This window comes from Chroicocephalus ridibundus, chromosome 9 (assembly GCF_963924245.1).
Source record: "Chroicocephalus ridibundus chromosome 9, bChrRid1.1, whole genome shotgun sequence".
Taxonomy (NCBI): domain Eukaryota; kingdom Metazoa; phylum Chordata; class Aves; order Charadriiformes; family Laridae; genus Chroicocephalus; species Chroicocephalus ridibundus.
In genome coordinates this window covers 3,458,916-3,531,004 of record NC_086292.1, presented here as the reverse complement: position 1 = coordinate 3,531,004, position 72,089 = coordinate 3,458,916, and the positions used below count along the sequence as shown (strand labels likewise).

The 72,089-nt window shown below is 43.3% G+C and overlaps 2 protein-coding genes across 2 annotated transcripts; one reads left to right on the top strand and one right to left on the bottom strand.

The window, feature by feature from the left end:
• Positions 1 to 11,534: 11,534 nt before the first annotated feature.
• On the bottom strand, positions 11,535 to 20,154 carry CHMP1B (charged multivesicular body protein 1B). The gene is made up of 8 exons (XM_063346432.1): positions 19,915 to 20,154; positions 17,315 to 17,412; positions 16,468 to 16,614; positions 15,715 to 15,783; positions 15,232 to 15,339; positions 14,215 to 14,258; positions 13,274 to 13,346; positions 11,535 to 12,242 (listed from the first exon to the last, which is right to left on the bottom strand). The coding sequence occupies exons 1-8, from the start codon at positions 19,928 to 19,930 to the stop codon at positions 12,198 to 12,200; spliced, it is 600 nt and encodes a 199-aa protein (XP_063202502.1). The 5' UTR covers positions 19,931 to 20,154; the 3' UTR covers positions 11,535 to 12,197.
• Positions 20,155 to 45,420: 25,266 nt separating this feature from the next.
• On the top strand, positions 45,421 to 65,796 carry TENT5D (terminal nucleotidyltransferase 5D). The gene is made up of 3 exons (XM_063347253.1): positions 45,421 to 45,540; positions 52,352 to 52,474; positions 60,429 to 65,796. The coding sequence occupies exon 3, from the start codon at positions 60,448 to 60,450 to the stop codon at positions 61,621 to 61,623; it is 1,176 nt and encodes a 391-aa protein (XP_063203323.1). The 5' UTR covers positions 45,421 to 45,540; positions 52,352 to 52,474; positions 60,429 to 60,447; the 3' UTR covers positions 61,624 to 65,796.
• Positions 65,797 to 72,089: the final 6,293 nt, after the last annotated feature.

Sequence of the window (72,089 nt, the reverse complement as noted above, 5' to 3'; positions counted from 1 at the left end):
GAGGGAGGTCATCCTCCCCCTCTGCCCTGCCTTGGGGAGGCCGCACCTGGAGTGCTGTGTCCAGTTCTGGGCTCCCCGGTTCAAGAAGGACAGGGAACTGCTGGAGAGGGGACAGCAAAGGGCTACCAAGATGCTGAGGGGACTGGAACGTCTCTCTTATGAAGAAAGGCTGAGGGATTTGGGTCTCTTCAGTCTGCAAAAAAGACGGCTGAGGGGGGATCTTATCAACACTTATAAATACTTCAAGGGTGGGTGTCAGGAGGATGGGGCCAGGCTCTTTTCAGTGGTGCCCAGTGACAGGACAAGAGGTAACGGGCACAAACTTGACCATAGGAAGTTCCATCTCCACACGAGGAGGAACTTCTTTCCTTTGAGGGTGGCAGAGCCCTGGCACAGGCTGCCCAGAGAGGTGGTGGAGTCTCCGTCTCTGGAGACATTCCAAACCCCCCTGGAGGCGTTCCTGTGCCACCTGCTCTGGGTGACCCTGCTCTGGTGATCTCCAGAGGTCCCTTCCAACCCTATGGTTCTATGATTCTATGATTAGGGAGAGAAGTGAAGGGTGATGGATTCTTGGTTAGAAGTCCATTTTGCATAGTGCCTGTCTGCAAACACCCACCCCAGTGGGTCGTCACGCCCGTAAGAGTGAGCCTGGCAGCAGGATATGGCCCGGAACACAGCCCCTCCACCACACCGTGCTCCTCACCCCCATGAGCAGATCCTCTTGTAGGTGATGATAAAATTCACTTGTGATTAGCGACAGCCTTTTTGTTCTCATAATTAACATCCCATGCTTTGCAAATGACGCCTTCCATTTATTTATGTCTGTCAGCCTGACAGCCGTTTGGACGTCTCTATTACCATGAATCTCCTACCAACGGACATTGTGGAGAAGAAAAAAATTGCAAACATCCCCCCTCCCGCCATTTATTCATTATTTTGGAAAACACTCCCTTCCTTAGGCTTCCAGTCAATATTATCATTCTAATAATAAATTACTGTAATAGGAGTGAATATCCAAAAAAGACTATCCGAAGAATATTTTCCATTTTAGAAGATGCGTCTTAATCTGCTCTCGTCCTGATGACAAAGGAAATTGACTTTATTATTTAAATTAACATTTAAATTAACATTATTATTAAATTAACATTTAGAAACATATATTTATCACTTACATGGCTCACCTGTGAGCACTTCGTGCAATGCTTCGCATTTAAACGGACAAATCTGAATGAAGAGATTGATCCCTTGGGTGGGAAGAGGAGGATGCTGGAGGTGCAAGTTAGGTACGTGCTCTTCCAACAGCAAAATACCAATTTTCCAGCCCTTTTTTAGTTTGTCGCTGGAGACTCCCGGGGGAGAGAGGCTGCTTTGGGGTTTCTGCTCACCCATAGACCTTCCTGCAGCTTCGGCTCATCCCCCCAAGAGAAAGGGACGGCACACGAAGAAGTGCCCCTTCCCTGCACCGCAGGCTTTTCCCCTTTGCCGTAGGAATTATTTCTTTGTTACTTAATCATCTGTAATTATCTCCTGGAGTAAATTCTGTTGGTGCATCAATTTTCAAACACAACAGTCATTTTTATCAGTCATGTTTATTTAATTTTAGCTGATTAGCACAGAACCTAACAAGTGGCTTAGACTAACAGTGTGTCACTGCCCAAGTATTTTGTAGGTAACAAGAAGACATGGAATAGCGCACATGTTGCTTTGTCTGCATTAATCTATTTACATTGTAATTCTTCAACTGTTTTTAATGGCTGGTTCAGCTGGAAGCGATTAGTTGTCTAAATTAAAGCCACATTTCTCACTTTGTGCACGGGGAAGGTTTTTAGCTGTTGTCTTTTCCTTGCTTTTTGTTTTCCAAATCAAGGCGGATACCACTTGAAAACGCATGAAATCTTTGCGAGGGGATTGATCCGGGTGTTTGGAGCCGTGTTCCTACATATTCTTCTTGAAGCCGAATACTTGGATGGGCCACAAAACGGTGCGATTGAGGTTGAACGCCGCGGCAGGGCTGTCAGCAGCGCTCTCTGGGGCTGCGCAGGAGCCCAACCAGCGGCCGGGCTCCAGAGGGAAACCTCGGGCCGGCTCCGAAAGGAGGTGAGGAGGAAAGCAAGGGGAAGAGAAAGAGCTGTGGACACAGCTGAGGAGTTTCTGGGCAGTTCTGCACGGGCAGTAGCCACTTGTTTACAAATTAATGAAATTAACAAATATGCTTGTGTTGTGCGTGATGGGATCTATATAGAACTTCAGAACAGAGGGTCAGCGCATGTTGGATCTCACCCTCTTTTCTTACAGGAAAAAACCGTCATACTTACAAAGCAGTCGTGAAACACTTGGAGTCAGCCTGGCCTTTCTCCAGGACTTGCACCTGAGCAGCACGATGGTGTTCTCCCTGTCTCCTCTCATCTCCCTGGCTGAGGATTTTCCAGCTCTGTCCCAAACACCATGCTCTTCTGCCAACACTACAACCAGATATAAGACGTGCCAACTCCAGCAAGAGATTTTCAGCTCAGCTGTGGAGACTCAGAAGGCACCCATAGCTGTGGGATACTGCAGTCGAATGTCTCCCATGAGGTTTGGACCCTCCATGCAAACCGAGGATAGATTGCTTCCCATCCCAGCATCTCCGCTGGGAATTGTTTCTCTGTACGAGGTCAGCGTGGTGGCCATGCCTATGTTCATTCACAGCGGCAATAGTGCTGCACCTTCTTCCTGCACAACTCCGGGAGTTTAGATGAGTTTTTGCCTACGAGGAGCTGATGGGAGCCTTCCAGCTGGCCTCAACCCAACCTGCATTAATACTGTTAGGCTGCTAGGAACTGCAGTCTCGGGTAAGATGTATTCCTGACCTGCAGACCTGGGACTGCCCAGGACGACCTTCAGCCAGAACTGTGTCCTCCTGATGGCACAGCCACCATCTCTCGTGGTAAGTATCAAGTGGGACCCGTTGGCTTTGTCCTTTCCCAGGACAATGTGTCAGTGGCGCAAGGTGACACCTACCTTGAGGGAAAGGATGACTTTAACTCTGCAAAAAGCTAACAACGCTAGACAGGCTCCCACATCCCGTGGGAAATGCAGGGTGAGCAGATGAAGATTCGGCTGAGGACACAGCACCAGCTGAGTGCTCCTATTCACCTGCAATGAACTGCACGGAGTCACCTCCACCAGCCCTGCCCGGTATGCATGAGATGTGCTCACTGCAGAGCTCTTGAGAAATTTTCCTTAAAAAGTACTATTTAATACCATTTTTCTTAAAAATAAAAAAACAACGCTCTCCCTGCTATCCACTTATGAATGCAAGGGAAGAAAAGCCCCACCGTGCCCTACATCAACTTCAGAACATCCCATAAGGTGGTATCCAGGGCAGCAGCCTGGGAAGATGGACAGGGGGAAGGAACCTCCCAGAGCAAAAAAGGTTTTGAATTGCCGCCTCCCAAGGCAGTGCCTGCAAGGGCTGTTGGACAGCTTTCAGCATGGGTGTCATTGAACTCAACACATTTTCTTTTCACGTCAGCAATAAAAAAAAAAAAAATAAAATTCACATGTGGTATAGTCCAAACCGAGTCGTCGCTGAAGTCAATATTCAAATCAAATAAATCAAGCGTTTGCACAAATTTACTCCCAAGGAAGCGCTTATCTGGTCAACCGGCATAAGAGGGTGAAAAAAAAAGGAAGGTTAACGTGCTGTTTGCTCCTCTTCCTCCCCTTTTTCCACCCACCCCCAAACCCAAAGAAAACAGCCCCGATCAAGACTTTTCTGCCTTCATCGGTTTGTCACAACCTGAAAGTCCCTCAAATATTTGTGTGTATTTAATTATCCTATCTGTCGCATCTGTACCTCATTACATGCTCTAGCTGAACGGTGCACGGAGTCGGGTTGCGACGAGGCAAAGGTCAGAGGAACCTCCAGCCTGCATTTTGCCATCGGTTGATTATTCAGATAACAAACAACCATCCAAAAGGCCGAGGGCTTCTCTGTGGCTACAGACAGGACCCCTATCACTGTAGCAAAAGACAAGAAGATAGCTATTTCCTCCTGGCTACCCTGGAAAATAATAAAGCACCCAGATGGTATTCCGTACAGCGTGGTGCGCTGATGCAGAGCTGGCACTCGGCAGCAGCCTTCTTGCTCCACCACGTCCTGCTTTTAATATACTGCCCAGCATTAATCAAGCAGTTTAGAAGCATCCTGTATCAGTTCTGCAAAACAGAGCTTAAATGATTTACTGTCAGATTCTTTCAGCTCCTGTTAGACTCCTGTTTTTCTTTCATGTGGGTAGCAGAGGTCAGCAGCGGCAGGAGATGCATGCTTTCACTTTGTCTCACATTTGCTGCTGTCATTCTGATCCCGCTCCGGTCCCTGCAGAGCGACAGGATGTGTTCATGCTCACAGCCCTAGATGCTAATTGATTTTAGGGAGCCCATTCATCAGTTAAATTTAGTGGATCACCCACCAGGTTTGCTGTTCACTGTCAAAGGTAATTCAATTAAAACTCCAGAAGTGTGACTAACTATTGGATGGTAAATATGTTTAGCAGCTGTGTTGCTGTATCTTCTCCATCCTATTGTGTCTGTGAACCAGCCCCGGCGTGGCATGTGACCGAGCCACATACCTTGGCTGATTAATGTATACAACAGTTTTGCAGCAGTGCCAAAAATTAAGTCCAAATGCCTTCTTCGTCTGCAATGACATGCAAATGTCTAAATGTAACAGCTTCAGTAAGAAAAAAGCCTCAGAAGTGTTGAAAGGCAGCAGTGGCTACAATGGTTGAGTTAACTCCGTGCATCCGTAGGGGGTTTGAGGTTTTTAAAATAACTTTCAAAAGAATCAAATTTGGATTTTCAAATCCATTGATAGTTTGGGATCCCCTCATTCCTACTTGTAAACACCTAGTTTCCCCTACGCCATCAAAGTTCATACGAAAGCCATCCAATACGACTTTACCCCATCACCGGAGCGGTGTATAAATCAGGCAGACATTGCAGCGCTCTCGTGGAAAGACGTTTCTATTAAACATGGGAGGTGGAGGAAGCCTGGCAGAATTCCTCCTGGCTGACAAACCCGGCTTTGACTCCTCTTGTCTGCTGGCATCGGTCACTCCTACGTGGTTTGGTAGTAATTAAGCGCATCATTAGTGATCCGATTGTACGCCATGGGACAAAACGGTGCGTCTGCTTAATAGATTAAAGGAAAACATTATCTGAAAAGCACAGGTAAACAAGACACACATCCCTCAACCTTTCACCCTTGAAGACCAAGGTTCACGTCCCACTAGAGCACAAATAAACAGGAGACCGGACTCTCCTGAGTCACCGCTGGCGAGTTGATATTCACGGTGAGACTACTGCGGAGCCCGACAGACTTGTCGACGGCGGGGATGGGAGAGGACGGGTGGGATGCAGGCTTGGAAGGGCCGGGAGCAGAGGCGCACAAAGAAACTCCTCAAATCACTACCCGCACTGAAAGCAGCATGTCTTTACTGACAGGGACTGCTTAAAATTATTCTTATAAGATTAACTAGGCACTGAAATGCGGAGTTTCTCATAGCTACCATTGCACAGGTCGCATTTTATCAACTTGCTCTGCAAGAGTCAAACCCCACACAAACACCGGGATTTCCTGATTTCCGTGTGGTTGTAGGAAATAAATGAGATCCAGCAACTCCGCAAACCACCAGTCTTCCTGCACATCTTTTACAGAGCAGGAGGAGCAATACTTGTGCGGTTCAGTAAATAGTATCCTGAGAAAACATCCAGAATTCCCAGACATCACCATAAACCTTTATGAAGAGCTTGGGAATGCCTGGTCTATTTAATCCTCTAACCACAGGCTAAATAAAATTGTAAAACCTCAACAAAAGCCTTACGTTTGAAAGAGAACGCAGGATATTCTATATTTGCTGCTTTAAACACACTGTACACAAGATAACCCAGGGTTTGATAAATATTAACATTTGCAGTACAGTGTATTTTTTAAATATTTGGATGAAAAAGCAGTGCCATTGTTAAATGTACTAGTTACCACTAACACACATTGATACTTCTAGTTGTAGAGACAGCAGAATTATCTCTGCAGAAGAGGTTGTTACAAGTATATATTTTGTATAGAGATATCAAATTTTTAATTGGTGGTCAAATACTTACAGCAACGTAACTGGATAAGGAACGAGTTTGATGAACTGTTGCTGCCAGGAAACCCTTTTTTGTTGTTGCTGTTGGATCCGTCCCTTCTTCTGGCATTAATAAATTAAGGCACCTGCTATACAAATCAGCAGAAATCTGGAAAATCATTATCACTTCAATGCGGAAACGACGGCCATCACAAAAGAACAAATGGGGTATGTAGCCTACACGGGACTTTAAAAAAAAGGTTCTATTTGTCAAATTACTAGAGGAAAAGTCGATCTTACTGTTATGGACTTTATCCACTTCCAGGTCATATCCATTAGTTACAGCAGTCTCTCGGAGACTGGAACTAATTTACAACACTCTGAGTGGGATTGCCGGCTCCTCCTATGAATTGGAAGTCAAATGGTGAGGCTTCATGCTGGTACCTGGAACTGAAAAAGTCACCAGCAGCAAAAACAGAGCTTAATGGCTCCAATATTAACCGGTTTTGCATCAAGGGAAACAAAATCCTGACTGCGATAAGAACAAAGTGAAACACCTTGTATAGAGACTCCAGGATTATGATAAACTAGTCTTTGAAAAAATTCTTAAAAATTTAAATAAAGATACTGACTGTCTTTAAAGGAAGTTTTAAAATGTTTTGCTATCCCTGACAGCTCATTTTGACAGAAATTGATTGCAATAAAGAACTATGAATCAAATAGTAGGGAAATTCAATTAAGCGCATTATTATCTTGTCAGATACATATATTATTTGGTACGTAACATTTAATGCTTTAGACTTTTGCACACAGTTCATGTCACTCAGGGTTAACAAGCTTAGAATATTCTAAGCAATACGCACAGGTCATCGCAACAGTAAACCACCTCGTAGATGAGAAAAATGTGATACTTCAGTACTTTTATCCTCTGAAGTCGCCCTTGTCTAGATAAGAGCTCGAAAGCAGCCTGTCTGCTGCGAGATGGTCTGGTCCCGCCTGCTTCTCACAGCAACTGCCGCTGTTGGAAGACATTGGAAAGCTTTCCAAAGAACTGGAAAGAGCTGGGATCCTACGGCCCATTGATTTTCTGTCTTGAACTGTGTATCACAGCTGATTCAGCATGACTTCCTTAATAAAGAGTAGTAAAGGTCAAGCGAAAGCCTGTAAGCCTCACTTACTGCATCTTCTTCCAAGTTAAAAAGGCTCAATTGGCACTTGAAATTAGTTACAGATTGTTCGCATCGCTCTTTTCCTTTATTTGAATGGTAATGAAGAGAGCTGCTTCCGATACAAGCAAGGCCACTGACCCTTCCTGGGATTTCATTGAAAAAAAATATCATTTGACAAAAAAAGAAAGTACTGAGCAGTGTGCTGCCGCTAGTTCAAACCAGGCCTTTGCAACAGATGAACGCTAATGCTAAAGGCGAAAAATGCAATATACTAAACAGGCGGAGAGAACGCTGAAACCAAAGTAAATACTTCATCAAGTCAAATCTCAACGTGGGCAGTGCTTCTAGTAAGAAAAGGACATTTTTCTATTAAAATACATTTTCCATCAGCACACAGTGCGTGTTTCCTTCTCTATAAAATAGAAGAATTATCACACAACAACAACAACAAAAAAAAAAAAAAAAAAGAATGACACAACAGCTAAAAAAACCCAAGAGGCCTTAACTAAAAATTTAAAAATTTAAAACAAGTTTTAAGCACTATCGTGCTCCGAACAGTAGATCTCCAAGAAACGTTTTGAAGCGCACGTAGTGAAGACGGGTAGATGTTGAGACAAATTAGTCGATGGCTCTGTGCACCATCGTTCCAGGCTGTATTTTGTGCAAGAGAGCAGCTTTTAGGCAAGGATGAAAGCCGCGATACAGGCATGCGCTACCGAGCTTTGATACGGCCCAGAAAGAGTGGTTCCACGGGAGAAACAGTTCCTTAAACCAGCTAGTGATGACTCTGAAAGTTCTTTGTTCAATTCAAAGAAATAGTAATTTATGTAGGACCTATGCAAAAACAAAGCTTGAGGCTCCCTCTGCTGGTTCCCAAATAACAACAGAAGGGGAAAATAAAAATGGAAGTTTTTTTAGCTCTGGGGAGGACAAACTCAAACCCACCCCACCTCCTGACAGTTTTCCACATGACCCCTTGTTATACGTGGTGAGGACAGAGAACCCTCTCAGATGTTTAACCATGAGGGATACCCTCCATACCAGACTAAATGTTTTTTAAAAATCATAAAATTTTAAGTAATTGTATTGTATGTTGTCATACTTAATTACTCCCTGAACTGTGTCCCAAATCTTTCTCAATAGTATCCACTTTACTTTCTTCTTATTTTGTCTCCGTAAAGATTTAATTTTCTCATTATCTTCTCACAGGAAAAGACTGATGACATCGTGACATCTGCTTGTTTATCCGCGTCCTGAGCCCCGCCAGCAAACAGCCATACAACCTAGGAACACGTCTGAAATAAGTTGTCTGTACAATTTTATTTACCACTTGGCAGTTACATTTACAAATTGTCCCATACAAGTAAAGCAGTTTCCAAAATGAACTCTACCAGAGCTACAAAAATTATTCTCTTCTCTATACAAGTCACCAGCTTCAGAATTTGTATCTGTACACAGTTGCTCATTATATTTAACAAAATCTCACTATTTTTTGGCTCCGAGGATCTCCACAAAGGCAACTTGATCATTTTATCCCATTGCAATCAAGAAAGTTAAAGTTCTTGTCCTTCCTTTCCTTCCTCTCCTTTCATCTGAAGCTCTTCATGGCTTTCAGTTTTGGAATTCAAATGAATGAAGACTAACGCTACCATACACAAGCGGTTTTAGTAACCAAGGAAAAAAAGCGTTGAGCAAAACCATCTTGCAACATTTCAAGCAATGTTTCACTTCAGATGTGTCTGCTCATAAGCATAAATATTGAGATATTATAACTGCTAATCAGGTACGGAAAAGCACATACCATTTATTTAACATGAAATGAACTTCTACAAACACCTAAGAGTCATCTGACAAGAAACGCAAGCGATGTAGGAGTGAGGAGCCAGAGCTGTTCAGGAAAGAGCAAATGTTTTGAGGAGAGCTTGAATGGAGGAAGGATACAAAACTCAAATATTGCTCTAAGAGTAACTTTCAGTTTCAAGCATTTCCAAAAGACTTGAGAAAAATATATACATTCAAAATGTAACTGTTAATACGTTCTGAATGCCAGCTCTTGTACACAAGTGCTTCTAAAGAGAAAAGAAATCCTTTTCCCCAGGAGAGGGCAGGAGATCTATACACAGAAGTAACCAGTACAAAATCCTGGCCCCGCTGAAATACGTGGCAATTCTCAGAGTGAAGTCAGCAGGGCAAAAATTCATTGTTTCAAACACGTGATTCTTCCCCAAATTGGCTAAGCCTGCCTACCTGTTTGCATCATAGTCCCACAGAGGTAAGATTAATTCTGTCAGTCAAGCCTTTACGTTTACTTGTTAATTCCTTTGAACAAATGATACAGGAAATCTATTCTGGTACTGGAGTTCGCAAGCCCGGCGTAAGATCCAAACTATGAAGCAGGCTGTGTGTAGCCAGTGAGATAAGGAAGCTTGTTTAGTACTTATCTTGCAGCAATCTAATCAGTCTCTTCTCCCTCTATTTTTAAATTCCTCCGAAGCCCCAAGGCCCACGACAAGGCCACACGCTCAGAAAAGCAAATACACGGGCTCTCAGAATTGCTGTTTACGCCCTCAAATAGTTTAGGAATGACCAGGAACAGTCTAAATGCAGCATAATCTTTATCATTAAAATAAGCCAGACAAGCTAGTTGAAGTTGTCTAATATTAAACACTGAAACCCTCAGTATTTTATGGTACAGCTCCATCAACAAGTAGCTGCAAAATAAACTCAGATGTGGATTTACTACACAACAGTAACTTTCCAACCCTATCGTGAGATATGGAGCAATTAAACGTCAAAAAAATAAAATAAGTTCAGCGAGGCCAAGGCACACACACAAGCAGTTACCACAGTTGTGGGTAACCTGGTTGCATAGATTTACCATTATGTTTTTGTTATGCTGTTCAGAAGGAGCTGGGGAAAAGAAGTGTAGTGTATGGTCCCTTTCCTAAGATGTTTTATTACTAATTTGAAAGGACTGTACCAAGACTACAGTTGCGAGTACATGGTTTTTAAACACCTTCCAATTTCTCCTATTTACAAGAGGAGCATTAAAGGCATTTAAAAGAAAGCTGCACTGAAAATAAATGTAAACAAGTGAAAAGATCACATTTTAAACATTTTAGTTCAGGCCACCAGTGTGAGAGACAATTCCACAACATTTTAGGTTGTTTTGTCTATCTTATTTTCCTTATCTTTACAGCAGCCTTGAATACTTCAGTACATAACATCCTGCTAAACCTTGAAAGTGATCTGAATAACACATCCAAAACATCATTTGAAACGGCTCTGAAATGTTTCCTTGGTTTTGCATGCTTTCACTGAAAAAAAAAAGCCAAAGTATTTTATTTTCTTGAATATTTCCCCAACACTGGAAAAGCCATGTGATCCTGAACACCAGCAAACTAAGAACTAATTCTAACTCTAGTGCGTCACACCTTCCCTCACCCCTACAAGGATAAAACAACAAAAACAAGCCCTAAAAGTCAGAAAGAGGATTTTAACATCACTGTTTATCACAACACATCACAAGGCGTCTCAGATACAGATTTCTACAACCATTTCTTTACTTCACAATTGCAGCCAGAGTTTGAAGCTACTGAAAGCAACCAGTAGATTCTCTCTTACTGTGCAGAAATATAAAGGGATCACTAAAACAAACTAGCTTCTCCATACAACTGCAATATTATAAATCATTTTATCTGTAGAGAGCAATATGATACCTTACAAAGTAAAGTGGCTGTTCTTCATCCAACATAACTGGTGTAGACATCCACCAGCCTGCCCTGGCCCATTCTACTTGTCTACTACTCACCTGCTGTGAGGTGCAGAGGAGGAAAAGCTGATCTAAGGGAGGGCCCTGGTGAGAGAAGACAGGGCTGGGACCTTGACTCATGGAGGACTGCGAAGATCTGAACCTGAGAAAGGGCACTTCTGTATTTTTCATACACGGAAGAGCACCGAAGGGTGGAATAAGATGACAAGTCTTGCCTTCTTATGTATAAAAGCAAAGACAGAATAAGAAGGAATGGAGAAAAGCAGGCTTCAGTTACTCCATACAAGGCTTCTCAGCCTGAACCTATAAAAATGGGTAGCGTGAGTTCCCTATTAACAGGAACTAGATGTTATGGTGGTAGAAACAGAAGTGTGAGCGGCGTAATTGGCTGCACCCCAGGATACCGAGAAAAAAGCAAAATGGAGAAGCTAGAGCACTTGACATTAAACAACCAGCAAGCTGCAACATTTAACAGAACTGACAGAGAGTTGAAAAATATATTTTATTCCTCCTGTACTAAAGTATCGACACCGTACAAGTTCCCAATTATATGAAAACAACTGTCGGTAACTCATTTTTGAACTAAACCACTAATTTCAGCACCATTACCCTACCTTTAAAAGGCTAAAAAATTCAGACTGAAGTCCACTTATTTGTTTTAACAAGCATATTTTCGATGAAGTCCACGCTGTCCACCTTTGCGTGTTCCAGGAGTTTGGCTGTGTAAGAAAGTTATCTACAACAATCATCTGAACTGAATACATCAGTTCTCCAACCATAAACAGTTCTCATAATTTAAAAAAATCACTTCATAATTTAAAATATATATCAATGACACTCTGCTTTTCTTTTAGCTAGAATGTACCAACATTACTAGCTGACTTAGAATATCAACTCGATTTTGTGAAAAACGCTTGCAAAAAAATATATCAACTTCAAAATGTACAGAAAAGGACATTAGAGAGCTGATATTTTTGGGTTACTTAATGTATTTTAGAAAGAGTAGCAAGCTAGGAGTGAAGTACCCTATATTACAAATACTCAAACACCTAAGCCATACTGTATACACCTTTCTAGTGTAGTGAAGGGTTAGTTACAGACAGGGTATTTTGAAAGCATGTACAAAGAACTGTAGCTTTGTTTAACTTAAACTTGATCACGTAGGCGGGCCAATCTCTGTGACAGCTCATCCTGCAGAATTGTAAAACACAAAGAAACCAGCTATCAGTAATAAGAAAATTTAATTTTTGCAAAGTTCTGCAACAGTCAATCTCACGTCCAGATGATATGAGATTATCTCATGCACAACTCATAACAAGATTTGCTGAAAACCTCAAGAATGGCTGTACCAGGCAAGACCAGAGGTCCACACAGCCATCTTACCTCCAGCAGTGGATACCTAGGAAGGAGTTTCAGAACACTGCAAGTAGAGGTAAAGTTGGGGGTTTTTTTATGTATCATCTTTGCAAGTGTAAATAAGCTCTTAGAGAACTCCATCCTTATCTGGATGCAGCCTTGACTGACCAAGGCTGGTATCCAACTGACCTGCTTTAGCGAGATAGCCGTAGGTCTAACTGTTCTAGGGGGCCTGGTATAAAGCAAAACTGAACTTTTCAAAGAATGTGCAATACTTGGGGCTTCCCAAACATTGTTCAGTTAAGGTGAGGCTCCCTAAAGCCTTCTGCACAAAGACGGGATGACAGAAATGAACTGTTCTCTTTCCATTCCCTCGAATATATTCCCCTAGAATGGGAAAAGCAACTCACCAAAATATGTGTGCAACCTCGACATCAGAGATCTGCTCATGCACAAGAAATTCTAAGCTATCCATGTACAGCAAACGTGGAATCCTTTGCACTAGTCCCGTAAGACCTTTCACACATCAAAGGGGAAAAAAAGCCAATCCCAAAGGCCTTGTGTACACTACGGGAGATGGCTGGATTTATCAAATTTGGAGTCGGTAGGAGAGGCAGCTGTTTGGAAGTCTGAGAAATACCCATGCAAGAGCACACCTGAAACATCTAAACTTTCTGGATTTACTAAGCAGACAATTGTATTGTTAAAATTATTTTGATTACAAGACTGTTTTAACTACACACTATTTCTTTTGGACAACTAAAATCTAATTACAATTTAGCAAGCCTATATTGACCAAGTGAAGCATTAATTCTCATACCACATTTCTCTATAAAAGATTGATTTCAAATGAATCTAACATTTACCTGTTCTGCTGAGGCAACGCTTGTACCAACAGAACCTGTCTGTCCTTGAGGTAGTTCCATGTTCAGATCAAGACTAATAGGAGAAAACAAAACAAAAAATAACAACTCAGGCATACAAGGCTAAAGAAAGAACAACAATAATTGACAAGCAGAGCAATACTGAGATAGCATGAGGCCACCAGCATCCCATGAATGCTGTACTCCAGCTAGTTAGACAACCTCATCAATAAATTTGATTCATTACCAAGAAGACAAGTCATATATTGTAACCAGCAATAGCTAGATGAACTCTGATTATTCAGTACTCGGAAAGATTGCTGTTTAACAGAGGTATTTTAGACATGGCATATGTATGAATGACAAAAAGTTCACTCATTAAAAAAAAAAAGTTTTACTAAAAAATTTGTCAAATGTATTTATCCTCAAGCCAACAGAGTGGAACTTCCAACTTATGTGTCACCAAGAAGGCATGTAAAATTCTCTGAAATATTTCAGTATATCCCCAAAGGCTTAAATATGTCACAATGACCCGTTTTGCAATGTCTAGCTAGTGAGAGCAGAACTACAGGAAGTTTAAATGTGGTAAGAGGGGGAAAAAAAGAGGAAAAGCATGGAGAAAACATGGCAAGGATCGCTAATGCTAAAGCAAATCCAAGTAAATAATAAAACACTGATATGACAAGTGACGTACGATTTTAGGCTTTTGCACAACCAGCCCTGCATCCTGACATTCACAGTATCTTTGAATGAAAACAAAATGAAATACTGGCAACTAAACTATTACAAGAATGACGCCCAGAGGTGAAAGGAAAACAGTGATTCTTCTCTGCTTCCAAGAAACAAATACACATAAAACAAGGGTATCTGACCTTCAAGTTAAGCAGAAAGGGTTGTTGGAACCAAGATTTATTCAAGAAATAGTCACTCAAAATTTTACCTACCCTGCTTCATCTGCCATTTCCTGTAGAAGCATATCCACCTGGTTCTAGAGTAAAGAAAACAAAATTGACTGTTGCATATTGTAGTTTATGACAAGCTCTTCTGTTAAATCTTGAGAACAGAAATTATTTTAACAGAACTGATTTAAAGGCAACTGTCTTTCACAGAATATTTTTGTGCTTAACCACCAGAGGGCCCTGTATGAACTCAAAAATAATGAGTACAGGTGCTCAGCCTGTTAAAAGCCTATTAATTGAACTCTAGCTTCTGAAACCATGCTTCTAAAGACTTCAACTTATCTGTAAAAAAACCCCAAACATATGCTCGAATACTTCAAGTGTTGGTTATTAGCTACTAAAACACTGCTTTGCACAACATGGAAAAAAACCCATCTCCAATTGATTTGGTTTACTGGATTCAGGTTTAAGTTTGTTTATTTTATTTACAAAACAAAAATTCTGTTGGAATAGCACATTTAGCTCCTTATGAAATAGCACATGGGGATAGGTGCTAGGAATTCTTAACCATGTCACACACTGTTTAAGGATTTATTTTAGTAAACACATGTCCATAAATTGAAAGCAGGCACTTGATGACCTTTGCATTGTTCATACTTCTACAAATCTGATGGTGACTAACATCATTTTGTTAATATCAGTGAGTTAGAACTATTGATTTTCTCACAGCGTATTCTGCTTTTATAATTAATGCTGCAGTGCCTTCTTGTTTCTAAGTTCATTAAGAACTCATCAAAACTGCTTACTCAGAAGGGTTAAAGTTTTCAAGATACAATATAAAACAAAGCCTGCTATAAGAGTGAAACAGACTAAAATACATGTATTTGTTCCTCTGTATGCGTGACTATAATTTGAAATAGTCTCTTCATCACAAAGCAAAAGTGAAAAGGCTCCAGTTGCTGCCATGTCTCAAAGTAGGCAGAAAGAAGAGAATCAGACATTTCCATACAGTTTAGACACGTAATTTAAGATCTCATTTAAAAAAAAAATTACTATTCTTACCTGTGGCGTTGTTAGCGTAGTAGTGTTGCTCATTGTGTCTTCCATCTGTTGTGTCTGAACGTCTAGTGTTTCAAACTGATGCTCAAATTTATCCATTAGTGCAGATATCTATTAAAAATATGAATCAAATCAATGATCTGCAGTTAACAGAAGAGAAATATATCTCAGCTCGCAAAAATAGAACCACACTATAATGACGGTGGCAAGCAGCTTCTGGAGATCAGAAGCTTGGCCCCCTTGCCCTCCCAGTGTCAACTCTGAAGCTGATTTAACACTGCAGTTCAAGCATGCAGGTCAGGACCCTGTCCAGTCAAGTTCTGAGCATCTCCATTTACAGGGACTTCACGCACACATTGGGCAGCCTGTTCCAGGATCTCCCAACCTCACTGCAAAACCTTTTCTCTTGACTGGAATTTCCCTTTTTAAAACTTGTGTCCATTGCCCTTTCTGCTTTTCATGTGCATCTCCAAGAAAAATATTTACCTTCTCCAAGTTCATGCTCTTCAGTGTGGCATCCATAGACTTAACTACCCCTGCCATTGACTTTGTTACCTGAAATGAGGTAAAGGAAATTATTACAAAGAAAAAAAGATAAGCAGTTTCTTACCAATCTCTCTTATCTCCATCCACAGAGTTTCTACAGTATCAAATAGCAGGGCACACATTATTGCCGTCTAGAACGTGACTTTTTATGGCTCCTACCATTTCAAATTCTATAAATTAACTCAACCACTTGAAATACACATTCTGAGCTGAAATTCCCTAAAAATTAAGGTACATATGGCATTAACTTTTACCAGGTCTCGAGACCCGCAAAGTTAAGGTATATATTTGGTACATAGATCACATGGCACAATAAACTCTCTGGCTGAAAAGCAGTACAGTAGTGTACGTTAAAAAACTACGAGAGCTAAAAAAAGATTTTTGGAATCACAAGTCCCATGTCATGACTTTATGTATTTGGAAGGGGAACACTATCTTTGCAAAATAATATTAACAGTGTAACCTGCAAAACACACTGTATCCTTATGAGCATGAGTAATAACAGCTAACAGAAGTTACAAGCTACAAAAGACAGTAAAGAGCAGCTGCCAGGGGAATTCCAGTACCTGATTTACTGTTGTCTACATCTGAAACCAAAATCGAAACTTTCCAGCTCATTACAAACAGAATTAAATCACTTCTTAGAAGATCAGAGGTCTCATCCTTGCAACAGATTTGTGAAAACGGATTTACCTTGCCCATTGTCACTGCAGTCTGAACTCTTGCTGCTACAGCATCTACCCTGGCACTCATGCGCAAGAAATTGATGGCTTGATTCTTCTGCCGGATTGCATTTTCCGCGTGTATTCGTGCGACTTCCATGTTACCCTTCTGGATTGCCTGTTGAAAAAAGGAAAAAAATAAAAGCGCAAAAGCATTTTAATCTTCCCTGCTCTTGTAAACATCACTTCTGAATAGCCTATCTCAAAAATGAAATAAGCATCAATTGCTCACAGTATCTTTTCTATCAAAAGAGAACACATAACCCTCCCTCCTCCTCCAATATTTCTCAAACTTTTTCAAGGTGTGAACTTCTTTCCAAGGAAGGTATCTAGCATGCACTTCAAGTAGAAGGTTTTACAGAGCTACAGAAACATATCTCATTCCAAAAAAAGGTTTTCAGTATCAAGACTCAAACACAGATACAGTTGGTATGGTTGTATCTCATGGACAAAAATACAGTCACATAAATTTAGTCTCTCTCTTGAAGTTCCTCTTCATAAGCCCCTTTAATACAAAATGATAAACATTAAATATTTTTAACTTCGAGAACAACAGTCTCTAACAAAATACATACAAGACAATCTTCTCAAAAAGCAAAAGCCACAAGCTGTACAAGAGGTTACATACGAATGTATCCTCACATTTATTAATGCATGGGCATTAATAGCCATATTTTATTGCCATATATTTTAAATCACAAGCATCTATCACAATATTATTAGCATGCATACTGGGCAAATGGTAAAAACACCAGATATTTTCCTGCTATAATATGTAAACAACAGATTTAAAGAGCTTGTTCAGACTCGCTGCTTACCTTCTTAATTTTAGCTTTCTCAGCCTTTTCTTCTTTGTCGCATTTTTTTGAGTTCCTGTTGAGTTCCTTTGCAGCAAACTTCAAATTAAACAGGTGTTCTGCAGCGCAAGTTAAGGGTTTGAGAACAGAATCGATCCTTGCATTGCAGTATTTCACTCTCCTGTTCAAAGTGCTACCAAACCTAGCATATACTGTGCTTCCCTGCTAGTGATACTAGAACTTGGAAAATGTTATTTCAGTAAGCCCTTGAAATTCACACAATAAGGAGACCTACCAAGCTGCTTTACAATTATAATGTCACATATCATCTGGGTTCTAAAATGTAAGGCCATAAAAAACACGTTCAGATCCCAAACTGGCACATTTTAACATCAAACCTACCTCAGCCTGATAAATACAACAAACCAAGCATCCCCCGAGAGGAACTGAGAGTCTTACTCTGCCAGATACTTTCACTCACACACACGGAGTCCACAACTCTCAGTGAAATGGAAAGGCAACGTACTGGCCTGCCTGAGACCTCACCATCTGAAAAAACAGCCACTGAGAAACAACAGACAAATGAACAATGCAACAGAAAACTGGCTTGGCTGACCATGCCCAGGTACGAATCAGGAGGCAGGGCTTCCCTTTCAAGCTACAGCAGCCTCCCAGCCCGGGGTCATGTGAGCAATCCTGGGGTCACCAACAGCTCTGTCATCTGACTTTTGGGGAAAGAAAACTTAAGGCAGAAAGAGAAACTTTCCTTTTCAAAAAGTTCAAGTCCTGCTTAAGATGAAAGCTCCAAGAAGACACCAGAACAAGCCTTCATAGTGACTTAGAATGACTGCATTAAACTGGTACTGACAGAGAACAATGTGCTGCAAAAATAACAATTAAAAAACCATACTCTTAAAATACTGTTGATGAAAGCTTCCAAATAATTTCAGTCTCTCTCGAACAAAATGGAAGCACAAAGCTCTACAGGCTTCTTTCATGCCACTTTTTGAAATCCCAAGAAGAAGATGCAGCAAGTACTAAGATGCTTAACTGTTAAATGGAAGCACATGAAGCTAAACATTATAAGGTACTTGAGGTTTCTTTAATATTTCAAGTATATAAACTATTCCAGAACTGGGTTTTTTCCTTTAAAGTCCAGACATGCATCTTAGAGCTCTGACAGCAACCTGAAGACATTAGGAAGTCTGTTGATATATTTATTATCCCATCCTATAAACACGCTAGAAAAAGGTAACAGCTGCGCCTGTATAGCTAGGATATCTATTAAGGTAGCTACCAGTAACGCTGGAATCGCCACTTGTATTTATATTTCTTTCCTTTAAATCGTAGGTCACTATCTCTTTCAGCAGCACTAAGTATATTGCACTGAGTCACAGATTAGGTAATTTACGAAACAGGAAAATACCTTTAGGTTGTTCATTTAAGTGTACTTCAGGTCAGAGATCCGAACAACCAGGTAAAACATGACATCACCTATTTATACCAATTACACTGAAACAGCATCTCAGAGCAGTTTATTTTGAAATAACTTCCTCAGTTACTCACTTGGGGCATTTACCTTTGACATTAAAATAGCTCACCCTGCCACCTCCACAGCCCCTCCATCCCATGACGAGCACAGACTCGCTCCTCCCTTGAAGTGTCTTTCTCAATGTGCCATAACCCGAGTGAAACCGAACTTCCAGCACTAACCGTGACTCACGGTCACCTGCTCCAGCACTCCCGTCAGTCCCTACCATAACACTTGGCAACGCCAGCTCACTTCCACCCCTGTAATCCTTAAGGCTTTTTTCGCCCCTGCACGTTAAGATAGTTTTATACAGCAAGAAAGGCTTAATTTGTCCATAAGGGTTTTTTCCCTGTGTCTAACTTCTTTTCAACAGCGGGAAACACGGACGGGTTTGTTCAGCTGACAGTGGTCGCTGTGTGGGGGGACGGCTGACGAGTTAGCTGCTGACATCACTCCAGCCTATACACTGCACTGGATGTATTATTATTACACCTATTACATGTATGGCGTGTCAGATGTCCCTGCTTCACAATTTGCACTACTCTACACCGCAAACTGCATTTTCTGCCCCAGGGACTGGGCTGTCCCCCTGCAGCCCTGGGAGAGGTGACGCTGCCTTGCCCCTCACCCCCCAGCTAAGGTTAGCTGATCTCGCCTGGGAAAGAGACGCTGAACTTCCCGTTCCCTTCTCCATCCAGGCAGGGACGACAATCCCCAAGCTGACAAAGCACAGCTCCCACCAGTGTCACACAAACACCGCAAACCCTCCTCCCCCTGGAAAAGGCCCCCTGAAGGGAGGTCCCCGTCCCCCACCGGGCCGCCCCGCTTCCCCAGCAACAACCGACGGCCGCCATGAGGGAAGGGACTCGCTTCCTCCTTCCCACCGCACCCTGCCGCGTCTCCTCCCCGGGCGGAGAGGCCCGAGCGGCCACCAGCCGCAGAAGTGCCGGCTCCCAACCGGCCCGGACAGACCCCAGGCCGGACCCGGCGCCGCGGCCTCCCCCCAGCCCAGCCCAGCCCAGCCCAGCCCAGGCCGCAGCCCCCGCCCCGTGAGGGCCGGCAGCGCCAGGCCTCCGCGCCCCGAGGATACTCTCCATGTTGGACATGGCGGCTCGGCGGCGCTCCGGCCGGCGCGGTGGAGCGGAGCGGGGTGGACGCGGGGCTCGGCCGGCGCTCGGCCCCTGGCTCGGCGCTGTGGCGGCTCCGGCTTCCGGTGACCCCGCCCCGCCGCGCGCAGCCGCGCCGGGGCGGAGCGGGAGCGCGCGGCCGCCCGTCTCCTCACGGCGGCACGGCCGCCTGAGGCCGCGGGGACGTTTCCTCGGCCCTTCGCCTTCCCTCAGCCGGCTCTGTCAGTGCTCCCGCCGCCATCGCTGGCACCGGCGGAGGGCTGGGCTGTGCAGGCTCCGGGCTGGACGGACAGGCCGCTTGCCGGGCGCGGGAGGCCCGGGCTCGGCCCCCCAGGGGTGGGGTGGGGCGAAGGCCCCTCTCAGCAGCAGGCCCGGCAGCGCCGGGAGCCTCAGCAGTGGAGGAGCAGAGGCCCATCCTGGAGGGAAAAGCACAAAAACACAGAGTACAAACGCAGTAGCGTTGGGTGAGGGCGGGTGGGAAGCCGTAGGATGGTGGCGTGAGGGGTTTGCCTTGGGTTTGGCAGCTGCACACGCACAACCTGGAAGCACTGGCAGATAGAAATTACTTCCTCCGGCAGCTATTTTGGCTCTTACCTATCCCTTTCTAATAAAGACGTTAAGAATAAACTTTGCATTGTAATGTTTGAGGGCCACTTAACGTGTAGAACAACTATAGGAATTTGAATGGGTATGTAGTGATAGGACGAGGGGTAATGGCTTCAAACTGAAAGAGGGGAGCTTTAGAGCTTTAGATATTGGGAAGAAATTCTTTGCTGTGAGGGGGGTGAGCCCCTGGCCCAGGTTGCCCAGAGAAGCTGTGGCTGCCCCATCCCTGGAGGGGTTCAAGGCCAGGTCGGACGGGGCTTGGAACAACCTGGGCTGGTGGGAGGTCTTTAGGGTCCCTTCCAACCCAAATCGTTCTATGATTCTGTGCATCATTGCATTTCACAGAGCGAGTCATTAGCAGTCGTTACGGAAGAGCAAAGGATGTTAGTGTCTGTGACGGGAGATACTGGTATAAAATTCTCTGAGCTCAAGAAATGTGATGCATAACTTTGAGCAGCTTACAGGGACATCTGCATGGTAATTAGTACCTCAGGAACGGGAGGATGAGCATGCTAAGCCGAAGCAGCACCCACGTCTGGCTGCTGATGGCGGGTGTCTGGAGAGCAGTGTAAGGAGAGGGCAGGCATGGGGTGACACTTCCCCAGGGGACTCTCCAAGCCCCGGGGACTGGTGATAGAGGTACCTCCTGAGCCGCACATTTCTGCACCATCCTGAATTTAATGGCCTGATGTGTTTTACATCTAGAACTTCAGGTTCGTGAAAAATGCCATCATCTTGGATGTGCTATGTTAGACGATTTCAGCACGCTGTGGGAAGTGCCGCTGTTGGCTTTGAACTTGCTCTTGGGTAGTTGCACTACAGCATCTCCGTTCATTATCAGGAGGGGCAGTAAGCAGTCATTCCTTACTCACCTTCTAGGTGACATTGGTTAGGCTGTAGGAATTTCCAGAAAACGCCCTTCGCCATTGCTTTTTCAGTCTTGCTTCATTTCGAGCATTTTCCGTGCTTCGTTTCTTGCAGAGAAATGGTTTCGTGTAAAATTGTGTTGGTTTTGTTGATAACAGTAATCGCATTTTCCATTTTGTTCTCCGTTCCTTCACGGAGGTTCCTAATAGTCTTTTCAGTTTCATCATAACCCAACACTTGTCCTTGAAGAGTAACAGGCGGCTCAGAACCTTTGGGGTTTTTTTGTGAAATTAGATTTCTTTTCTCCATGTGCATCACTGCATATGTATTTGCACTGAAGTTTTTTTGGCCAGTCACTATCTGCTGTCCTTCGCAATCAGCTCTCACCTTTCTACCGAGGACTTGCCAACCTGAGCAAAGTTTGCTGCCCCACTGGTCATCCCCAGTTTAAATAACATCCCCACTAAATATAGCCAAAACCAAAAGAAGACGGGTTCGCTGTTCTAAGGAGATGTCATTTAAAACCCCAGTGCTGCAGACCCTTATGCACCGGCTTAACGGTGGGCGCTCGCTGTCGCCCTATGGGTGCTAATAAACCAACTCATTGTGTGTAAATTTAACCGTGTAACCATAATAATAACTGAAGAGTGAGCATCTTACTACTGAGAATTTAACCTCAAGATTCCAAAGTATCACATAAATATTTGTTGAAAAATCAGGCTTAGATGTATTTATTTTGGAAAAGATTAACAAGTTGATGAGATACGCCTCCTTATTTTCTCCCTGAAAAAAATAGCTAAAAGTTGCTGATTTAATATTTCCGTTTAGGTTCTCATACATAAATGCTATATGCCAAGTTTCAGACTAGCTCAGAATATTTTTATTTGTATCAAGAGGGATTAATATAAAATATATTTATGTTTTTATTATAAAAATATAAAATAAACAAGGTATGTAACCATACTAAGGAGGCAGGGAAGCATGTCACGCCAGTATTTTTTTCTACCCGTTGCTAGGTATATATCCTTGGCTCAACAAACCTTAAAAAGCATTTAAACTTCTGTCAACAACCTTCAAACAAACCAAAAGAGCAATGGGACTAGTTCAGAAGTTTAAAGATAAATACGTGTTCAATTGCTGCATAATGCTGTAGTTTATGCCACTGCACTTTTGGCTAAAGCCAGGTTATTACACAGCAGGTCGTATAGGCGTATATTTGTATCTATACACACACATACATGAAATCTCTATATACGTAGGGCAAGGATAACATAGTTTTGGCCTTACCTATAATTTATTTATAGGCCTTACCTATAACTTATTTATACTTTCATTTAAAATTCTGTTCTATTTTTAAGATTAACCCCTCTCAGGTTATGGTGTTAAGTTTCATTAATGAAATACAATATTAATATACTGTAATGCTTTTTTAGTGATAATACATTTTAAACTTAACAAGCAAATAACGTAAAATTCCGATGCACTGAGGAAAGCACGAAAACTCGTAACATCAGGTTTTTGTGTTGCTACTCTTTCTTGTCTTCCAGTAGCAAAGGAAACTAATGGAATTACGTTTCAAAGGAAACAGACCGTTATTCCATGAAGCTAATTAAATGAAATGCAAACCCCGCGCAATATTTCTATAAATTTTGCGTCCCTCCACTGAATTCCCTGCAGCGTGTCCTACCTGCAGCCATAGGCTATTCTGGGATAGCGCAGTCTGTGCTCTTCCCTTTGAGGCTGAACAGGTAGAACCAGACTAAATTGCATAATTTTAATACATTGAGAAAAAGAGAAATAACCTGAGCAACGGTACTGAGTTAAGGCCCGCTGGAGTTACTGGAAGAGCTTTCAGTGACTTGCAGTGAGCGCAGGTGTTCACAGGAACAAGGTTAATATTCTGAAGAACAGAGACCTCAACCTTCTTCAGAGCACCAAGGATGGCCTACATAAAGCCTTTTGTACAAGCATTTGATACCAAACTCTATTTTTATCGTATTTATCAAAAAGTTCCAAAAATTCTGCAGTTTATTGCCCGTATTTCAGTATACCCAAGTAGAAGATAGCCCACTAAGCGTGCAGCATTTCTCTCCGGGTCACTAGGAACACAAAGATCAAATGTGCGTTGTGTTCGCTGTCGAATAGCTGGAGATGACATTTTATAAGCTCGTGACAGTCTGCTTTAATAAGTGGTAGTTCCTCCAGCAAGCTAAATTATTTTCTTGAGTCACCCCGCTGAGTCACTCTGATATCTCGAGATGCGGGTCCTTCCCTGATGGTGTATCTTTCAGGCAGAAGTTGTTAACATAAGTGCTGCGAAGTCTAGTTATTAAAAGATCGAGAGTCTGAACCAATAATTTTGAAAGAACTGAGGAGTTCTCTCTCTCTCATTTATTGTGTTATATGTTTACAACAGCATAGCTTTATGCGCAGACCTAAGACAGACCCCCACCCAAACCCCACTTCTCCAAAAAACAAAGAACAAAATGACAGCAGCGTTCATCATATCTAATGAGCTGTTCAACACCTGGGAAACAGTGAAAAAAAAAGATCTTCTGCCTTTGAATTTACTGCGAGATAGAACATAATTGTAGAAACAGAACTTCCAAAAATAAAGTTCACAAGCATATTGTTAGCTGAAGGGCTTCAAATCACTTTAAGAGAATGTGTTTCTGATTGCCTCCAGCTTTTACTTAAATAGCTTATTTTTAACAGGATGAAGTAAAATGAGTACCTTTACAAAAAAGTTATACATCCTAGTTAGATACAAAATACAGATTATATGTTTTAAGGTGTTAAATTTTTTTCATTGCCTTTTATTTCTTTAGATAAATAGGGCTGGAGTCTCACCTGCTGGCGTTCCAAACAGCATGCCAGCCATTTACAGCAGCTGAGGAGTCGGACTCGAATCTTTTATGATACTAAAAGACTTCTTGAGTCACTCATTTATTAACTTTCAGCTAACCATAAAGTAAATCTCCATGTCTGTCACTGTCCCAGAAGAACACCGGGGTAGTTAATAATCCTCTCGGTATCATTCCCAGCAGCGCAGTTGCCATCGCTACTGTTTGACTCTCATCTCGTCTGGCAGCGGCAAATGGGGAAAAAATCAGCTCTCTGGTGATTGAAAGTGATGCAGTCTTGACATCCCACATCTGAGAAGTGTCATAAGCTTAATTTCTGATAACACTTGACTTGATTAAAAACTGACAGCTACTCAATCTGAAAGCTAAAAGTATTGTTATTCATCTCGAACACGTTCTGCTCCCTAAGTTCAAACACTAACTTTTTCATGGTCAGACTTCGCTTGCTACAGGGTAAATATAACAGTGGTTCTCCGATTTAAATGCACCGTGTTTCAGAGGAGAACAGCTTGCAGTTAGACTCAGGCCAAGACAGTTTTCTCTTCAAGACTTGGTCTTCCATGGGAGATTTTAGATGTCATTCATCATTTAATTTAGATGAAACAAACTATCAGACTAGGGCTTTTTTTCTTTAGCAACTCTTTCTAGCTAACATAACTAGATTAATCCCGCTGAAACCTGAAGAACATTCTTGCTGGTTTATTGACTCATTCACTTTGAGTGCCATTAGCCTTCAGAATAGGGAAGTGACTGCATTTTTCAAAGGGAATGTATAAAACACGTTATAGTGTACAAATAGTCCTTGCTAATGCGAAGTCATCTGTTTGTTACACAAATAGATATTAAGATTTCAATTTTTCTTCCAAACTGAGTATAGTCTTTTAATGTCTTAGGGCTGGTAATTGCAAGCTGTTAGAAACGGTGAAAATTGGACAATGCTAAGAAGGTTGATCTTCACAACTTCCGTCAGAGGAGGCTTTCTTCAGATGCTAGAATGATTAGGAAAAAATGCTGATTTATTACTTCATAACTAGCTAAGCTTTCAAACATGAAATCACATTTTTTCATCCTGAGAATGAACTTACCTCTCAGTCCTAAACACGGGTATCTGTATTCTTCATAAACAGGGTCTTCAGAAAAGGCATTGGAACAGGCAATTTAATCCTGCTTTATGATAATTCAGGTCTGTGTTCATTTATTAGGATCAATCTGTATGCCTTTTAGATTCTTGACATTAGGAATAGGATTCCTCAGATACGCCTGTGAAAGAGAGTTATTTAGCTGTTGCTTTTTATGGGAAGCCAGCAGGGATAAATCACTTCCTTCAGTTAAAAATGAAAACCTGTCCTTCCTGGGGTTGAGGCCAGAAGACGAAGTTCGAGATTGGGTCAAGGAGTCCGGAGGACTGCCCTAACTTATTTTCTTACGTGGAGGTGGGAGGGTCTGGGTGGGCAGCGCGGGAGCGATGGCCTCGCAGGCTGGTGACGGGCACAGTAGCACTCGGAAAGGCAGCTCGCTTGCTGCATTTTTAATATTGTGTTCTGCTGCGGCATCTCAGGCAAAACCCTGCCAATGAAGTGATGTATCTGAACTGACAGCTTCCTCATTTACCCCCACTGTGCAAAATTCAGATAAGAATAGCTAGTAGATACGATAATGGTGTAGGAGTACTTATAGCAAATGAACTGTAATAAGTGTGGCAGAAGACACTTTTGAGCAAAGCTAGTAAAAGTAATTATTCTATCTTGTGTCTGGGGAGTCTGAAATCATAATGATAAAGATTGCTGAATCCTGACTGTAAAAGCTTTGAAATACCTACCGGTGACAGGCGTGTAGCGACCAGCAGCTGCACCGCTCTGTGCTTTGAACAGGAGAGGTCTACGTAAAGCACCTTTTCAGGAGATGGGAGAAGACGCAATTACGGTGTGTGATTTTCTGGCTCTGATCCACCTTGGCAGATAATTCTCAATATCATTAGTTCACAGAAGCAAGTATTATTGTCTGTGGTTCTAAAACCGAACCTGTGGAGAGGTGTAGCAGAGCTTTAATATATTTCATAGAGAATTAACCGTGAGCAGGCTGCTCCTGCATGAACAGCCCTACTGAAATCAACCTCCCAGAAGCTCGTGCAATAATTCTCATGAGTAATAGTTACTTAAATGTATAAGGCTTTCCAGGGTCAGAAACAGACACTAGATCATTGAATATCCGCATTTTTTTTCCTATGATATTACTGGAACTCATTAATTAGGCCATGATTCGGAGGTGGCAGCAACATTAGATAGGAACTATTAGGAGTGATCATCTACTTTGAAAAAAAAATAATTCATTTCAGTGATGTCAAAGAGAAGTAAAACTGACCTAATCATCCACAATGATGTTAGAGAACAAAGCAGCAAAAACTGCTCAGAAATAGGAGCATATAACGTTTTACCTCAATCAAACCTGAAGAAGCATAAATCAGATTCACACGGCTGACACAGGAGGGAGCCAACTAGGCTACGGCCTCCTCAGTGCTGCTCAGGACATGAACTAACAGAGCCAAATCCCAGCTTAAATCCCTCTTCCCTTTTGACCACTGAAGGAATACGCTACTGGTGATGGGCTCCTCTGTTTTTCCCATTTTCTCGAGAGCACAAACCTCCTGCAAAGCTGAGCATTTACAAACCAACGCATGGGAACTGCTTTCCTTCCTTTTCTCTTACATCGTTCGCAGCAGCAGAGGTACTTGGATGATCTCCAGAGGTCCCTTCCAACCCTATGATTCTATGATTCTATGATTCTATGGCCATTAGCAGGATGAACAAGGGCACCAAGGAGAGGACTTTATGGACACCCCCATGAAATCAGCCTGCTTGCCTCTGACTTCAGTGCTGGCTTCCCCTATTAAAGAGCCAGAGTAAATTGAGAAAGGTGTAATCAAGCTGTGAAACGTTCATGGATCGAAAGCTGTGTCAGTACCGTGACACCACTAGCAGAGAAAATGTTCATCAAAGCAGGGTATTCGAGTGAAATTTAACGTCACAAAGTTCAGAGAGGTGGTCAGTTGAACACTTTGAAGGATAAGCTTAACCATAGGTATAGCATCTGTGAGAAATTGCAAATTATTGTTTCTACTTTTCAAATAGTGAATGTCTAGAGAAAGTAGCCTGTCGGGGTTTTTGACTCACACTATCATTTATTCAATTTTTTTGAAAAAAACTTTTAAATGGCTGGAGGATTGCAAATGAAATATTGCCAATGAAGCTCAATCATTGCCATGGCAACATTGTGGTCGCAGTCGTGCCACAAGAAAAATAGATTTTATTGCTTTGCAATTACTTGTTCGACTGATGTCAGTATGCAGTATGTGAAGTACTAGGATTTCTGTTGACTCAACGGGAGATGGATTTCACCCCAAACACCGCGTCGTTTAACTGCAGTTATGCTGGAGTACAGAATTTAACTGCAAAAGTGAACACTTCAGGTGGTCTCCACTCTCTCACCTACCTATTATTTTTGTTCTTATCTGCACATGATGTGGCTTATTCCCTACAGAGTCCTGTCGCTTTTAAGAAGATTAAACTGCAGAGAAGATTTTAAGGATTATTGACCTGTTTATTATCCAATCCTATCAGTGTTGCAGTGATTAAGAGACAAGCAGCATCAGGAGGGAGATACAGTTTATATTGTTTTTACTGACATACATCACTGAATTTTCATGACTAAAAAAACGCAAAGAAATTTGGAAGAAGCACAGTAGCCAGCGTTTGTCTTCAGCAACCTAAGTGAAATATTTTGTCTACTGTGGGTGCAGATGTAGAGACATACCAAGGTGTTAGTAAAGACTGCCATGAAACTTATGTATTTTATGTATTTGTAAACATTGTCATTAAAATACATAAATTGCTTATTCTCTGCGGGCTTTCATTTGAAATTTACTACTTCATGGAGGAGGAAATAAATATTTCAGGGTAAATTATATCAACTGAGACTTCTTCAAATGCTGATCGTGCATCTTGGGGGAATCTGCAGATACACAGCCCAGTGCCATTGCCAGGAGCATGGGGATAACTCTGATCTCCGTTCCACCTGGACATTCCTGCAGGAGGTCATAAAATCATGGAGGAGTCAGAGTTTGAACCATTTTGGTTCTACGCTTTCGAGGTCCAAGTGCAGGGATTGATGTGAGGGGAGCGCGAGTCTTCATTGCGTACGAAGGCAGGGAGACTTCTTCCCCCAGTTCTTGCCAGCAGCTGCCACCTCAGCTCCCCTCCTCCCTGGCCCGCGCGGAGGGAACCCCATCCAATTTCGGTCTACTCTGATGGAGACATTTCCCCTCAGCAAAAATGGGGCAACTTCTGTTTCTCCTGGCAGTGCTGTCAGCCTGCGGGTCGTTCCATCCCTGCCGTTGCAGCTGGAGTGTTTGCACAAAAGCAACAGGGTTGAGAATTTGCTTCGGCATTTCATAACCATTTCAGATTTATTTATTTATTTGTTTTAATTAATTGGAGATCCAAGTAAAAGCCCAGTGCTTAGAAGACAGTAAGGAGTCTTTGTCGTAGAAAGATAGCAGTGTGGTGCTGCTTTTCCAGATTAAAAGGTTGGAAGGGGACTGGAAGAAGCGAGTATGTCTTAAATGCCCAGTCTACCTTGAAAGACCCAGTTAACGCAAACTCTTTTAGTTGTGTTATCGCTTCGATTCAGTCTCCTCCCTTGGCCCAGCCAGCTCGCGCTGCAGACTGCTGCAAGAAGACTCACAGCTTCTCTTCCACCCTCTTGGCAGCGTCCCTGATGCCAACGAGAGCTGGTCGCCGAGAGCACGGCACACGGAAGGCAGCGGGGGACCCTCCTTGTGAGACCTCTCCCTGTGATACTGTCAGGGGTGTGGGAGGGAAATGGCCCTACTTCGGCAGGTTCTACCACAGTATAAATGCCTTGCGTATAGCGTACCGACAAAATACCTCTGCTGTGGCTTTGGGCTTTTCCAGTTCGGCTCCAGTTTAGTCACTCCTCAGCTGGCCAGAAGCTGTATTTTGGGGGCAGAATGAGACATCGCGTAAACGGTAACTCAGTGCTAAGACCCTCCAGCCTGTCTCATCTACGAAAAAGGAAGAGTGATAATTTTGACATTTGAGTCACTTATTTGGCATCTGAATGACCTCCTCTTTGAAATGAGTAAAGCTGTTGACTAATCTCTGAACTATCGGTACAGACCTTCGGCCTCTGTAAAATGCAGAGGAGTTTGCTGTATTCTGTGGTTTTGAAAGATGAAGATGCAGTTGTTAGCTTTTCCAGCCAATAAAATTTTAAACAAATTGGTTTTCTTTACTTCAAACGAATCATAGATTTCCAGTACCAACTGTTTACTTCTCATTTGGCTGAAATCACCCTGCACAGCCACTATTTCTGAGTGCTCTCCTCCAGCTTTTTGCATTTCAGTTCTTGATATGTCCATTTTAGAACCTCAGCCACTTTGTACTCTGAGTTACCTACTCTCAATTCTCAAACCTCTTCCAAAAGAAGCAACTTAAAATCTACCTCCTGCTTCGTCCCCTCACCTTCCCTCCTACACAATCTCCATCTCATCTTTGATGCGGCAAACATTTATTTGTCCTTAAATTTTATTGAGTTGTGTATTATATGTTGCTCCCTCCATAGCACTTTGAAAAAAATAAGACCAACAAACTAAGCTGCACAAGAGGATGAGCTAGAAAAGTGAACTGAAAATATGAAAAAAAGAATCAGAATTATTAAATAAGAGTGCTGAAAAACTGCAGTAGAATTCAATTTCCAGACACGATGGAGGTACATGGATTTGCCGTTTTTACGCAAACACTTGCAGGTGGTGATGGCTTTTAGGACTGGAATAAGGCGGTGAGTTTTAAAACATTCATTACACAAACAAAATTCTCCCTCTCTGTCTGTGGTGTTTCAGCTTAATCTTTCTCTTGCTTTTATTCTTCCTTCATCATGCCCCTTCACTGTCGCTGTTTTCCCTTTGGTGTGTGCTTTAACACGCAGGTACAGACCGATATAGTCGTCGTGACAGGTTAGTTGTTCGTGAGGAGCTCATCAGTGCAGCGTGTTACAAATAGTCTGCATTTGTGTGATGCCTTTCAGCTAAGCCTACAGAAATAGGTCTTGCTCTTCCTGTTTTGTAAGAGGAAACAAAGGACCATTTTATTTTTGTGATGCCTGAGGTCCCATCTTGCATAAACCCCCTAAACGTTGGCTCTTGCTACAAAATGGCTCATTTCTAAAATGTTTTTGAAACCAAATACAACTTTACCCCTAGGTATAAAGTACATAAGCACAGCTTGCTTTTTATTCTCCTGATGATCTAATACTGTAATTTCGAGGCAGCAATAATTCTGCTCTACTGAATGAAATGCTCACCGTGTGTAATGGCTGCGAGACCAAGCCAAATGAGCTCATGTGCATTGGTTTGTGAACTGTGACGCCAGGAGCGCGTTGCAGTGAGGATCAATTTTAATCACAATAATTGATCTGTACCCTTAGTCATTCCTAATGTCAGTCACGCCTGGTGCGCAGAAGAAAGTAAATGTTAAAAAGAAATTTTGGGGGGATAGAACACTAGAAGAAGTAAATCTAGGTATGATACAAACACTACTGACAACTTTAAAAGCAATGCTGTGGAGAACGCTGATGTAATTAAAATGCAATTGTCTTACCAGATGCCGCATAAAAGCAGTACAAGGATTTGACTCACATTGTATTTAAAGTCTACATCTAGCAGAAAGAAATTAAAGTGATAAAAGACATTAGGAAATGAGGGATACTCGCTTGCCAGTGCTTTGATACATCTCTGAAGCAGAAGCGGTTGGCGACGGAAGGCTGAATGATGTTGGCCGTTGGGGTGAGCCAGGCAGCTTGGCCTCCTCGCTCTTGTCTGATGGAGGAACCCTGGCAGAGGGACGTGCACGCGTTGCCCACTGTCTCCTCCCCTCTTCCAGTTGCAGCTATATTCATTACAGCAGATGGACTCTGAAACGGCGAGAATTACTGGATGGCCCGGAATGCTGGGAACACACCAGATTTCCATTGCAAATGGTTGGCAGTCGCAGCGAGTTAAGTTCAAAGAGTTAACGGTGAAGTGGAATTAGTCCTAGGTCAGCTGGGAGAGATGATGGCAAAATATAGGTCTGCCCACTTTCTATATTTAGGTAAACATAGATGTTCTGACTATAAGGGGCCGTGTACCTGTGGGTGTAAAAAGGCTTGTTAATCTAGGCAATTTTTTGCACCACGTACTCTGTGATTATAAATCACAAAATAAGCTTTTCCATGATTCGATACAATCACTATTAATATAAAGGCAACAACGGGAGACACTGAGATTGGCAGCGACGGTGACTTAATGTGAGTGTCACTTCGTCAGTACTGAAGCCTTATTACTGATTCTTCTTTCACAGAGATACTTCTGTCATATTTTGGCTTAAAAGATGCCACTGAAGGTGGGGAAAACTAAGAGTTTCTGTTCCACAGAAAATTCACCAAAAATTGTTTTAATTTAGAGTGAGTACTGTAACTTGTGAAATTTTCTGTGGAGAGTCCAACAATTCATGTTTTAATAAATTTTGATTTTCTGTTATTTTTATACTTTAAAAAATATCTATTTTAATATATATATCAAAAACTCCTCTTAGGCATATTTCTTGCTCTTAAAACATCGTAGACTTTCTTGTTGAGGGAAACACAAAGAACCCCAAAAGCAGAGGGGGTGCACAGACGTCTTTTGGCATTGGGTGTCGGCCTTTTCTGCACCAGCTGAAGTCAAGAGAACTGAAAAAAAACAAATTCGGGAGCAGGAGAGCTTTCTGTGCTTTATGAGTCAAACTGATCGTGCAGCAGAGTATTATTTTGTCACAGCTGGTATTAATTTAATAACAAGCTGTATAAATTCAATCAGAAGGCCCTGGAGTACATAGCATCAGTGCTAAACAAACAAATAACCCCCCAAGTCCCTGGGTTGCTATTTAGTGATTCTTCTAGAAGACCAGAGTGCTCTTGACCCACCTGGTGAAAACGAATAGCTTTTCTTACATGTGACATACTGTAAGTACCTTCACATTTCGAGCCATTAATTCACATGTAACCAAACTGTATTTTTGTAGCTGGAGAACAAATTACAAAATTATGAGCAGGAGACTCTACAGATGCCAAGATTTTGTGCATGTAAGAATTTAGTCCTGCAAGCCTGCAAAATTCACTGGCCGTAGACCCAGGCTGACCATTGCTGGGCTACTTTTCCCTTTGGGATGTGCCCAGCAGCCCTTGTGGGAACCTGTGCGGGCTCCGCAATCTCCAGCTTTTCCTGAGAAATCCAGCCCCTCTTCGGGGCACTGTTTGCTGGCGTGACACAATGTATAGCCAAGGATTGACACTAAGAAACAGAATTTATCTACTTATACTGCCCAGCTTGTGCTTTAACAGAAACGTTTATATATATATATATATTTGTATAAAGTTATCTTTAATGCTGGGTTAGAGGAAGCAGAAAATAAGTGCTCGGACTGGTAATGTCCAGTGATTTCCTGTCAATTCAATAATTCATATAGGTGATGGTGCAGGGATGGGGAATAACACAATATGGGGAATAAAACAATATGGGGAACATGCTTACGGCAGATGCCAAAGCAGCACCCCGTGCTACAGGTTCAGGGCTGCCTCGTGCCCCTTCTGGGCCAGCCTCTCCCGCTCTTTCCTCCTGGCTCTCCTTTGAAGTGTCACCCTCTCCTTCAAAGTTCCATGGAAAGGAAACTTCTTCCTCTATTGGCATTATTTCTATGAAGCAGCAGAGGGATTTCTCCTGTCTCTTCGGTGAAAAACGAAGGAAGACAGGAATGTAAAACCTCTGTAACTGGATGGACAGTTTAGAAATTCAGACCTAACCTGCCAGGATCTGAAAAGCAGGCAGCCAGAGGGCATAAAAGAATCAGTTCAATAAAACCATTTAACTCTCCAATACTGGTATTAATTATCTGATTCTCTACCTCTGAGGTCCACCAGAGCAACGCACTTGATTTGAAAATGAAAACAGGTCACTCTTTTTAAGTATAAACAAGGTAAAATACAATGGGAAACAGACTTATCGGGGAACAACCCGCCTGCTAACACTTGGGAAGGCTGCTCAGGCCCCCGGGAGCCGCTCGCTGTTCCCCAGAGCTCGTTCCACGGCTCGTTCCAGCTACAGGAGCTGCTTGTGGGTCACATCGATGGTATAATAAAATAAACCGTGATAATGTGCAGCATGTATGATCTGCGTTCGTGTCGCGATAATTGCAGTCATTTTTTTTCATGCTCCCAGATTGTGTATTTTCCAGAAGAACTGGTGTAAATCTAAGCTAGATCTTTTTGAAAGTCAATGATACAGGGAAAACCAAAGGACCCTACATCACTGGGGTGGGTTTTTTTTTTAAATAAATTTTGCCCCTGGCCTATTACCATGAATTTACTGAATAAGCTTCATTTCCAGCTTATCTCTGCCAGTGAGACCGACACAACCATCTATCGAGCTATAATGGTCGTGTTCTGTAATGGGATGTTGATAGTCAATTTAAAATACAGACATGGGGTTTCACTCAAATAAAAAACAGATTGAAGAAAACAGACTGCTAGGCCTGAAAAAGATCTTAAGGTTGGTTTTTTTTTCCCAAAATATGCTTCATTTCTTTTCTTCAATAGATTAATATTTACGCTTTGAAAATACTCTGCCAACCACTGAACAAATGAGAAGCCTGGGACAGATTTAAGGAGAAAATTAAACTCAGTTAATGTGTCAGGGAAGTGATTTTTCCTCTGGAAAAAAAGACTAGAGGAGATAGGCTGTTAAAAGAACCTGCATAGAAATAAAAAATACAAAATAATTTATGTAAAAAAATGAATGCTCCTTTCAATAATAAATCAATACAATACCCAGGAGTGGCCCTACCAGCCGAAAAGGTTGTGTAGCTGTGGCTACATTCTGCCATTGCCTTGGAGGAAGACAAGGACCCCAAAGGCTCCTGGAGACAGCAGGACACAAAAGCTTTTATCTGGAATAGCATATTTCTTCGAATGAAGCAGATATTTTTATGTCCTTACTTTATATTTTTGCATTTTCTTTTGAGTGACTTTTAAGAAATAATCATACGCAATGCTTTTAGGTTTTTTTCCCCTTTTTTCACAGCTGAAATTATGTTTTCCCAACTAGCTGTTTCCTCTGGAAGGTGAATGACACTGTAAAGCTAGGCTGACTAAATTAGCCAAAGTTTTTTGAAGTTTTAGTAATTTTTAATCTGTAATTATTTGCTCGGGGGGGAGGGGGAAAGGAAGTTATGTATTTCTAAAGTTTTAAAACAGCTAAAATTGGTTGTCTTAAAAAAAGCCATTTTTTTGCTGCAGAAGTATGATTGACAGAGCAGAGAGTAGACTGGGAAAAGGCCTAAAAGTCCTTCAGGACTGGCTTTTCGGAGGTAGTCATTTCCTCAGCTCCCGGTGACTGCAAAAGCTCAGAAATCTCCGTCAGTGCCATCTTCACACGAAGGTCCATAAGGTCCTGTTGAGATTGGTAAATGCCCCATATATTATGGGTCTGGTGGGAGGTGTCCCTGCCCAGGGCAGGGAGCTTGGAACTGGGTGATCTTTAAGGTTCCTTCCAACCCGAACTATCCTATGATTCTGTGATTTTGTCCTTTGTGGAAAGGCATAGCCTTTCCGCTTCTGCTCGGCACCGCTGCTCCCTTGGACGCCTGGCAGCAGCAGGACGGGCAGCAGGTCACATCAGCGGAGGCATCGTACGTGCAAGCCAGGTGTGTTACAGGACCTGTCTGCGTATCCAGGGTCGGTCCTGCCAGGCCGTATCTGCTGCACGGTGACCCCTGCTTGATAAGACACCTCTCCATCCCATGCTCAGTGGATCTGGGCACTTGAGCATGGGACAGAGAGCACCATTCACAGCTTAATTGTCTTGCACTCTCCCAGACTTCACCATTACAAATCTGATTTGTAACCATGGGGAGAGACCTCTAATCAGAGCTGTGCTCAGTGCCCCTCATCCTCGAGGCAGCCTTGATGTCACGGTAATGGAAAGAACAAACCAACACAATCCAGCTTGCATAAGCCTTTGATCCTTGCTTTCATCAGCCTTTCTGTTTTCAGCCCCCTTACGGAAGAAAATACCTGCATGAAAAAAACAAAGTGTACTTTGACAATGTCAACGCGACTGGTGTTAATATTAGTGGTTCCTTCCTGCGTAATGAAATGCTGAGTGGTTTCAAACGACGCTGGAGATTCCTAACCATACGCAAGCCAGAAATCCCGAGCCCTCATTTTGCGGCTTTATGATAAACAGCACCATTTAGTTGGACTTTTTTGGATTCTCTTAAGCAACTTTTATGTTTGCTTGCTCTACAGGTGAAAAGCAGTACTGAGTGCTAATAAAAACCAAATTGATTTTTATATATAAAGTTATGCAGCAGATGGTGTTTACTACTAGTTTTTGAAGAACAGCTTTAAAAACCTTAATTTCAAGTGATTCCTAAACACTGCTCCAAGGGCTTCAGCTTTCTACGAAGCGTTTCCTGGTGGTCACCTGGTTTCTAGCTGGAAGGCTGCACAAAAAGGTAAAAAATGCTTTCAGTAGATGACGGCTTCCCCTCCTCTGGTGAACAGCAGAGAGATGTTACATGGCAGTGGCTGGCAAGGTAGATACAAGACAGGATTTAGCAAGGTCTCAACAAGCAAATGTAAAGAAGAAAACACTATCACACCATTTCTGAGTGGCCCGAGGATAATGTTGTTGTGTTATTGGAAAGCTTGTGCTACAATTGTGCCTCTTGAGCTTTGGGAGGTGGTTCGGACTCTCTGAGCTACTAAAGCTGCTATTTTGAGAAGTCAAACAGGTATTTCACATGATGCAGCTCGCACACCTACCTTCATCTCCTTTGCTGAAAGTAATTTTCCTCCAAAGGAGTTTGTTTTTTCGCAAGACTTTCTGAAAACAAGGAGGTGAAAACAATATAAGAATAAATGAACAAATAAGCCCGTCACATCCACTAGAACCCAGTATATTGCTCAGGAGCTGCTTGGTGGTATCACCGATGCTTCACACAACCTCTGTTTAACAAAACAGCCCCGGTCAACCCGGCTTGTGCCAGCACCTCCTAAAATTCCTCACGGAAGGCATGACAGCTTCATCACTACGATCAGCCTTTTCCATCACAAATAAGCACTATTGCTTCACAGTCAGCTAAGCATTGTTCTACTGATCCCAGTGCTCTGTCATAGCCTCTTCGTAGGATCTTTCTGCTTATTAAAGGAAGCTGCAGATTTCTGTTATGTGCAGACAGCCAGCGGTGGGGATCGATGAAAAGGATGAATCTCTACAGATAAATCAAATAGGAACATCCTAAACCAACTCGCCGGCTCCCCATAAAGCAATTGCTGTGTGATCAGTCTCAGAAATCACATAGGAATTCTCACAGTGAAAGGATAGAGCACTGGACTTTTTCCCCCTCTCAAGCTCTTTCAGTTTTGATGGTTGGGTTCTTTCTTGCGGGGTGAAGCCATAAACCTATTTTATAGTTCTGTCCGCTTCACTGCAACAGGTTGCAGCCTGTAAGAAAAGAGCTGTGAAAGTAGCAAGCATAAAAGTAGGAGCAAAGTTATGCAAGCATAACAGGCCTCTCCTTTCTGCACAGAGCATTATATTGGTTTCAAATTTGGAGGCCCTGGTGAGCAGGAAGCCCTGCTTAGACATCTCATGGTTTGGGAAAAGATGGGAGAGGGCGAGGGAAGAAAAAGGCTTATCCCGACTTATGCTATAGCTGCCCCGTCCTGCAGCTCAAGGTGCCCTGTTGAGCTGGAGACAGCTCTGGCTGTCCCCTGCCACTTTGGTGTGTGAGTCGCTGTTTGCTGCCCTTTTAGCCTAGTGCCAATTTTAGAAGATCCAAACTGTCCCAAGAGATGGCTCTCCAGGAGGATATGTAAGGGCTGGTCCCGGTGCAAGAGGTCTCCTAAGTTCCCTGGTCCTCTTATGTTCAAGGAGGAGATAGATACATGGCTCAGAAAGAAGGTTTATTGTATCCTTGCAGGATCAGTACATTGATTTTGTGCAGGGAGGAGGAGGAGAAGACCCTTTCTTCCACTTCTTTATCACCTGCAGCAGGGAACAGCCAGTGGGAAGGAGGAGGCCTAGAAGACCCTCACCGTCTCCTCTTCCAGCTTCCCCAGCAGAGCAGCAGGTCGCAGCCTATGTGATCCTTAACGCTCCTATACGTTTTAGATCTCAGCAGAAACGACCAGTCTTCTCCCAGATTTCGGGCTGAGCTGGCAGTTTCCCTGTCCTGCAAGGAGTCCCGCCAGAGCTGGCACTGTCCCCCGCTGCGGTTGGCACACCAGCTCCGATGGCGGGGGAAGCTGACAGCTCGCCCGCTAGGATGCTGTGACAGGGTGCCACCAAGAAGCCTACGTGACCACCAAGAAGCCTACGTGACCGCTCTCTCGCTCCGGGGATTTTGAGAGTTTTGCTGCCAGGCTTGCCTGTGCTTTACTGAGCATTTAAAAGGTGTTTTCCCAACGATGATCAAAACAGATCTTTACTCTCTGTACAGTAGTTGTCAGAATGGTTTATTCTCTAAAGGAATTGCTTTTGCTCTGTACTTGTCATTCTCTTTGATTGCTACAATATTGCACAACGTAGTAAATAATAATATCAAGCTCCAATGTAGCTCTTTTCATACAAAACCCGTGAAACAATTCTTTGTAGCACATGAATACTACTCAAGAGCCTGGCTGCTTTGCCAAGCCACTTCTCTGTTAAAAATACCGTGAAATCTGATCTAAGCTTTTTCCACTTTGTAAATGTGGAAACTACACGCGTTGTTCCTGTCTGCCCCGGGTGACTCATGCGCTGCTGGCGTCACGCACCCGAGCAGCAGCCGGGCTCTGAAGTCAGTGCGTGCAGCCCCGCCGCATACCTGTCACCTCCCATCCACCGCCTGCTCCATCGTGGCGCAGCCACTCGGTCACCGCTGCCATCGTCACCCACGGCCTCTGCTCCGGGGCTGGGGCACGGGCCAGCCCCCAGCCTCTGCCCCGCTCCCCGCGGGGAAAGCCGGGAAGGGCTCTCTCCACTCTTTTTCCCCTTTCCCTACAAAGTAGCAGTTAGGATAGGCATTGCTCAGAGGGGAGGGGGTCTTGCTCCAAGTCATCTTCTAAATCAGCATTCCTTGCCATTCACCCCCCCTAAATTTCTCAGCCTGCCTTCCCGTACTTCCTGCCTTCTTTTATTGCTGCCTCTTTGCACAGGTACCCTTTGGGGCTGTATCCTTCTCTCCTCCTCCATAGAAACAAAGATTTAAGAAGCTGCTTGACTCTGGAGTCATGAGCCCACAGCTCCTTGAGGCATTTTTATGGGACCTTTAGTCTTGCTCCGAACCTTTGTGCCTGAGGACAGACAAAAGCTGCGATGATATGACATTCTGTGATGTCCAAGGATCTTTTTTTTTTATATAAGAGAAACCTTTTGGTGGATAACGTGAATTTACAGCCAGTTAATGCTGTTACAACAGCACCAATGAGTGGAGCACACAAGAAGTCTACAGCAAGGTGTGCAGCCAGGTGTGACCACATTCCGGGACGTTTCCTGCTTTCAGCCCGTAGCTGAAGTGCGTGGTTCAGGTTGCGGGATGGTCCCGAATGGTGCAGAAGCAGCCCGTATGGAGGGACGTAGTGCTGCTGTGCTTCGTGAGGTCCTCGCCAGGGCGCCGGGATGGCTGGAAAAGCCCTACAACAGGAGATCACCTGGGTTTGAGGGTGACCAACAGAAATGTCATTATGTCATTTTAGTACTGATGCAGGAAGGCATTTCAGTAGCTTCTCCGCTCGTCTACAGTATTTAGGCAGGATTTCATTCTCATCCCTCAGGTGCTCCAGAATGCCCTATGCACACAATCAAATTATTTGAGCTTTACTAGGAGAGAAGATTGGATTAGCAGCTAAACGAGCCAGACCAGCTTATACATTTCTGTGCAGTTTTATTTTCTTCCCCACCACCACAGGGGTGTGTGTAAGGCAGCATATGTATATAAACAGCAGCTATGCAGGGAGATCTTGTTATAATGGCCACAGATTTCTTAAGTGTGAACATTTTTATTTGAGATCTGATAAAGAGTCAGAGGTGAAAGGCACACACAGAGCTTGTTGTTCCTTCTGATGGGACAGTCAGGAAACAGCATTTTTCTGAGCTTCCCAGCTGTCCGTCAATGACGAATTACTGCTTGTTTCCATTTAGCCCAGCTTCAGCTGGTCTGAATATATTCCATTTACAAGTGCCCTGAGATTAGTTCAAGTTGCTCCAGACTTCAGGGTGCTGACGTTGGAGGAGATAAACAGAAGTAATTTGCTGATTCACCATAACAATTTTCATAAAGTATGAGTCAGGATTTTCTTCTTTCATGTAATGATGAAATTAGGTTAGCGTGCTTTGCTGAGCACTTAGCTCTACTATGTGTGTTCCCAGTAGCATCTAATGTTCCTATGGTATATTTTTGGAAATATAACCAGATTTATGAGGCCCCATCTTCTCCTGTTTCCCTTGGCTTCCCAATAAACTGACATTCACCACTCTGTGTCCTGAATTAGAAACCTCTTCTTCACTCCATTGTATAGTCATGATACCAAGGGATTTTTCTGCAGGCTCTCACCTGTTGGACTGTTAAATCTCCATTTAAATTCCATGCTTACGTGTGCTTCTCCAAAATGGGACAGCTGGAGCAAAGTTAGCTGAATGTCCCAGGATCCACGCTCAAATTACGGAGTAGGGAGACACCTCTTTCCTCAGATTGCTCGGAGCAATCTCCAGATCGTGGAGCAGGCTCTTCGTCACATCCCTTTCACGTGGCACCTTGCACATGCATTACCCCTTCAACGTGCCTCACGGTGTGCCTGCCGTCGCATCGGCAAACCTTCCTCTCCTTAGGATTCTGACGGTGCCTTTCTGTTCCCCACAGTTAAAGAAGCTATTTCAGATCGAAGTAGTTACTGTAGAAAATGACATCAGCTTTTAAATAGATTTCCTGAGGAAATGTTTTAATGGTCATTTTTATAGCTTATTTTGTGCTTTTTAACTTTTTCCTCTCTGGCCAAAGGTCAAGAAATTATTTCATACAGACCAGAGCTTGAGCATCAGTACAGGAAAAGAGCTAATTCTGACTAATCGCATGGTTTTGATTGTTTTGATTTGTTTTCATTCTGAGCGCCAGTGGCAGAAGAAAAAGTGAGCTGCATTCTGTCTTCAGAGAGACCTTTTCGGATGAATGAAAGCATTCTCCACTTCTAGGTTCAGGCAATAAATAAACTTAACAAGTCTCTTCACATTTAAGAGTAAAACTGCATAAAAGACGGCAGGAGCTATAAAAGCTCTGACCTCGGTGGACTTCTCTCCTTCCACTCTTTTTAAGAGAAATTTGCACATCAAGTGTCCTCAGTACTTTTGCTCGGTAAGATCTGATTATCCTTCTATGGCTAGTGAATGGAAACAACAGGCAGGGACATTATAAATTCCTTCCGAAATCTGGCCGTGCGCTCAATGCAAGGTGCCCGGTGAAGAGAGGAAGAGCTTACAGTGCTCTGACAGTCGTGTGTGCAATCTGCTGGCTTCACCCTGGCAGGCTGGAAGGCAAAATTTCTTAGGGTTGTGTTTCATTTTTTGTGTGTGTGTGTGCAAAAGTGGATGCTTAGTTAACCTGGAAAGTGCACTTCCCCCCCCGCCCCCCCCGCCATGTTGTCTCAGAAGCACACACTTAAAATTAAGGGTATGGGGATTTTATTTTTTTTCTCTGATGATTTCCTTTGAGACAGACAGAATATGCATCACTCATGACATGAAATTCTGGAGTTCTGAAGGAAAACGTAGTCCTGCAATGGAATTTTCCAAAGGTAAAGATGATTTTCTTCCACCTCGCTGAACTGCAGAGCAGAGAGCTAAATGCGCAGGATATCTCAGATCTAAATACATGTGAGAATTGGGGAAGTGTAGATCAGGATCTGACCTTTACCGTTCCCAGCTTGGTAATCTTCAGCATTTTGCAAGTGCCTTTATTGCTATCACAGTTTGAAATCCCTATGAAATTTGATAAAATCTGAAAGTAGGGCTGGACCCCATCGTCGCGGTTGAGGATTTAGGTGCTGTTATTCTAGCAAAACATGACCTTGCATTAGGTTATCCACTGCGTGCTATGGACCTTGAGCTTCGCATTCATAAAACCAGATAAAGGGCACAGTTCCAAGCCTCTCTGAAAAATTGGCTGTGCTTCTAAATTTTTATTCAGCAAGAAATCAGTGCTGTGCGTCACTGGTCAAAAGATGACTAAGCTCTGGTTATAAATGATATAAATGATAAGGATGTACAGCTAGGTTATCCCACATTTTATTCCTATTGAGTACTACCTTCCTTCCTAACCAATGAATTAGAGATAAGCCAATCTTTAAACTAGGTGTTTGCTCAAAAGCTTTGTTGATGAGAAATGTATTTATGTATATGTTAAGTGCTTTCTTGAAGTAGGGCCAAAGTAAAAGGAGGCAGCAAGAGTCCAGGCTTTAGAGAGCGTTTCTTGTACATCCCATTGGCAGAGGAGAGCTGGCCTCAGAGGTTACCGTTAAAATCCTCATTTCCAAAACAAACAAAGTGCTCCGGGTGAAATCCCGCCTTTACTCGACTCAGTCCCAACAGTCCCAGCAACCTCAGTGGCCCCAGGATGTCACCACACAGACGTCCTTCTCCTTCCTTCACTCTCCTGCCACTTTTCGACTCGTTGAAAACTGTCTTGCTGCCAGCCCTGCGATGGTGTCCCTGGCCTGCCTGCCTGTGGCCCTTCACAGCAGCCTGGTGACATCACGATGGCACAGATTTACATCCGCCTCCCCGAAAATGCGTAAAGAGGCGACGGCACAATTCCAAGAAAATCCAGTCCTCTCCCTGCCTGACATTAAATTAGGTTTATCAGCCATCGAACATAGGCTTTTCTCTGTATATTAAACACTATTCCTTTACCCAGCTGTGCCATGGTGCTGGCAACTACCTAGTGATATAGACTGAACACGCCCAGAAAGATACGCAGCTTTTACTTTGTAATTCGCTGTTTTCAAAGTGCAGTGGGACCATTAACTAATTAATTTGCCCAATTAATCACTCAATAGCTACACACAATGGTTGGGCAGAGCTGTGGGCTTCCTCCTGGCACAGGCTGAGTGTGCGCATTCCCGTCCCCTTCATCCCTCCGGCAGCGTGTGGCTTGTTCAGGGCCACTGGCCTCCGGCTCGGCTGCGGTGGCCCAGAAACAGGCAGCTGGAAAATACAGTTGTTGTAGCTGAGAATTGGTTCCTGTTTGGAGTTTATGAGGGTTTTGGAAGTTACAAAAGCCTCATCACCTGTTTTTTTTTTTCCTTTTGACAACTAGAAATATAAACTAATATAATAATAAATTATAAGTAATAAAAAATAATGAACTAAGATAATAATATCAACTCATTTAAATATAAATACTTTTGACAACTAGAAATATAAACTAATATAAACTAACTGGGTGTCTATGACATAAAATGAAGTCGGCTCATGAGCAGGATTCTTTAATTATGAAGTGCTTCGTAATTGCTGCAGTTGCTTCATCACTGGAGTCGTAAAACTGTTCTCAGGGAGAAAGAGACATTGAAGGTGTTTTTAAGGGCTCTAAAGAATAACAGCCAGTTTGGGGATTTTTATGTTTAATAAGGGTCTTATTTCATTGCTGCAGATTCTTTTGAGATAAAAGGTTAAAATCTTGCTTTGGTGTAATACCCAAGAGCCAGCCTAGAAGTGTCTGGGTGCTGCAAGTTAAAGTACAAACACGGCTATTTAACGTTATTATATACATTTGCCTATGATAAAATGCAGCTTAAAATACTTTCCTAACCCTTTTTTGCCAAGGTATGCTCATTGTTATGAGTCACCATAGTACTAAATCTGCGCTTTTTTTCAAAAATAATCATGGCTTACCCCTTTGGCATAGTTTCTTACAACAGTAAAGCAAATTATCTCTCGTTTTAGTTCTGAGTAGTGGCAAAAAGCAAACTTAGACACTGTACAACAGCAAATGTAAGGAATTTAGTATTACAGGGGAATGGAAATGACCAAAAAAGGCACAAATGCCATAACCTCATCCCATGCAGGGTTTTATTCCATCCAGACTGTTAAGTAATTGATCAAAGATAAAAAATCTTAGAAGCCCGCAGTTGGAAAGCCTGGTTTTCTAAATCTGCTGTATAAAAGTAGAACCGAGTCAGTGACATCACACATTGCACATAAAGGAGCATACGGAATGTGTGCAGAGGGACCGTCTCCCAGCAAAGCCGGGGCGGGGGCAGATCCTGGTCCAGCAGCTGGAGGCCACGCAGCGGCCGAGTACCTCGTTGCTGCGGGAAGGACTGCGCTGCCGGTAAGGCAGAATTCGGAGGTTTGAGGGACCAAACTGCAGGTGCTGGTGCTCACGTTACTGGTTTCTTGCACAAGTTTAGCTAAATCCCCTTAATCCTTCTATTTGCATCCCTGAAACTTCAGATTTCCTCTTGCCATGCATATATATATATAGAATATATACATTCCAAAGCACAAATACAGGCTGGGCAGAGAATGGCTTGAGAGCAGCCCTGAAGACAAGGTCTTGGGGGTGCTGGTTGATGAGAAGCTCAACATGGGCCGGCAATGTGTGCTCGCAGCCCAGAAAGCCCCCCGCATCCTGGGCTGCATCCCCAGCAGCACGGCCAGCAGGGCGAGGGGGGGGATTCTGCCCCTCTGCTCCTGAGACCCCACCTGGAGTATTGTGTCCGGCTCTGGGGCCACCAACATAAGAAGGACATGGACATGTTGGAGTGGGTCCAAAGGAGGCCACAAAGATGCTGGGAGGGCTGGAGCCCCTCTGCTGTGAGGACAGGCTGAGAGAGCTGGGGGGGTTCAGCCTGGAGAAGAGAAGGCTCCGGGGAGACCTTTGAGCCCCTGCCAGAACCTAAAGGGGCTACAGGAAAGCTGGGGAGGGGCTGTTTGCAAGGACATGTAGTGATAGGACGAGGGGTAATGGCTGCAAACTGGAAGAGGGGAGATTTAGATGAGATATTAGGAAGAAATCCTTTGCTGTGAGGGGGGTGAGCCCCTGGCCCAGGTTGCCCAGAGAAGCTGTGGCTGCCCCATCCCTGGAGGGGTTCAAGGCCAGGTTGGACGGGGCTTGGAGCAACCTGGGCTGGTGGGAGGTGTCCCTGCCCAGGGCAGGGGGTGGCACTGGATGGTGTTTAAGGTCCCTTCCCACCCAAACCATTCTATGATTCTATGATACATGTATTTACGGTGTGTATATATGTAGCTATTTCCAGTGTACAACCAGGCCAGGGTCTGCACCTTCCCATTGCTCCTCTAAAAGTGAGGCCCAAACCACCAGCTTTGTTCTGGCGTTGTTTGGTGTTAACGAGAGGAGAAATGGGTCACTGGAGGCTGAAACCACGGTCCACCGCCTGAACAGGACCTTCCTTCCCCGGGCACTGGGTTGATGGGACCTCTGATGGCCGAAAGTGAATGGGAAAAGCCAAAGTGCCCCCATGTTGTGGCTGCCCCATCCCTGGAGGGGTTCAAGGCCAGGTTGGACAGGGCTTGGAGCAACCTGGGCTGGTGGGAGGTGTCCCTGCCCAGGGCAGGGGGTGGGACGGGATGGTCTTTAAGGCCTCTTCTAACCCGGACCATTCTGTGATTCTACGTGCGCAGAGACACCCTCGGGAGCCCGTTAAACGCAACGGTCCCGCTTCTCCATTGGTGTCTCGGGCCTTCCTGGCCGCAGCTGAGCCTGGCCGCCCGCGGCAACGGCGCTCGGTGCTGGCGGGGGCCTTGACGGAGCGGGGAACGGGGGGAAGGCGGGGGCCCGGCCGGGCCGTACGTGTCGCCGGGGTCCCGGGGTGTGTGGGGGGGTGTGGGGGGGAGGCGGGTTCTCCCTTCCCTGAGGCGGCGGCGCGCGGCCTCCCCCGTGAGGCGGCGGGCGGGAGCCCCGGCGGCGGCGGCCCCGCCTCGGGCTGCGTGACGCGCGTTGCCATGGCCACGGGTTTACGCTACAAGGGGCGGCGGGGGCGGCGGGAGGGGCGGCGGGAGGGGCGGGACGCTTCAGCACCGGCCCGGCCGCGGACAGCAGCGGCGGCGGCGGCGGCGGCTCTGCCGAGCGGGGCCTGCGGCGGCGGCGAGGGGCGGCGGCAACGGTGAGTCCCCCCGCGCCGCCCTCCCCGCGGGCCGCGCCGGCGTGGGGAGCCCCCGGGGCGGGCGGAGGGAAGCGGGCGGAGGCCGGCGGGCAGAGCTCGGGGGTCGGCGGCCGCCCCCAGCAGCCCCCGCCCGGGATGGGAAGGGTGCCCCGGTGGGGAAGGGGTGGTCTGTGGGTGGGTGAGTTCCGGAGCCGTTGGAAGCGGTTGGTCTCAGTTACAAAACTTTGCAATGGTTGCCTCGGGCTCGGCCTTTCGTCTCTCTTCGTAAGGCGTTTTCCATAAAAACTTTATCAACTTACCCAAAGAGCGGTTTGGCAAATTGGCGGCACTTGGGGTGGGGGGAGGTTCTCGTTGCACGCGAGCTCTGTCTTACGACAGACATTTGTTTGCATGAATGTTAAAAACTTCTTGAATTTTGGGCAAGACCTTCCTCACCAAATTATTAGTGGAAGTAGTAGAAGCGCGGTATCCACGGCTTTGCTGTCCAATTAGCTGCTGAGAGCTCTGTCATCTCATCTAGGTGGCATAAAGTAGCACTGGTCCCTTTGGCCTTTTCTAGGTGTTCAGAAAGGGCCACCCATGTTCCCTGGGGAGGTCGGAGCCTGCAGGTCACACTCGGCCAAGCCTGCTGCGATTCTCTGCCCTTAAACTATTTGGAAGTGCTCTTCAAATAAGCATCCCTGCCTGCAAAGCAAAACTGGTTTCCAGCAACTCAGGGCCATTATTCTGTGTCTTCCCAGCCAGGGAATCACTCTCCTGTGCTCACTGCCTTCTCCCATCCACAAGCACATCTCTTTGGTGCATCTCTTAAGCCACGGCAAATCTTTAACCATATTTATTATTCCATCAAAAAGAGCGTGGTGGACTACGCGGGCATGCACATTGTCTTCCACGTGCTGCATTAACAATAATAGTTTGTTCATGGCTCCCATGAAAAGCAATAAGGCAGGTATGAATAATGATGTGGATCACTGTTAAAGGCCAAGAAATGAATCATAAATGAAAGTGAATCGAGAGCAGGGACTCTGCCACACTTTATGCTCTCGTGTTCTCCTTTAATTATAGAGTCAGATGCGACTTAGGTATGTCCCATTCAGAAATGTAAAACTGATCCCCTTGTCCTTTCATCCTCCTGTGTGCTGTGGCTGCAGCGTCCAGGAGTAAGGAATAAGTGCTTGATGTGTGGAGGGGAGAATAGCAGAGTCTGGGTTATACCTTCTACTCCTTTATATCTTAGCCCTTTTGCATTTCCACAGCTTAGTTTAAAGAGAACGGTATTAATTCCTTTAATTTGCCATTGCAGCAGACCTTTGACCTTTGGTAGTGTTGCTTGCACGCTGTCCCTGCTCAGCTATGCATTAGAGGCATAACTTTACAGCAAATGTAGTTTTGTTGCCTCATTAGGCATCAGACACACAGCACTGTAGTAAGGACTATGTGCTCTATAATGATTCAGCTGCCAGAAAGAGAGACGTCTGATGTCGACCCTTGTGAGCAAAGGCCTGAACTTAAATTCCTGCCCTGGAGAGCATATCAACAAATCCTGCTCAAGTTCAGAAGTAACTGCTGACGCAGTAGGCTGTGAGAATTTATGAATTCACTATAAATCAGGGAGAGATAAGAGGACCAAGTTCCTTGAGAGATCACATTGAAATCACAATGAGATTGAGTTATTCTGGAGAGTAAATTAAGCAGCATTTAGGCTGGCAGTGGAAATTCATTCATTAATTAACACCGCTTGAAGGAATGAAATTCTGCCTGTATTTTCAAAAGCACTCCTAATCCAGATTGGTTTCATGGCCTTCCTAGTTCTGGGCTCTGATGATCGGGCTCCATCCTCCACTGTAGCTCCGGGACTGGTGGGTGTGAACCGGGGCTCCTCACCTCCAGGACGAGTTTTGTCTGTGGATCGTGGCTTAGCCATAGTGAGGGGTGAAAATGTTGGTAGCTTGTGCTCGACGTTGCCTCTTTCATTCGTGTTGAACACCCCTTGGTGGGTAACCCTGGGGTTATTGACAGTGTTTGTTGAATTCCCAGTAGCTTGATAGTCATCTGCAGATGGGGATGGTATATATTTTATGGATGTATGGATGTGTATTTTTAGTGCCCAATGGTTTTAATGGCACAGGATGAAGCCCAAGGAACACTTACAAGATTTGTAGGCAAACTCCAATTCAAATTTCACCATCAAACTATAGGTAGCATGGAGCGAGGGATGGTTTAGTGGGACTGCACAGAGTAGAAATGAGCTCAGAATTTATCCTGCCGGCATCAGGTGCCCAGCCACACACAGACTGGGCCAGTTCTGCCCTCATTTACAGCAGAGCAATTTCTGGTCTGAGAACTGAATTTGTGCCATTTGGTTTCAAACATTAAAAAAAAAAAATCTTTTGAAAGTTACAGTCTGGCTTGTCTCCTTTGCCACCATGATCTCCATGCAAAAATAATTATTTGAAGCATCAGTACAGAATCTAAGATACCACAGGGAATCAGCAACATACCTGTTGTCTACTGCCATGCAGAATTAGAGTGCAGTACATGGAGGGTGAACATAGGTAGCTGTAAAATTTGAGCATAATATTGAGCACGGCTTCTTCATGTTGCATCATTGCTCACAGATAAACCATCATTTGGGGTTTTTTCTAGCTGAGGTATTTTTGTGGCCCTAAAAACTATTTCTTTCAGTACATGTTAACAAAAGAATGGTTTTCCTCCTTAAAACACTACAAACTGGTACAGCAGATGTCAATGTATGTCAACATCAGCTGATTTTCTTCTCCATTACCCTTTCTGCTGGATCTTTGCTTCTCTAGCAGGTCCTGTCTGCTTGACATCCAGTGTCACGTTGAATGTTTTTTCACGTTTGGTGATAGAAAGCTTGACTCAGTCTTTCTCAAAAATCGGTGTCGTCATCCACATGACGGTCATTATGCATTATTGATAGTGATGGAAAAGTCACGAATACACACATCTTTGCTGCAGGGCCTTAGCCTTTTGCTTTGGTTTATTGTTGCTTTATCTTGTCTCTGCATTTTAGTAATAGTGTCAACGGAGACATTTCGCGCTGCCTTCACCATGAAAGAGTAGCAGTACCCTGGTCCTGGTGCTGCAGCCATAATCCTTTTTCCTGACGTAGTTTGAGTGGAGTTGTGTGGTTTTTTACTTTATCACAGAACTCTAGAAGACATTTCAGTTATCAAAAAGCTATTTTCTAGGGGAATCCTAGCTCTTACTGATGCAGAATTAAGAATAAACTCTTGTGCAGCAAGTGCTTTGAAGTTAATACATAATTCATATTTTTTCCCCGCTTTTACAATGTAACTCATAAAAATGGGAAAAAATAGCATTAAAAGAAAATCCCACTACTGCATTGTGCAGCCAGAGAATAACTTTCTAATATAAGTATGGGAATTAATTCATAAAAATATGAATTATACGTTAACATTATAAACACAAATAGTAGTATAAACAAACAGTGGAAGACGTAGTAATCTTTGAATACGTTCCCAGCTTTCCCTCTTATCAGTTCTGTGAGACACATTTCTGTGGAGGGTGCCAGCTAAGCCTGGGCCAGGATACAGAAGTTCTTTCCAACTCAATTTAAACTCGCCACTTGCTGCAACGATCACAAAGAGCCTTTATTCGGAGGGATCCCAGGCTGCTTAACAAATCAGCCTGCAGCCTGTGCCCAGAGTTCATGTCTTCTGCCGTAAAATGAAAATACTTCTGGAGTGAAACAGGATAATTGCTTAATAGGAAATACTTTTATAAAATATGCAGAGCAGAGCAGGAGCGATGCGGAGAGGGCTTTATGGAACATGAAGTGCATTCGTCTTCAGCTTTCTGGTTCACCCCAAGGAAGACTCTCCAAATGCATTCTACTACTCTACGTACTATCAAAATCCACCCTCCATACTTCAATGGCTCAGTACTGATTCAGAAGGAAAACAAAAAAACCAAACCCAAAAAGCATTGCATTGATTGAATGAGCTAAATGCAGCTTCCAGCAAGGCACGGCATTTTTTTGGAGTGATCAGTGAAAAAAAGGAAATCCATTCAATTTACTCTGTGTGTTGTATTGGAACCCTCTCAAAACAGACATGACTGCAAACCTGGCAGTATCCTCTGATGCTCTCATGACCAACGTCATCGCACAAGACAGGTTCTTGAGGATGTTCTGCCAATTTTGTAACTCACCGGGTCTCCCTTGGCGTAGATGAGGGGAAGAAGCCTCTGGAGAGTTTCTAAGGAGAGCCTTGACTTTGTAATGCCCTCTATCCACTGAAAACAACCCAGAATTAGGACTGTAATGGCAGGCTGCATGTCTCATCCCTCTTCCTCTGGCATTTGAAGAGGAGAGATAATTATGAAGATGGTTAATAGATGGAAAAGGAGGATTGTTTCATTCTTTACCTTGCCTGCTTTTGCTGCAGTTTAGTCATAATAATGAGAGTTTTTGATAAGCGAGCTTCGGATTGAGTCACTGGTATCTCAAGTGAGTAAATAGATTTTGGTATTAGTCTGAGGAGCTAAGCAGAGCAATCATGCGCTGCTCTTGGAAGCCGGCAGGCACAAAGGGGAGGCAAACATGTCTGGACAGGGGAGAGGATCCTTGGCTCTCGTTCTTGCTGACTCGGGGGAATCACCTTGAAATGCCCCGGGTCAGCTGATGGGGTGTCTGAGCAGCTTCTGCGCCCACTGAAGCCCATGGGAGATGCAGGGACCCCATAGGTTCGAGGGTCAATGTGCCTCATGGTGGGACCTGGGATTGGGAACACCCAAAAGCAGTGACCAACTGGGAACGTGTTCTCAAGCTGTATTCGTGGCACAGCGTGTGGGAGGGGGGAACCCAAAGCACAGAGCTATGCGTTATCTCTTAGACCCTGCTGGTTCTCATTATAGTCTTTTGCTCATTATGCACAGAGACATAATGGTAAAAGACTTCGAAATGAGTTTGTTGGTGCATATCATCACAATTCACATTTTGAATTCAGGAATAGGAAAATATTATCTTTGAGACCCAAGGTAGTTGTTGACATGGTTGTTTTTGTTTTTGTTTTTACTTCAGTTAGAAAAATCCTGGGAAACGCGAGTACAGAATAATGAAATGATGCACTTTTTCCTGTAATGACGGAGCCAATAAAAGGCAGCCATTGAGAATAATGTCCCAACTGCCAAAGCACTTCATCAATCTCAGCTGCTGCTTCTATGAACATATTATATAATAATGGGTGTTCTTCTACAAAAAAAATGCACAGGTCTCTCTCTCCTTCCCCGAAATATCACCAGGGGAAGCCATTAATTCTACTCTAGTGTTAATCTGTTCCATCAGGATGATATATCCATTAATGGATATCATATATCCATTAAACCTTCCACCCTCGCACAGAAAGAAATAACAATAGTTCATTGTTAAAAAGACTAAATGATTTTTTTTTCTTTTTAAGTAACTGATCATATATTTGTCTGACTTTTCCTTCAGGAGGCAAGACTCCACATGCTGATTCTCTTTTATCTAAGCAGTCCAGAACTTCTTTTCCTTGCCATTGAAGGCATAACTGGCTTCTCACTTTCAGGCTAACCAGAGCTCAGCCTTTGCTAGACTTAACCCTTTATTCCCAGCTGCAAACACAAGCCATCACTGCACGGATTTGGGGAGCAAGTCAGGGAACACGCATTCATTCAATTAGTACATCATGAGTTGGAAAGCAAAGGAAAGCTGCAGACAGGCCCTGGTACAGCAGGGCACAGAATGAGGAAACCAAGTACTTGATTTCTGGCAGCAGTAAAAATAGCGTATTCAGTGATAAAAATATCACTGCCATAGCATGGGGGAAAAATCCATAATATTCTTAATAAAATGAATAATACATTCCATATCTCCTTGGGCTATTATTTCAGCTTTTCCTGCAGATTATGCATATATTTACACTCAAGTCATACTTGCAAAGTTATCTTTACTCAAAAGCATATGTACTTTCAGGATAAATATTGAGATTGTGGAGCACAGCTATGCGACAAGGAGTAAATTCGCACATATATCGAATCACGATGGACAGGGCCTTACTCGGGCTTGTTTAAGGAGCCTTATGTAGGTGTTATGAACTTTGTGGGATGAGGTCTAGAATGGAGATCTTTGAAGGAAGGCCTAAAAAAGACTACCTATCTGTCAGCCCATCTTTGAAATGAGAAACAAATATTAAAAAGCGCCTTTATGACAGCATACTGATATTTAAAAAAAATTCAAAAAGTTTTAAAAATTTTTTTAGAAGTTGTAATTCCTGCATAGCCAGTCAAAGGGCCATTCAGTACGTGGAAATTCCAGCAACAGGCAGAATCCTGGGCTTACTGTAAATGAACCAACAACCTACTCTGCCAGGAAACGAGACCTTCCTGTCATCTGCATGCATTTTTAGAAAGAACATGAAGCCACTACACAATTCATAATATTTAATTTTGCTGAGTTGTTATTAGTTCTATTTTTTTTTGTAAGATTCCACAATGCCCCTTCTAATTTGCACGTCTATTAATAATACTAAATTCTTTTTCAAAATCCCATAGAGAAAATAGCAAGTTTGTTAATATCTTTGCAGAGGATTAAGTATGACCCGAAACCCAGAGTCTTTATAAGCACTTCTGTGTCTTTCCACTGCTTTTACCTTATAATTTCCGACTTAAAAGGCTATTGTTACGACTGCAGGACTGCCAAGTTGTAATGCATGATTTATTATGTACAGCAGGTGACTGGTAGTTAACATTTATCTCAAAATGAAGGTTATTGTTTGTTGGTTGGTTTTTTTTTTTCCTGCAGCTTTCCCTGGGACGTTCATGTTTTTGTCAGTGACAAGATGACAATTCGTATTTTTACCAAAGGATCCAGTGAGTCATCCTATTAACTCAGCTGAAATACATGCTTGACAATCGTCCTGCCACGGTAAGTCAGTGGGATTTTGCATTCTCTTGGGAAATGTTATTTGGGAGTGAATCCATAGCACGCATTTGGTAGTACAAATATCTTTACCTAAAGTAGTAACTTCTCAGTGATGACCACAAACCAAACCAGACCAAATATTGCATATCACACCTATTTTTTTTAAAGTAATTAAAGTATTTTGGAGCAAATGAGAAGTCTGGCTGTGCCTCATACCATGCTATTTAAAAGGACTTGGTTTGTTTGAACCTGGAGGCCATGTAAGAAGGAACATCATGCATTGTGGGAACTGATATGAAGGCGTGATGTATCTGGCCTTGAAAATGTTGCCCTGTGAGGGGATCCACACGCAGCTAAGAACGAGCGTACCATGAGTCATGATGGAAAAATTCAACATCTAAAAAACCCCAAATCTCCAGGATGACATAACATGGATTATGTATTCGTACTGGTTGCCCAAATTAAACTCCTTAGTTATTTTGTCCCTCCTGAGAACTCCCAGCTCATCAAGCCAATATCCTGTAACGTTCCAGTAGAGGTGTAGGCTACTCAGTTCCTTTTCCCAGCTTTGTGCTATAGGAGACTACGGCTGCCCTTGGGTCGTACTGCTCTGCCAATCGTTTTCCTTTGGGAGAAGGGGCTGTGAGGGCTGGTACATGACTCTCTTGCTTTTCCCTGTTCCTTGGGTTGGGTTGGAGAAAAGGTAGGACATGTTTTTGTTGATAAAGTCTCTCCTTTTCTGCTTACTTGTTCTGCCCTTGAAGTTGATATTCTATGTCATAATCCAAGCAAGCTGCTTTCTGCTTAAGTGTATTTTGCACACCATGCACCCTTATCTCACAGGAGAAGAGCATATGGCCTTCAGTTATTATTTGTTATTTCAGGGTAACTAGATGGTAACTGTACTGAAAACTTATGGCAACTCATGCGTTATCTCATGATAACAGGATAAATAAACAGGATCTTCACTGCATGCATTAACATTAATGGAAGGAAAAAACTCATGAAAAACACTGTCAAACCAGTTTAAATATGTCCCCATTTAGGTTTCCCCAGATGCTTTACTGCTTCTACTTGTCTCATACGCATTTAAATTATCACTGGGACTCCTTCCACATTTGACATTCTTGCCTTCCGAGTTAATGCCAGCTGCAGTCCTTAAGTCACTGAGCATGCAAAATACTTTAAAATGTCCGACAGAATAGGGAAATGCAGCTTTGAATTAAAATACAGCTTTAGGAGGATCGTTGAAATCATTAGTGATGCATATAATACGTATGCAGCAAAGCCAATACAGAGATCTAAGGGCATCTCTGAGGTGACCCCCAAAAGCAAGGCTACCACAGCAGCTGACAAGGCATTTTGCTCCATCTATAAAAGGTCCCTTCGCAACTGATTTCAAGTGCAAACAAAATAAAGACAATGGGAACATTAAAATATTCTGTGCAATTGTCGTAAAACAGACAAGTCGGGGAGCAGATAAAAGCAAAGGGAAGAGAGTGGAGCTAACACAGCTGCACGACAATTGTGTCAGATGTGTTCGGCTTGAGAATGCCAGCGCAATGCAAACCCTTTGAAAATACACTGAAGCGACATTATGGAGTATATAAAAAGAGAACCTTAAACAGTTTATCGGTAAACTATGAGCTAAATTTGATGAGACTGTCCTCTAGACCGTAAGTATCTGTTTCTATGAAAGTTGCGTGGAACATGAAAGCTGTCAAAATTTTTATTCATTCAGATGTAACGCCAGATCTGCTTTTGTTTTTTTGACCAAGCTGGTGTATGGCAGAGTGCTAAGAGGTGGTCAACTAAATTGTAATTAGCATCATTGTAATGTAATTGTAATGTAATTGTAATGTAATGATCAATTAGCATCATTGTAAAACCAAACTCATAGTTGTTTGGTCCAAACCTCAGTGAAAAAAATCAGAGTCTCTAATTTCGATATAAAAATAAATAGTAAAAATTAGCAAAACTATGTTTAATGGTCCCACAGTAACTAAACATTTTTCCATGTTGCCACCACGTCATCAGCTGAAAGTCAAGGACAAGTTGGGACTTGAATCCGGGAAATATTTTTCTAACCTTATAATAAGGATAATATATCACAAAACTTGACTAGGTCTGATCCGTCTTATTCTGTGCTTCTCTAGCCAGTGTATGTAAAACACCCTGAAAATTACTTTTCCTCATCGCTTTATGTGGCAGAGATCTTAAATGGGGCAGGATTCAGGGTCCATTGCAGTTTATAGTAACATTTTAAATCCCATAGACACAAAAACTAAGAAAAATCACTAGGAAAGAGTTTCAATAAGTTACGAGTACTGATGAAGTGAAGAAAAAAACCCTCTTTCAATAAACAATTTCAAAGGCTATTTGTGCCTTCCACTGCCACAGTGCTAGCGTTTATGCAACCTTCTATTTATGGACCATGTATGGACTCCGAGATAGGAAAACATGGAATGTGAAACACATGAAATGCTTTTAGGTATTCATGTGGAAGAAGTTACAGAAACTGAATTCTTTGACAGGGCGCAGCAGGGCAGACCCAGGCAAGGCTGGGAATGCGGGTGCCGGCGAGTAAGAGCTCTCAAAGTCTGTGTCACCTATGTGGTTACCCTGGATGGCATGATGCTGCTGCTGGCAAAGGGGCAGTGGGATATAGCTGCCTCCAGGGATCATCCTCCAGTGCAAACATCACCAGTTTAGGAAGAATGAAGCCATTTTCCAGCCTCTTTTCCAGTTAACCGACCGGTCCCCAGCACTCGCTTGTGTACGGCTTCGTCTGGCCGCTGTGGTCACATGCAGTGTGTTGCCTTCCCTTCGTCCCTCGGTCTCTTGTTTTACACAATGCTTTGACTAACTACAGACTCCATACTGCTGCTGATTTATTGTAACTGAGGCTTACTTGCATTAATAATAACTCCTGACGTTAGCCTGAGCACCTCAGTAAATAAATTTGCTACTGCTTTAAGAAATAATGTTCCTAATGACTATAAAATTGCCTGGAAATTGTTCTTGTTGTCAGATAAGATTAAGGAAAAGAAAAAGAGAAAGTCCTTCTAGGAAGGTGCAGGGTTATGTACTGTGTTGCAAGCTGGAAGAAAATTAGTAAATAATAATGATTTTAAAAGTTGATTTAGCTCTATCTGCAAATTAATTACATTCTTGACAACTTAATTCCTGTTTTTCCTAAGACATTTCATTTTCCTTATTTGTCAAAGTCAAAGGCATTATTTCAGCACATAATTCTTAGGATTTATCATAAGACATTTCTCAGACATTAATGTTGAGGCTCTGAACTCAGAAGGCACCACTTGATTCTCCAGGAATCACTTTAGAGAAATGACATTTTGAGGTATGGCTCTTCAACACAAAAGACAGATTTACTGACATTACCTTTTCCTGTCATTTTTAAATCTTGGTATATTGCAATAAAATCTAAAATAACTAAAAACTTGTAGCAATAAAGGAAGGATTTCTAAGCTTATTTAGGGATACTTCCATCTTCCGACTTTCAAAAAGTGTTTGAAGAGGGTCCCTCTGCTAAAAAAGGGGATTGAATTTCAACATTCCCTTCTCGAAGCCCTTTCCTTTGCATCACAGCATTAACCTTGAGAAGCTCTCTCTCAGTTTTGCGATATCAGACCAAGCACGTCACAAAAACTACTGCTTATACAACAATTCCGACAACTGTAAGTTTGCTAGTAGAACATTAGAGCTGGTCCACCGTAATCTGACGCATCAGTAACACAAATGTGGCAGCAAAAGGTTCATGCAAAACTCTGGCCTCCTGATCTCTCGCTGCACCCAGTGTTGTGCTGCTTCCAAAATTCACAGTGCCTTGCTGTAACAGCTATTTTTGATGATAAAAAAATGTCCTGGGATGTCATAAGGGCTAGGAAGGATGGATAGAAGTTTTTCATAATAATAATTTGTGGTAGTAAACGAATTAGCATGGGGTCATAACAATAAATAGCTAATGGTAAAGTCATAAGCATGTAAAACAGGCGGTTCTGTGGATGGCAATTTCTCTCCCTTTTTGTTTCTTCTAAATGCCTGCAGAAAGGTACGTTTCTGAGTATGTATGAAACACATATGTATTTGCATGTTATGTATATGGACAATACTATACCAGGAATTGGTACCAGGAGCAATGCCAGGAACTACATGGTTGTACCAGAACTGTGGGACTGAATCCAAGACCTTCACACCATCAATTCAGTGGCAATTAAACTCCCAACTTGGGGCCTGATTTAGCCAACTTTTAAAGCACGCGTTTAACTTCAAACATATGCTTCGTTCCATTCTTTTTTGCTGTAATGAGGCCAGAAAGGTGCTTGAAATTACATATGCTCTTGATTAGCTTGCTTTGGAGCTGCTAGTATAGTAGAAGTATGTGAGAAATAGCTCCATAATATTCCCAAGGTATTTGTCGGTTCACAAGTTACTTGAAATTACTGAAATACAGAATGTGGAATCGGAAGGCGAGGGAAGGAAAATGTATGACAGCGTGCATATGGAGTCACTACTGATTAAGAAACAACAGTGTTGACTTTTCGGTAGTGTTATTACTCACTATAGTTTTACTTTATTTTTATTCTTGAGCTGTAGCTGAAAAAAATATGGTTTAGCCATCTGTCTGCAGAAGCATTTCTCCATGCCGCAGTAGTACATTTGCAGTGTTCCCAGATACCCAAAAGTCACTTCTTTCACCCGGCTGGTGACTCACTGAACCGCTTCAGATCACACCTGAACGTCACCTGAGTTTCGCATCTCCAGTCGCTTTTCTTCAGTCTCCTCCAAACTCCAGCGTTGCCCCAGCCCGGCTGGGAGACACGGCTTTCTCTGGGCAGCGCTCCCCAGTGCTGCCTTCTGAGCAACAGCCATCGACCTGCAAGGATTTCATAGGTTTTCCATGAACTTCCATCATGAAGTTCAGTGTCATGTTATAATTCCCATCCTGTTTGTATGCGGTACTAAGGAATACAGTCGTCTTTATTTTTGTATTCTTTTTAGATCCTCAGGAGGCATTTCAACAGCAATGAACTGAATTCCCTTGCTATGTAACAATTTATTGCAATTATTTTAAAATTCTTTTTGGTTTCCCTGAATTCTCTCTGTACTAAGCTCGCACAAACCCAAGAGAAATATTCTTAAAACAAGCCTTAGCTAATACATTCAACAACAAAGGAGAAAGCAAAATTATCATGTTTGTGCAGACAAAAAGAAATTCTTTTCAGTAATCAAAGTTGTTTTCAGTAGCTGTACCTCCGTCTATAAACTGTCTAAACAGCAGCCTCCCACGGGTTGAGGACATCCATGTCTGACTCGGGAGAGTAAAGAAATGCCCAGAATAACTGTAGTGACACTGGCATCAGTGGGCACCTAATGCTCAGTGACGTTTTATTTTCTGTAGTTCCTTAAATTCTTTATCTACTGTAATCACACCTAATTATATAATTCTATGGTTGTGTTTAATTATATTCACAGTCTACATAAATAAAATCTAAAAAATAAAGGATTCACATTCCCATTAAAAAAAATTATTTAAAACAAAGTTTACATACGATCAATTAGAACAATTTTAAAACAAATGTTGCAGGGTTTGCAACTTTTTCTTTCTCATTGTAAAAAGTAAATAAATTATCCATGCTAACGTCTGTCTGCTTGCTAGCTATGATGATAGGAAGACAAGATATAATTTTAAACTGAGGAATTCCAGAGCCTGAGCTGGAATATTTCTTTACAGGCTTTACTGGCTTTCTTGTGAGGTTTTAGGGTAACAGTGCAGGCTGTAAGGGGTTTTCTTATCGATTCTGGAAACCATAACTTGCAGCGTTGGTACATTTGTGTGGCAACATGGTTAATGGGATAGAAGGAAAATATTTTCATAGAATCATAGAATCAGAGAACCATAGAGTTGGAAGGGCCCTCTGGAGATCATCTAGTCCAGCCCCCTGCCAGAGCAGGGTCACCCAGAGCAGGTGGCACAGGAACGCCTCCAGGCGGGTTTGGAATGTCTCCAGAGACGGAGACTCCACCACCTCTCTGGGCAGCCTGTGCCAGGGCTCTGCCACCCTCACAGGAAAGAAGTTCCTCCTCGTGTTTAGGTGGAACTTCCTATGGTCAAGTTTGTGCCCGTTACCTCTTGTCCTGTCACTGGGCACCACTGAAAAGAGCCTGGCCCCATCCTCCTGACACCCACCCTTGAAGTATTTATAAGCGTTGATAAGGTCCCCCCTCAGCCGTCTTTTTTGCAGACTGAAGAGACACAAATCCCTCAGCCTTTCTTCATAAGAGAGATGTTCCAGTCCCCTCAGCATCTTGGTAGCCCTTTGCTGTCCCCTCTCCAGCAGTTCCCTGTCCTTCTTGAACCGGGGAGCCCAGAACTGGACACAGCACTCCAGGTGCGGCTTCCCCAAGGCAGAGCAGAGGGGGAGGATGACCTCCCTCCACCTGCCGGCCACACTCTTCTTGATGCACCCCAGGATGCCATTGGCCTGTTTGGCCACAAGGGCACATTGCTGGCTCATGGTCACCCTGTTGTCGCCCAGGACTCCCAGGTCTCTTTCCACAGAGCTGCTCTCCAGCAGGACAGCCCCCAACCTGTCCTGGTGCATGGGGTTATTCCTCCCCGGGTGCAGCACCCTACACTTGCCCTTGTTGAATTTCATAAGGTTCCTCTCTGCCCAGATCTCCAACCTGTCCAGGTCTCTCTGTGTGGTGGCACAGCCTTACGGTGTGTCAGCCACCCCCCCCCAGCTTTGTGTCATCAGCAGACTTGCTGAGGGTGCACTCTATCCCCTCATCCAGGTCATTGATGAATATATTGAAGAGGACTGGACCAGTACTGACCCCTGGGGAACACCACTCGTCACTGACCTCCAACTAGACTCTGTGACCCTAATCACAACCCTCTGAGCTCTGTCTTTCAACCAGTTATGTATCCACCTTACTGTCCATTCATCAAGCCCACTCTTCCTAAGCTTCCCTATGAGGATGCTGTGGGAGACCGTGTCAAACGCCTTGCTTAAGTCAAGGTAGACCACATCTACTGCCCTCCCCTCATCTCTCCATCCAGTCATGCCATCATAGAAGGCTATCAGATTACTCAAACATGATTTCCCCTTGGTGAATCCATGTTGAGTACTTCTGATAGCTTTCTTTTCCTCCACGTGCCTTGAGATGACGCCCAGAACGAGCTGTTCCATCATCTTTCCAGGGATGGAGGTGAGGCTGACCGGCCTGTAGTTCCCTGGCTCTTCCTTCTTGCCTTTTTTGAAGACTGGAGTGACGATTTTGGCTCAGAAACATAATGGAAACAGCTTAACAATTATCAAACATCCAGTTCAATGGCGACAGGTGGTATTAAAGGATGCGTGCGTATAGATGATCCATAGAGACTAAAGTACATCCAAGGCGTACAGCTAGATAAACAACGAGTGTGTCGCATCAGTCCTGCTTTTTAAACAGGCTTCCTGGTCATTCGGTTGTTTTTAACTATGCAAGTCACTGAAGATAGAGGAAGATTTCTAGGCAGGACAGAAAGAACAAATTTGCTCATTTTGCTCATTTTAGCGCTTCACAGTGAAATTTATTTGGAGTTTCATTATGACCACCAAGTATTTCATGTTATTAACCTTTGAGCAGTTTTAAATGAAGTCTATATGGTTTACTGCATTTACTTTGAGTCATGGATTACACAATAACACAATGGTTTCTCAGCAGGATTAAAACCTGAGTACATTAAAACTCAATTAAAAGCCTGTGACAAGTGCAGCGGTTGACTCAGACCGTTAACTGGGATTGTGTCTCTGTAAAATGAACTGCTTTGGTACTGCATCGAGGAAGGAAGGAAGATATATATTTGCTATAACCAAGTGAAATGTCAGGCTCCCTTGTATTTGAGCAATTCTAACATTTTTCTGTTAATTTCTGTTTTTTTCCCTAGTTAGCCAACCGACATCACAATGACTGAGGACTTAGACCACAGATTCAGTAGTCTCACCTGGGATCAGATTAAAATCCTGGATCAAGTTTTAGCTGAGGTAATTCCTATTCATGGGAGAGGAAATTTTCCAACCCTGGATGTAAAGCCAAAGGATATCATTCATGTGGTAAAGGAACAGCTCATTGAAAAGCAAATCAACGTTCGAGACATCCGCCTGAACGGTTCGACAGCCAGTCACATCCTAGTAAAGCAGAACGGAACCAGTTACAAGGACCTAGATATCATTTTTGGGGTGGAACTTCCAAGTGAGCTGGAGTTCCAGGTTGTGAAAGAAGCAGTTCTTAATTGCCTATTGGACTTCTTGCCAAAATGTGTTAATAAGGAAAAAATCACAGCTCAGACCATGAAAGACGCCTACGTGCAGAAGATGGTCAAAGTCTCCACCGACCACGATCGCTGGAGTCTTATTTCACTGTCAAACAACAGTGGCAAGAATGTGGAATTAAAGTTTGTCAACTCGCTCAGAAGACAGTTTGAGTTTAGCGTGGACTCCTTCCAAATCATACTGGACTCCATACTAAATGTTTACAGAGCAACAGACTGCAAACTGACAGAAGACTCTCACCCCACTGTCATCGCCGAGAGTATGTATGGAGACTTCAACGAAGCAATGGACCACTTGAAGTACAAACTGATTTCCACAAGGAACCCGGAGGAAATCAGAGGAGGTGGCCTCCTGAAGTACAGCAATCTCCTGGTTCGTGACTTTAAGCCAGCAGACGAGGCTGAAATTAAATCTCTGGAACGTTACATGTGCTCCAGGTTCTTCATTGATTTTCCAGATGTTGCTGAGCAGCAAAGGAAAATTGAGTCATATCTGCGCAACCACTTCATTGGGGAAGAGAAAAGCAAGTATGACTACTTGATGACTCTGCGTGGAGTCGTAAATGAGAGCACAGTCTGTCTCATGGGACATGAACGAAGACAAACTCTGAATATGATCACAATTTTGGCTTTAAAAGTGCTCGGAGAACAAAATATCATCCCAAATGCAGCCAATGTAACATGCTATTATCAGCCTGCTCCATATATCAGTGACAGAAACTTCAGCAATTACTACATTGCTCACGGACAACCACCTATCATCTACCAGCCATACCCATTTCACATACAAATGCAAAGCAGCATGGTTTAGCGGCAGGAGGTTCCTCAACCTCAGCACATACACTCTTCTCTCTTTCCCGTTCTCTCCGTAATAAAGGCCTCATTAAAGCAAGTTTTATCATCATTTTTGATTTAAGGACATATTTTTGTGCAAGTTGCCAAAGTTATTTGGTTGGTCAATGTCTAAATAACCATTAAGCAGATCATAAAATAAGTGAAACGTCTAGCATTCATGAATTATTTATACCTTTATGTGTGTTTGGGCTATACTTTTTTGTTTTCAATGTAAAGAGAAGGATATAAATTATTCTAATTTTATAAAATGAAATGCACTAAGTTCTGGGTTCTAAAAAAATCTTAAGCAAAATTTAAACAGTGTAAAAGAAAAGTTAAGCCAAGAAAATACCTCTCAGTAGAAATGCCTGATTTTAGAAGTGTTAGTGTTCTGGGTGTGTTGAAGTAGATCATCTATCAGTTATACCCACGCAGTTCCAGCAACATTTTTTGGCAGCGCCTTTTGAAAATACGCATTGATGGGCTGTCTCTTGGTGGTTTGAGCTCTGCTTTACAGGCTCTGGTCTGATCACTCTTCAGCTCCCGTTAGAGACGTGAGGTCCCTCTCCTCTCCGGAGTACTGCTTAGTGATGGTTAGCAGGAACCATCCCCACCAAGAGCAGACTCAGTAGTTTTGTGTATCCAAAATTCCCACTGTTCCGAGTGAGAGATTTGGCTGCTTAAGTAATGCAGCATTGGACCCCAGGATCTGCCTCGCAGATAATGAAAGTTGTAAGAGAGACAACTATTCTGATTAAATTGGTCTCGAAGAACAAGGTGATAGCATGAGAGAGAAGGTGAAAATTGAGCACATAGGGCTTGCTTTCTATTGCTAATTTCTTATTGATCAGCGATGCTTTAATGCATAATAAACAGAGTCAGGAAAAACAGAAAAGCCCAGGACTGCGTTGTTTTTAGGTAAATTAAAGCAAATCCTTGGCAGTGGCATTTGAAAAAATATTTTATACTGGCAATGTCCTGTATATGTTTAAATACCTGCACACGTACACTGGTAGCAAATGACAATTTATCTTGTGATCAGGAAGTAAAACCTTAGTTACAAGTTTTTTTGTGGGTGTTTACCAAAGATAAGTTTTAAACATGTCACATAAGTGCCTCCCTGTGCCAGTTGCTCCATGAAAGTCATAACGGTGTTGGCAATCATGCTAGAGAGCGCCTGAATTACAAAAAGAGAAACATATTCCCTTGGTTCTCCACCGATGGGTCACAGAGCAGTTGTAGCACTGAAGGTCAGAGAGGTTTGCACCATTTGCTTCAGGATAAGCAGGTTTGGGACAGATGGATCTAAGGTGTTCTCACCGAAACTCCCGTGGTTTAGATGCTGAATACGGTACAAGAAGGAATATTAATGAAAAGGAGATGTAGAATGGGTGCGGTTGTAAAATTGGAACAGCCAACTGGACATGCAAGCAGTAGAGTTTCTCACATCTGACGCTTAACACGTCACTGTGTCACACTGCGCATTCATTACTGGCACATCACTGCGCGTCCTCCTTGCCATCTTCAAAAACGCTGACTGCATTTTAGCTGCTTACAACAGCCGTCGGGTCTTAGAAACTTCTGCTACTTGGGAAACAGTGTTTGATTTATTTTACGCAGAAATACGCTACATACCACTATTTTAAAGCAAACGTTTCTAAAATTTCTAAGGTCTATGAAGTCCTATTGCCAGTGAAATGTAGCTTTCCTTTTTGCCATTGTATGCCTGTACAGTAGAACAAAGAGCTGTTTAAAGACAACTTTGTTGACCATCATCACTAAAGTCAACTCTTTTCTGTAAAATATAGTGCAAAAACCGATGTTTCTGTAACACAAGAAGGGTATACTAATCTACTTGGAAGCTGATTCATTTTGTGACATCTTTCATGAATATCGTACTACTATTTTTGCTAATTTTTCAAGTGTGTCCAGTTCCATGTCTAAAAGCACACTTTATTTCACTTCCACTAGTATCTTTCCATTGGCTAAACTATAGTTAATAAAATCGGCAATTCTAATTGCTATATTCTCAAATACGATAAAACCATATTTGCATGTAAGCACTTCTAGGGGTTTCCCCCTGTCGGAAGTAAAATGGAGTGAAACACGATGGATTTTGTATTTTAATTGAACTGTTCAGAGTTCAATTAATTCAGAGTTCAAAGGCAACCTTTACGTTTTGTTTGGTATTTGCCAAATTAAATAGCACTGTGAAATTCTGTAAGAGCCTTACGTAGGTTATGTCCCTGCTAATGCTCGTGCTTCAACACTCAGCACGTGTGATCTACGGGGCTGAAGGCTGGACTGGGCACAGCCGGGACTTTCCAAGGAATCTGTGGGAGTTAGGCATCCAAATGCCTTGAGTTTCAGGAGGGACTGGGCTCCTAAGCTCCCTAAATTTGTTTGAAAGTCTCAATCCATCTGCCTTGGCCTGTGACCTTACTGTAATGTAGCCACATCAACTCATTACTCCGCCGCTCCTGGTTTCCTTGGTCGCCTGGTGGAGAAATGGGTTGATCTTCTCAAGAGCTGGGAAACAGGTCAGCCAAGAAGCAGCATTTTCAACGTGTCATGATCCATGATTTCAACGTGCCAATGATCCATTACCCGGAGAAATGTTTCAAAAAGTTTGTTGGGTTTTTTTAACAAACAAGTAGAAACGTATCACCCTGTATAAAGGACTACAATTCTTTTTTGACTCGGACATTGTGAATATTATCAGGAATGGTGAACTAGCTCTGGATTTGTATAAACCAGCCTGCCCCCCTGTACAGCAACTGTTTATTTAAATATATATATGTAATTCTGTTACGTCTGTGTTTATACATCCAGGTTAGATAAGGAAGGACTCAGGCAAAGTCCATGGAGTTAGTGGGAAGAATCCACCTACTGTAATGGGCTTTGTGTGAGACCCCGGAAAAGCGTAAAGGACTTACGTGAGTACCTAGAGGTAAAGGTACAAAGACATCAATATGCAAAAATGTCTCAGGTATAAATAAACCCTTTAAATTTATTGAAAAAGGTCTTGTATTTCTTACCTAGGGGTAGTTCAATTTTGAAGGTTAAGTGAGGTTTATATATAAGTATATATACAAACTCACATAGCTACACATACACGGGCAATTAACGAAATCTGGTGGTTTAAAATATTTCCTTCCAGATGTTATATTGATACCTGGCAGCAGTATTTGACGTGGAGAGGTTTTTTCAAGGTAGTAGTGATTCTGTGAACTACTATTGAAAAGGGGATGATGTTGATTAGACTGCTGCTTGCAAAACAGTGATGTCAATGTGTACGATTAAATATTGTAACCTCTTCTCCAGCTGTTACTGATTTTACTATGTGCAGATATAAATCTACAAAGAATTGAGAGTTTTCTCAATACCGGTCTCCTGAGCTTCATGTTTACATTATAATTATATCTTGTTGTTCCAATCTGTTCAATAATTATAATACCCGGAAACTGTAATGCTGATTTTATTTAATCACATAAAACTTCTTGAGGTTTACAGCTTAAAGTAATCTAATGTTGTCGGGACCTAAGTGTTAAAGTTTCAAATGCTTTCCTAAAAAATGTCGTTTGAATTTTGTGTTACATTGTAAAAGGTCTTTTTGAAGCATATACTTTATGGTGGTTCCTTTAAAATGTACTTTGTGAGCTTTATACTTGACACATTACAAAGGTTTTTGCAATGGATAAAAGAAATGTAAAATCGTCCTCAGTCGAGATGTGATATCGTCTGTCGTGTCGCACTGAGCCTGCAGGTCTGTGAAACAACGGATCTGATTTACCACCCCGTCCCTTCAGAGTTCTAGCCGTGTAATTTGACTGATGTTAGAGAAGTTGCATCAACATCAATTCGGAGTTACGCAGGTGTGTATCCAAGACGATTTGTAGAAATACCTGGAGAAGGGCCAGCAGAGAGAGTTTGGCAAGGTCAGCATGATTCTTAAAGCTCGCTTGTTGTTCGATACGTTTTTCTATTAAACTAAACAAACGGAAGGGTTTTCAGGACAAAGCTGCAGATGAAAGAAGAAGTATTGCACTTAATGTGCCATCTGAAGCTGTTGAAAAAAATATTGTGATGCTAAAAATGTGTACTAATCACACAACTTTGTAGGTCATTAGTCCACAGTGTTGACTAGTGCCTTTGGGTATTTGGGGAGCGATCATTAAAATAACTTTCTTGTTTAACGTATGGTTTGCTTGTAATACCTTCATTATTCTGGTGGAACATCAATTCTAGCAGCCAAAACTGGCATGTTATAACTCCAAGAGCGCTAAACATGCGGTTAGGATTTGGTAGGTCAAAAAAACACCCAACTCAAATTTACCACTGATCCGCTGTCAGACCTGCGCTGAAGGTTCCAGAACAACCGGGTTCTCATCAGTGTCTTCCATACGTTTGAATGTCTCTACGCTAGTTGTCAAACAGGCTTGTGTCAAATATTCACATTTTAAGTGCCTAGATATATATTTATATAATAAAAACATGACTGACTGCTCGGTAAATAAAATTAATACTTAACTTGACAAATGATTTGACTTTACATATGCCTAAAAATATATTTTACCTCCACTGAATGCACATCCCCATAAATCTAAACACATATTTATCCAGGCCGTAGAATTCTTGTTGAGCACGAACACGGCCAGTGCCAGTGATGTTGGACCAAGGTCAGAGAAGCTCCTACAAACTCTGAGGTTTCAGTTAGGCGACTTAACCACATTCGTCACAGTTAGATTTCTGGTTGCTTACTTGGATTTTCTCTTTTGGGGGGGGTTTGGGTTTTTTTTCGTTGGGTGGAGTTTTTTTTGTTGGCTGGATTTTGGACTACTGCTTATTAATTCAACCCCATTTTTTTCAAAGGACAAGATAAAATTGTTCTTTCTTCCTCAGGGTGTCAATACGCTGGTAGATGCTCTGGACCCTCCGGTGCCTTACGGAGGAGGGGAAGGAACATGTCAGAGGTTTTGGCCCCTGTGAGAGCTTGGAAATTCCTGACTTGGGTGTTCATTGCCTTTTAGCCTCTTGTGGTGTTGGCTGCGCAGTGAAGACACCCGCGGCGGTTCACATAAGGCAAAGATGGTGGAGAAGGGGAGGAAAAGCAGCCGGGGTTGGTGTGCCTCGGCAGCCTGAGGGTGCCGGAGAGGTTCCCTCGCCCTCGCCAGCCCCTTCGCACTGACCCCCAAAGCCCCTTCGCTATCAAAGGCCTGATGGGATTGAAGGGCTGGGAAGAGGAATGGCAACCCGTTGTGCAGGGGAATCCGCGGATCTCCTCTCTGCTTTAGTGATGCTCAGAAATTGACTCAAAATGGTCTTCACCGTTTTACCACTTTGCTTCATGGCTGCGTAGCTCTCCCTGGGGCACGCGGTGCCATCCCGGGCTCTGGGTACAGGAGGGCAGCGAGACACCTGCTGCAGTCTGGGGAAACCTTTTTTTTTTTTTCTTTTTCTTTTTTTTTTTAACATTGCTCAAATATGCTCTTTCACCTGTTTTGCATAGTGGAATGGATACATTTTTGTAAAAGCCTTCCCATTTTTTTAACCAGTAATAAGCATTTGATCATAATTTCATTTCCTGAGCATTTCTTTTCTTTTACACAGCCATTCTGCCTCTTAATAAAACGGTAAGTGGGGAAACGGGAAGGCAGCCCACATAGGGGAGTTTAATACTCACCAGACACTTTCCTGAGGAATTCGAAATCTAAGGAAATACATGAAGGTAACGGAGGGCTGTTTTGTTTTCTGGTCCATCTCCCACTTTTTCTGCTCCATCAGTCTCCATCATTAAATACTATTTCATAAGCAAGTGATTTTCTTCTTACCAGCTGCTTCCACACTCAGCTCCATTTCATCTTGTACCATTGCAGAACCTGTGTTTCTGAAATCACAATTAGTTACCATGGAAAGCAATTCAATACCGTAATAAATACACTCGAAGGCGGCTCACTCAGCTATGCATTACAAAATAAAAATTTAAAAAAAGTCCCCCAGAGAACTGGATCCGGATCACGTGCATATATGTCTATGGGCGAGTGTGTGCTTGTATGTACACAGGTTAATGTGATTTTGTGTTATATTTTCCTTGTGTGCTGGGTGCGTTGTGAGTACAGACAGCGCAGCAAACCCCGCCGAGATGCCGCCCTGCTCCCTCCCAAGCCCTGCCCTCCGACACGAGCCCCTTTTTCCCCATCCTATATTTCATTGTCCTGTAAATATTCTCATCCTGTTGTTGATACGAATTTATTTCGCACTCGTTCTGTTTCGCTTTCTGGAAGAGACAGGAACATGATGCTGCCCATATGTTCCTGTATTTCTGCACACACACAACCGGCGGCATTTCAGCATCCTTGGCAGCTGCCCGGTGCCGGCTTTGCCATCCCGTTTTCCCTGCGGAGGGGAGATGGTGTTGGGAGCACGGCAAGTCTCCTCTCAAGAGGTTGATGCAACCCCGCGGTGCTCTCACCATTTATGCCCACAATTTCTTCCTCCTGTGTTTTATCGGCTCCTGGCATTTTCCAGACAATAGGCTGAAATTGCAGCTCATCGTTTTGCCTAAAGGATAAAAATGGATGTTGAAATATGTCTCTTTTTATTGCATTGCTTGCTTATCCCTAGAAGTTCCCAGGTAATGACATTTTCCAATCAAGGATCTGGATTCATTACCTGCCTTGAATGGCTTATATACCCAATCCGGTCAGGAGAAAGAGCTGTGAACTTCTTGTATTAAAGTACAAAAAACTCATTACGCTTCTTTAGAAGTTGATTAAACTGAAAGTTCCAGCCCAAACACTCAGTCATGTTTTCAATCAAGCGGCAGGAAGACGACCAGAAGAAACAGCGTCGTAGTTGTCGAATTTAATAGTGTGGGACAAGCACAGCTGGTCTAATACTAAACTCTAAATAATTTATTGCATCGATTAGTCCTTTCATTGAATAATGTATTCAGTCAATGAATTTCTCAACTCTTATTATGGGAAACAAGAGCGTCAGAAGCCTCTTCATCCCACGTGCCAGCCAGGCACATGCTTCCTGTGGCTTCCACAGAGGCTACCTACAGAGGCGCACCCGGGTGTGCCTTGATGTGCTCTTCTGAACTGAAATGTGAAAGTTTTCCCATGGTTTCTAAGTAAGTTCATAACAAGAAAACAGGTTCTAGTAAAAACATTACCGAAAACTTGTGGGAGAAGCACGTTTTAGATAAAAGTTTGGCTCCCTTTGGAGTCAACAAGGTTATTCAGTTAGACTGTGAAGCAGAACTACAATAAAGCATAATAAAAGGAAAAATATTTTAAAATGGGTAGTGGTTTTGTTCTTCAGGTTTAAAAAATGAGTGATTTGTCTTTATTAAAATTTGCGTTTAACATCATTAGATTAAAAACATTTTTTGTTCACTTCTCCCTTACTTTGTTTCTGGCACTTTGGGTTTTTTCCCCCTGCTTCTGCTCCCTCGTTTACCTCCCCTTTTGTGCCGGGACCTCCTTATGGCTCAAAAACACCGAGCAGGGTGTAAAAAAACTCCCTCCTGCATGTCCAGTGTGTACATCTGACGTGGTCGCTGCTGGAGCTGGGAAGTGATGAATTGAACTATTTCCTCATTGTTGCGTAGCTGTGCAGACCCAAGTCATGGGGCTATTTTTCAGTTGTTATTATTTCCCTATTCATCCCTTATTAAATGACTGTGCACTGCTCTGCCTTCCTTCACTGGTGTGCGGCGACTCTGTGCGATGACAGCGTGAAAATCAAAATACACCCCCTGAAATGCCACCTCCTGGTAACTATCGGCGTGTCTCAGCAGTCGCGTTCGCCAAAGCGGCCGTTCTCGTGGTGGACAACTTCTGAGCTAAAATGGTGGAGGAGAGAAATTGGTTTGAAGGACACAGCATTTCCCCTCACACCTGCTTGAAAACTATTACAGTTTTTATTGGCAGCTTAGCTCTGTTTACTTTAACAGCATTGGGTCTTCATATCCCTGTAGAGGGCTGGCAATCCGTCCGAAGGGCTCTCAGGTTGCTTAAAATCAGTGGAAAAGTCTTTCCTGGCTCTGCCCCGATAGCCCACCCCCTGAAACGGAGCAGTAACTCCCTTTCTTTGCATACGCGGATGCCTTGAAAGAATAAGCAAAGCTGGCAGAGCTGGAAAATGTGCATGTATAGGTTTTGTGCAGCTCATGCTAACAGTGATTGAGTGTGGTTTTACAGTATTAAGTTGTAGCGCTCAGTAAAAGGCAGGTAAGAAGGCTGGAGTATATAAGAGAACAGTAAAGATAGAAGCTTTGGGGTTTTTTTCAGTCGTGGTTGCATCTCAGACACTGTAAAAGCCAATTTTAGAGCCACTGGAAGTCATTAGAAGTCCTCCCTTCAATATTGATGGGGCTTGGGTCAGGCTCAGCCTTGTGCACATGGCTTTCTGCTGATGATTTATCATGAACAGAAGATTTTGAGATTGCTTTTCATTTAAAAATACATGTTTTCCTCCTCCTTTCTTCTCCCCTTTTTTCCGTTTGAAGCCTCCTCCAGGCTGGTCGTTCGCACCTACACCGATGATCCCTCGGGCAGCTCAGCCTTGGGCAAACGCTGGGGGCACGACTCGACCCCGGCTGCTGCACCTCATGGCTGGTGGTCGCCCGCTTTTACCCCATTATGCGAATTGGTTTGCTTGGCTATTAAAATGAGAAGGGGAATATGTGCATTTAATCAACCCAAAAATGCAGTATGCAGCATTAATGGAGGTAGCGGAGCAGCTGAACCGAATCGAGCCCTCTGCTTCGACAAAAAGTCAAAATAATTGAAATTGCAAACCACAGCCTCTTGGAAACGCAGCAAAATGAGCACACGTGAGGTATTTTTTTCCTGTGGGCAGGTTCCTTCCCAAAACCTGGCTTGTTTAAAGCATGGGCATCCCCCAGACAAGGACCATCAGGACATCAGCTCCATGATAAACTCCACGTTTCTGAAACAAACCTGTGATTTAAAATTGGGAAGACATCTGACATCTGTGAAGATATATGGCAGCCAGGGGTGAGTGCGTGGCAAAGGTGTGAGGAGTTGGGCAGCCACAAGGATTTCCCCATGTCGGTGATCCCCAGGGGCCAGGGGACCTGTGTGACACATGGTGGGGCGATTGATGATACCCATCGATCTGGATGTCTGAGCTCCCCTACCCATAAGGCGAGCTGCCAAAGAAGTGATTGTCCACCAGGAACCTTTGGCTGAAGCAAGTTAAAACCATGTTCTTCCCCATTTTGACAAATCAACGGTTTTCACTGGAGAATCTCTCTCTCCTTCCTGTCAACTTTGGGGAGGGCTGGAGGCAAGAACTGAGGTTTGGGCTCATGAGTTCCTGGTGACCAAACTCTTGATGTTTTAGACATCACCTATCTGTGGAAAGCCACGGAAGAAGGATCCCAGCATGGAGCTGCTCTGTTTGTCAGGGCGAGACTTGATGATCTTGTCTTTGACTGTTTGGGAGGCAGAATGGAAACTTTTGCCGTGTCCATCTCCTGCCTGTTGACCATGAAGCACCCTCTGTCCCGCTCCTGCCGGGGACAACAGCTCTATGGAAACACTGCTGGACATCATTATTTATGGTGTTTTAGTCACCCTGGAAACAAAGTAGATGCTACCAGACATGACTTTTAACACAGCTAATTATATCATTAGTGTCAGTACCACTTAACGACTGGCATATACCTTGCCTGGTCCAGCGCTGGCAACGTTGCCATGGGAATGGCCCAGCTCCACACCTCGGTGGGGACATGCACAAGGTGCACCAGGACCATGGTGAGGTGTCACAGCTTTCTGCTGCTCGTCCGGGGCAGGTTTGCTGGCTAATTTATGTTCTGCATTTGCTAAAGAATACAATTTGGGGGACAAGAAACCGCTCATGAATTCAGTCAAATTTTGTAAACACTCTGCCCCGAAACATTTCACGCTGCCATCCCGATGGGTGGTACTTCAGCCTCTCATTTCCCATCAGTGGTCCCATCTCAAAATCTACTGAAGCAAAAGAATTCATTATGTGAAAAAAAAAAAAAAAAGATTCAAGAGCAAAGCAAAAGCTTTCCTTCCCCTTTACCCAGACCTTCCCAATCAGTTCCAACCAGATCAGTCAGCATGCCTAGATTTCAGAATGGCTCGCAGGAGGTTTTGTTGGGCATCCAAACCGTTTGTCACCCAGCATGAGCCTTTGGCTCCATAGGGGACATGACCACGTCCAAGAGCCATGTCCTGCCAGCAGCAGCCCACAAGCAGCTGAGGTCTATGGGCAAGCACGAAAATGCCACTTATTTTTCCCTCCTCAGTTGTACATAACGGGGCCAAATCATTGCTGATGGGGTTTCGTGAAGTTTAACAATGTTATAACCACACACACAAGAAGAAAGTTGGCTTTGGTTTCTGAGTGAGAAGCAAACCTAATAAATGACCTAACAAATGA

Coding starts and splice junctions, on each gene's coding strand:
- CHMP1B (XM_063346432.1), bottom strand. Junction 16,615..17,314: donor AGAAAGCTAAAATTAAGAAG/GTAAGCAGCGAG, acceptor TTTTTTCAACAG/GCAATCCAGAAGGGTAACAT. Junction 15,784..16,467: donor CTGCAGTGACAATGGGCAAG/GTAAATCCGTTT, acceptor ACCTCATTTCAG/GTAACAAAGTCAATGGCAGG.
- TENT5D (XM_063347253.1), top strand. CDS start 60,448: ATGACTGAGGACTTAGACCACAGATTCAGTAGTCTCACCTGGGATCAG.